The sequence below is a fragment of the Theobroma cacao genome, chromosome 5 (genome assembly GCF_053813885.1).
Source record: "Theobroma cacao isolate CCN51 chromosome 5, ASM5381388v1, whole genome shotgun sequence".
Taxonomy (NCBI): Eukaryota; Viridiplantae; Streptophyta; class Magnoliopsida; order Malvales; family Malvaceae; genus Theobroma; species Theobroma cacao.
The window spans coordinates 33,167,863-33,239,951 of NC_142643.1; the positions used below are offsets into that span (position 1 = coordinate 33,167,863).

Consider the following 72,089-nt stretch of genomic DNA (forward strand, 5'->3'; position numbering starts at 1 on the left):
TGTTGTATGTCCCATTTTTCCAATTCAATTTGATATCTATTATTAAGCTTACACAGTCTAGAAAGTATTGCGTATTCTTCATTGATACACATTGCTTTATCTAGGACACAATACATGGGTAATGATTAGGCTTGCTAAATTACAAGTAGGTTTGTACTTCATGCAATGCACCTTGGATGAACATAAACTTAGACAATTTTATGTTAATCAATTTCTTCCTTTTCTTTTTAAAGCTTCTGTTAATTCTTGGAACTCATTGCCTAGCAAGTTTGATGTGTGGCATTTACATTGGGACATGTACCCTTAGGAAAAAAAAAACATATTCAACAAATATATTCTGATGTAGTTTGTAACTAAAATTTGTCATGATTTGTTTGTCCATTGGCAAAGCCATAAAGATTGTTTTTTCCAATTCATGTTCAATCTACAAATGCAACTTTTGATTTGATTCATATTGATATGTAAGGTCCAATTCAATGCCTTCACTTGATGGATTTCATTTTTTTTACCATTTTTTATGAGTTTACTAGGTGTACATGGACTTATTACCAAAATCCAAATCTAATGTTTCTTCTATGATTCTTTCATTCTACAAAATGATTCTTACTGAGTTTTCTATCAAAATTAAAGCCCTTAGGTCAAATAATGGCTTAGAATTCCATCTTTCTAAGTTTTGTTCATCTACTAGTATAGTTCATCATCTATCATATGTTGATACACCTTAAGAAAATGGTATTATAGAAAGAAAACACCTACATTTACTTGTTGTAACTAGGTCTCTCATGTTTCATTCTCATTTACCAATTAAATTTTGGGGTCATGCTATGTTAATAGTTGCTCTTCTTATAAACAGAGTTCCTACACCTATTATTCAACATAAATCTCCTTTTGATTTTATTTCATAAACTACCTACCTACTCTCATCTTAGATTATTTGGTTCTCTTTGTTTTGCTTCAACTTTGATACATAATAGAAAGAAATTCCAACCTAAAACTAATTAATGTGTGTTCATTGGCTATCTAGTAGGAGTGAAAGGTTACGAATTGTAAGATCTACATACTTACTAAGTGTTTTATATCTAGGGATGCCATTTCTCATGAAAATGTGTTTCCTTTTCAACATATAGCACGCACAAATACTTATGATGCTAATATTCTTATCATTATTTCTCCATTGTCTAATAATCTTGCCTTAAATTTTTTATTTTAATGTTTTTACCAATCCAAATCTTCATAATTCTACTATTAATCCTAATAATGAAGTCTTTCAAACATCATTTCATGTTTCTAATGAAAATCTTGCCCAAGACAATGAAAATCCAAATTCTATTATATTTGATATTTTTTAAGATTATTTTGCCCCTCCCCTTTCTACTGTTACTAATTCTACTTCTAATCTTGCCCAACTTGTTCTTCCTAGGAAGAGTAATAGAAATATACATCCTCCCAAACATTTGGAAGCTTATCAATACAATTTACCTTTTTCTAACACTTAGACAAACATTATTATTACTTGTCTTACATCTAACCCAGTAATTGGCTATCTTATCACTTAATTTATCTTTTCTCAAAAAACTTTCACCATCCCATGAGGCTTTTAATACACTTATTTCATTCATTCTTGAACCTTAAACTTACCATCAAGCTATCAAGTATGCTCAATATCCAAAGGCTATATATGTAACTAGAATTAGGTGCTTTGGAAGCCAATGGCACTTGGACAATAAAGCATCTTCCACCTATTGAGAATGATTTCTATCTTTACATTAAGTTTTTTGAATACTACTCAACAATGGAATCCCGTGCCAAAACAATTCGTGGTTAAAGAAGAAGAAGTCACGTGATTGCCATCACGTGACCTACTTACTATGTCAATTTTTTTTATCTTTAATTTTCTGTTTTATTATTTGTTGTTATTATCTTTTGTGTTGATTGCAACGCTATGGTAGCTTCCACATGTTAAGGCCTAGTTGTATTTCTAGAACAAGGTACTAGACCTAACATTGCTTACCTAGCTATCATTGTCTGTATATTTGTCTTTTATGTTTATTTTCTTATCTTTTCTCTCTCATACAACCCAATACTACAAAAAAGTAATTGCATGAAAAAAATGTTAGGTTCTACACCATTTTATAACTGAGTATTTTCATTCTCTCTCCTCTGGTTTTAGCTTCTCTCTCATAAAAGTATTTTTTTCTTTTCTCAAAGTTTTTGTTGTAGATACATTTCACAAAATGGTATCAAAGATGTAAAAGGATCTTACAAGACCTTAGCTCTTTTTTATGTTCTTTTCTAAGAAAAATTTAGTATCTTTCAAAGATTTGTTCTTTAGTTTTTCTTCTTCATTATCTACAACTCATCTAGCTTGAATGGCGTCTGCAAGTTTGAACACTTTCGTATCACCAATCTTTTATGAAGAAAACTACGCTATATGTGTCACGACCCAGAACTCTCATCGAGCCCGTGACAACCGTCATGAAGTTCGTCAGACATTCTTTACCCCGAATGCTAATCGAAATCTCGCAAGGCTTTCGTATAAGTTTCCTTACCTCCCCTGTGATCGACAGTAACTAAAATCGTGTTTTGAAATGATATGGACCATTTTCCCATCCAAAAATAATGAAAATTTATTTCTGTCTCACAAGGGTATTTTAGTCTTTTTTTTCTTTTCTTTTTCAAAAATTTCAAAATCCGTAAAAAATGTAATATGTAAGTGGAAACACATATTTCATGATTTAAATTAAATTTTTAAGTCTAAAACATTCGTTTAAAGTAAAATTATAGCTATTTGAATATAATAAAAACATTAAATAAAATATTCTATTTTCTTAAAACATAATATTTTCAAAGTCTTCCTAAAATAACTTGTCAAGCCTGACCTTATAAAATACTTTCTATGTCATTTATATGATTGACAATATGCTTGCATACTTGGAAAGCCCCGAAAGAAAAATCGTTAAAAGACGACAACGTACCAAATGATACAATTAAGTTAATGTAAGCCTCGAACTAGATCAAATAGAGAATTTAAAATGAAATTAAGAATATTAAAGTTCCAGAATGGTTTAATACGGTGATTTGGAGTTCGAGGATCAATTTGGAGTCAAACCGAAATTTTTACTGTTCAGGGGCAAAATGGTCATTTGCCACCCAAGGACACAATGAGAATTTTTAGAAAAGAATTTTTTTGGCCCCATTTGACTTATTGGAGTATGATTTCAGTATTGGAGTATAATTTGAGGGTTTGGCAGTGAAAAAGTTTAATTTCAGTGATTTTTAGAGTGTAGGGGTGAAATCGTAATTTTACCACTCGCAGACAAAATTTGAGATTTTGAGAGAATTTAGATCAAATTTGACAAATTAGAGAATGGTATGAGTATAAGGGATGAAAAATATGTCTATGGGCAATTTTTCAGTTTTTAGGGCAAAAATGTAATTTTTGACTTTTACGGGGGTAAAAGTGTAAATTTCAAAAATTACTCCACCAAGACTTTGGATAAGTCTGAGAATTTTATCTAAGCTATGGATATGTGGGACAAGTGTATGGTGAAAATTTGGAAACAAATGGATGGCTAGAATTTAAGGAATTAATAAAACATTAAAAAAATAAATAAAATAATATTATATTATTTTAGCCTTTAAAAAGGTAAAAATTCCAGAATTCTCATCTTCTTCAGCTGTCCAAACCAGGGGAGAAAAGGGAGAAAAAAACAAATAAGAACCCTACCTGAAAATTTGGGGAAAATCAAGAAAAATCAAGAAATCAAGCATTGAAAAGGTAAATTTCATTGATTTTCCTTGTGATTTTCACTACCCATGCATTTTTTTCTCATTTCCATGCAAAATTAGAAAGTGAGTATGGACACCCATGCTGGCCAAACCTCCATGGATGAGTTTTGAGCTTGAGTTTTGATTGATTTTAATTGAATTAAGTGATTTTAGTTAAGTTATATTGAAATATAGCAAAAATAAGCTAGAGATATAATTTTCTCCCATTGAAACCCATTATGCTGAATTTTCTAGGGGAATATTGGCTGCTGATCTTGATGTTTATTTGAGGAATTATGATGAATAATGATGAATTATGAGCCTAGAAAAATAATGGGAATTTTCGGAGTAAAAATATAAATTTTTACCCACTAGGGGTATTTTCGTAATTTGCTATCGGGACTGATAATTTGCACCACACTGAGGGACATTAAGTCAATTTGGGTGCAATTGAGGTATAGAAAATGAAAAAAATTAATTTGGAGTTTAAACGGACACGTATATCGATTTATCGGGTAAAAGACCGAAATAGGCTAACACCGCATTTAGGCAAAAATTTAGACATTTTTGAATTCCATATCAAGCATTAGTAGTCTAAATTAGTTTAATTTCAATTTAGTACCAATGTGGTGAATTTCTCGATTTTGTACTATGTCAAGGTGGTGAGTCCTCCGATAAAGGCAAGGGAATTGCACCCGAGAACCAATAGTCTGAGTATTTCGAAAATCCTCACTCTAGACACGGTGAGTAACCTTACCATCATTTTAATTATCTAAAATATGTTTTTATTCGGTTTTGGTGAATTTTATGAAAATGAGTTCAAATGGTAAATTTTTATGTTTTGTAAACAAAATGAGTTTAAATGAAAATATTTTATAAATTGTCCTGAAACGAAATAACGATTTTGAAAATAGAGTAATTGGAGACCACTGATATGTTGTAAATTTAAAATTGAATTAATGGCTTATGTTATTGTATTGGCATGACTGGCTGGGCTGTGTTTTTTATGAATTGTATGAATTGCTTTATTTTACCCTTGCAGGCTGGGTAGTAATATATTAGCCCAGTCATGTTGTCGAAATTTTATTGTATGGTGGGTTTGACCTGCTGCAGTGGGCTGGATTCTGTGGACTACCCTATTAGAGGGGCACGAAATCCTGTTATATTTTTACCTCGGTTGGAGAGGCGAGTAGGGTAACTCCCGAAGTATAACTTTTAGAGTTCACTTCACGCCAAACCACCACGTGAAGGGGAACTCGGCCAACGCCAAGGAACGGTTATGTTTTCAAAATAAAAACATGACTTTCTAATAGCCTTGGCGGACTTAGTTAGGATAGCCCTCGGCCAAGGTATCTTAGATAACGAGTATGATAATAATTTTTGGCATGAGCCAAGTTTTTTTAAGAAATTCATAAGCCATACTGATTACTCGCTTTAAATAAATTGATTTCATTTGGTTGAAATAAGTTGAAAGATGATAAATTACAGTTTGATGAAATGTTTTAATAGTCTCATTTTACTCGACTTTAGATATTTTGAGTGATGTTTGTTTACTCACTGGGATTTTATAATCTCACCACCCTCATTTCCACCCATTTCAAGCTCAGAATAGATTGTAGATAACTGATATCGACGAGGATTACAGTTAAACTTGCCACATCCAAAGACTGTAGGTTCATTTCTTTTGATACTTTTGGTCATTCGTGGGCCCACGTGTCACTGTAAATTAAATTCTATACTTTGGTTATCTGTATTACAGTATATAAGAATTTATTTTGTTTTTACGCTATAAAAATTATTTATGCACTGTTCTTAAAATATCGTTTTATGTAAAAATTGAATATTTTATTTAATATTTTTATTTTGTTATAACAATCATAATTCCATTTTAAACGAATGTTTTAGACATCCAAATTATTTTTTATTATGAAATATGTGTTTTTCACTTACATACTATATTTTTAGATGATTTTGAGATTTTGGGATAAATGACCAAAATACCCTTGTGAGATGGAAATTATTATTTTATTTGTTTAAGTTGGAAACAGTTTAAAATCTTTTAGAATGTGGTATTTGGAAACAGTTACCCACAGGGGAAATGAGAAGCTGATATTAAAGCCTTACGGGGTTTCGGTTGACATTTCGGGTAATGAATGTCGATCAAGACGTCGCGGCGGATGTCACGGGCTCGATGAGAGTTCCGGGTCGTGACATAACTTTTGAGCGTAAGAGTAAAATAAATTTATTCATATGGTAATAAAGATAATTAAAGTATGAAATTTTGTTTACAGTGATACGTGGGCCCCCAACTGACCAAGAAGGTGTAGGGCTACGAACCCTTACTTTTTAGGATGCAACTCTGAGATTAATTCTCATCTTAATCAACTATCAACAAACTGTCCTGAGGCTGAAAAAATGGATAGGAAGAGGGGTGAGATTACATTATCCCAGTGAGTAAACAATTACCATTAAAAGCGTCTAAAGCTGAGTAGATGGAGACAATATAAAAACATTGTATCTCAATAATGTTCATAGCGCGAAATTTGTTATAATCTATACCAAACAATTTCTTTTCATCAAAATTTCCATGTTTATGAATTTCTTAAACTTGGCCCCTGCTAGAATCATTCTTGCGGGTACCTTCGTCAAGGTATCCCACTAAGACTGCCAAGGCTGTTACATATCCCATACCCATAAACATGTTTGCACATCTGACACACAGCCGTTCCTTGGCGTTGGCTGACTCTCACTCTCACGTGGTGGCCTGAACATGAGGTGCACTCAAATCTTACCTCAGGAGATACTTCATCCAACATTTCCTCCGAAGGTAAATATATATAATTGGGTTACCATGCCCCTCTCATAGGCAGTCCACGAACTCCCACCACTGCAGTGACCGTTTAATATACCACCAGACTCATAAAATTTCCAATAGCATAATATGGCGAATAAAATTTAATACAGTCTACCGAGACCAATCCAAAACTGTTCATATATTTCATGCCAACCCCAAAAATTTAGCCATCATGCTACCATAGTGTCATAACCTACAATTTCAATAACATATAAAATCATAAATTTCAACACAGTCTTCATATACTCAATTTTCCCAAAATAATATTTGATTTGAAAACCATTATAAATCTTATTTTTATTAAAAAACATTTTAATTGGAAAACATAATATTTTATAATTTTACTCACCATTCAATAAAAACATCAAACAAGTATAATTACTCTAGATATTTAAGACGATAAATTGTCCACTCACAGTATTATGAGTAGAAATACTCCTATTTTCAGTCTACGGGTACAGTCCTTTACCCGTATCCAATGGCTCACCACCTAGCCATAATCCATGACACATATTCCAATTAAATTGTGTCTAACAGTCATAAGCTATTTTAGGCTTAATACATATATATGCATAATATGAAATGATAAAAATGCACGAGTAGCCATCTAGACCCGGTATTGGCCTAAGTCGATTTTTCATCCGATAAATTGGCCAATGCGTCCAATTTCACTCCAAATTACTCTATTTCTTTTCTAATACTTCAATTCACCAAACATTATTCAAATAACACCAATTTCAGCCTCAAAACTTTCCCATTTCTTCATGGAAAAATTCGGCCATTACAGCGCACTAACACCGTGATTTTTCCTACTTAATTTTCTCACCATTATTCATCATTTTCTAAGCCATTTCTCTTGAAATAATAACAATCCATCACCCACACACATCAAGGAAGATTCGACCAATGAAGATTCATGGGGAAAATGGATTCTTTTCTTGTTGTTTTGCTTCTAAATATGCTAAACTAACTAAAAACACTAACATATCTTAAAATCAAATCAATCCAACATCTTTCCCTCTCCATACCCATTTTGACCAGCCATGAAGTCATCATGAAAACATGTAATTTAACGATGAAAAATAGGGAGAAATGCATGGGAAAGATAGATCACAAGTCGAAATCAAGAAATTTTACCTTTTGTCACTTGTTTCCTTAAATTTCCCACACTTTTCTCTTGAAATTCTTCACCTAGGGTTTTTGTTTTTCTTTTCTCCTTTTGTTCCTCTTTTTTTCTTTGTTTGGCCGGCCACATGAAAGAAAATAGGCTGATTTTATGTTTATTTTACAGCTAAATAAATAATGAATATAAACTTGACACATGTCACCATATTATTATCCATTTGTAATTTCTTAACTATTAAGTTTTCTCTCTCCACCACACATTATTCAAAGGTCAAAAATGATGATGGGTGAAGACCTTGTGCTGGAAAAATGCTCTAGGGCTGCAAAATTACCGATTTGCCCCTAAGGTGGCAAAATTATCATTTCGCCCCTATACTCCAATTTATACCGAAATTAAAATTTTTCACTTTTAAACCTCAAATCATACTCCAATACTCAAATGGGGCCAAAAAAAAAATCTTTTCTCAAAATTCTCATTTTGTCCCCAAGTGGCAAATGACCATTTTGCCCCTAGATAGTGAAAATTTCGGTTTGACTCCAAATTGATCCTCGAACTCTGAATTACCATTTTGAGTCATCCCTGAACCGTGAAACTCTTAATTTCACCTTAAAATTTCTATTTGAACTAGTTCGAGACTTAATCGACTTAATGGTACCATTAGGGGCAATATCGTCTTTTAACGATTCTTCGAACTTCCTAGATATGCAAACATTCTATTGAGCATGTAAATAACGTCGTAATTATTTTATAGAACAGGGTTTGACAATATGGGCAATAAAAATGAAATCTTTTCTCAGAGCTTTCAATTTGTGGGAGGTATAAAAATTGAGGGAAAACCTCATATTTTGAGGCAGACAAATCTTACCATGGCTTAGTTGAAGCAGCATAGTGAAAAGGTGGCAAAAAGATACAATGCTCTCTCTAATATTCACGTATCTGTGTATGATTCAATCTTCACAAGAATCATGAATTGTAAATCACTCAAAGAGGCTTGGGACAAGTTGAAAGTAAAGTTCCAAGATAGTGAGAAAACTCGATAAATACAAGTACTTACTCTATTAAAGGAGTTTGAAACATTGAAAATGAAGGAAAATAAAATATCAAGGTCTTTTCAGACAAGGTAATGATGGTTGTTAATCAACTTAGGCTTTTGCAAGAAAACTTAACTGAAAAAAGAATAGTAAACAAGGTACTTGTGAGTCTACTAGAGAAATTTGAAACCAAAATCTCCTCTCTGAAAGACTCAAAAGACCTATCTCGGTACACAGTAATTGATCTTATGAAGCCTTGCTAGCCCAAGAACAAAGAAGGGCTATCATGCATGAAATCTTAGTGGCAAATGCTTTGATAGCTAGAACTAAGGATCTTAGAGTCAATAATAGAGGCTCAAAAAAGGTCGAAGGAGACAAGAAAGGTAAAGAAAAGAAATATGTAGATGGGAAATAAGGTAAACAGGGTAAAAAATGTCCTTTTTACCAATATTGTAAAAAAAGAACTTATACTTCTAAGTTCTATTAATACAGGCCTAATATCAAGTGTAGGTCCTGCAACCAATTTGGACATGTGGAAAAAAAGTGTAAAGTTACGGGTGCATGCATAAATGAAACAACGGCCGTAGTTGAGCATACTAAAATAGCTGATGAGCATCTATTTATGGCTAAGACCACTGTTGTTGCAAAAAAAAGAAATGTATGGCTGGTAGACAGTGGTTGTTCCAATCACATGAAAAGAGATGATCAAATCTTTGTTACCTTGGATAGAAACTTTAGAGCAAGAGTGGAGATTGCCAACGGTCTTTATCTGAAGATGATTGGCTCAGGAACTCTAGCAGTGGAGACTTCAACTAGTACAAAGTTCATATCAGAGGTATATTATTGATAACTCTAGGATATAGGGTTTTTTGGGCTTAATTTTGATAATAATTTAGCGTAGTTCTTGTACTAATGCAAAGAAATTAATGTATTTTTTTAAAATTATTTTAAATTAGTTAATATAGGTGAGTCAATCTAATCTTAGTTAATTTTATACTTAAATTGATGTTAATGTGATTAAGATAGGTTGTTACTAATTTATTTGTGCTTTTGTAGGTGTTTGATAAAAGAAGAATTTTAGTGAAAGAAGGAGAGCAATTTTAAGGTGCAGACTTGTACTACCTATATTTCAGTATTTTGACATAACTTTCTCTACAGAGCTCCAAATGAATCCATTCCTGAACCATGGGAAAGATAAGAGAAAAATATACAATTTTCTTGTTTATTATTTTGTCCAGTTCGACATGGAAAGTGGCCAAAAATCTTTTTGAAGTTAACATACTATAGTAGTCCTAGAGCAATTACGATTTCTGTTAATTAATTGGGCAAGGCTGCACCCACGTAGTCTGATAAGGAAATCCTAATTGGAATTGACTTCTTTCTTCACCCAACTTGACATAACTTCAAAGCCTATAAAAACAACCTTTCTGAGGACTTTTAAAAAGAGAAAGAGAACGAAACACTAGATTAACAACTGAGAGTCAAGCCACAGAGTTATTAAAGATAAGAAGAATTTGAAGGATCCAAGGAGATTTGGAGATCAAGAACACAATCCTTGGTTTTTTTTCTATCTTTTTTGTTATTCTCTTATTCTCCTGGTTTTGTTTTTAATGTTTAAACGTTATGCAATGATGATGTGTGACTTAATAAGGAATTAATTCATTTATCTAAGATTATGATTGAACTCAATATGTAGTTGAAATTTTTTATATCTCTTTTACTTATGTTTGATGGATTTAAGTTGTTTATTTTATTCTGTTCTTAATGCTTTTACTTGATTAGGCACCAATTAAATTGAATTGGAAACCTAGGTTAAACCTTGACGGAGGAGATTTAGGTAGACCTTGAATAGAATAACATATGATCGAATACACTTAGTTGATTAGGTGATTTGATTTGTATATAAGATAGACATACACCTATAAGCCATACATAGCCTAAATAAGAGCACGGACTTAATGAATCTTTTTTCAATTTAATTTCCATAGACATATAGTAAATTAATTGAGAGAGGGATTTTCATGAGAAACTTGACAAAGACTTGTAACTAATTTAGAACTCTAGGTTATCAACTTAATCCATTAAACTAAGTTAAGAGAGAAAGAGACAACAATCAAATGAAGTATTGAGGGATATCATAATCTTAGGTCTGGTAGTTAAGTAAGTTTTATAAAATAAATTTACTATTTAATTTTAGTTTCAATTTATTAGTTTTAATTTTTTTTTAATAATTTTAAATTTAATTGTTTGGATAAGATTAAGGTGTTACAATTTTAGTAGTTAATAGTAAGAATTAATTCAATTCTTTGTAGGATCGACACTCTACTTATTGCTATATTATCTTTGCGATACATACACTTGCTTGGGTAGAAAATTGAATACAAGTGGTGAGTATTCCCGCCTATCATGCTAGTGACCCAGGTTTGATCCCCGGCAATGGCACCAAAAACTTGTTATTTAATTTTCTACTCACACAAGTATACGTATCACAAAGTTAAAATAGAGATGAGTAGAGTGTTGATCCCACATAGAATTGAATTAATCCTTATTGTTAACTACTAAAATTAACACACCCTAATTTTATCTAAACAATTAAAATTAAAAAAAAAATTGAAACTAATAAACTAATATATCGATAAAATTATTTCTAGTGATTGTTGGACCTATGATATCCCTCAATACTTCATCTGAATATTGTCTTTCTCTCTTAACTCAATTTAATGGATTAAGTTACTAACCTAGAGTTCTAAATTATTTATAAGTCTTTGTCGAGTTTCTCATAAAAATACATCTCTCAATTAATTTATTATATGTCTATGCAAATTATATTGATGAAAAATTCATTAAATTTGTACTCTAATTTTGTCTACGTATGGCTTATTGGTGTATGTCTATCCTATATGCAAATCAAACCACTTAATCAACTAAGTGTATTCAATCTTACGCCATTCTATTCAAGGTCTAACTAAATCTCCTTCGTCAAGGTTTAACCTAGGTTTCGAATTCAATCTAATTAGTGACCAGTCAATTAGCAGCATTAAGAACAGAATAAAATAAACAACTTAAATCCATCAAACATAAGTAAAAGAGAGATAAAAAATTCCAACTACATATTGAGTTCAATCATAATCTTAGATAAATGAATTAGTTCCCTATTAAGTCACACATCATCATTGCATAAAGTTTAAACATTAAAAACAATGCCAAGAGAATAAGAGAATAACAAAAATATAGAAAAAAAACTAAAGATTGTATTCTTGATCTCCAAATCTCCTTGGATCCTTCAAATTCTTCTCAGCTTCAATAATTATGTGGCTTGACTCTTAACTGTCAATCCGGTATTTTCATTCTTTTTTTTCTTTTTAAAAGTCTCCGAAATGTTGTTTTTATAGGCTTTAAAGTTAGGTCAAGTTGGGTGAAGAAAGAAGTCAATTCCAATCAGGATTTCCTCATTAGACTACGTGGGTCGCAACCTTGACTAATTAGAAATCGTAATTGCTCCAGGATTGCTACAATATGTTAACTTTGACAAGATTTTGACCACCTTCCAGGTCGAACTGAATGAAGTGGTAAACATAAAAGTTTTATATTTTTCTGTTATCTTTCCAATGGTTTAAGAATGGATTCATTTAGAGCTCTGTAAAGAAAGTTATGGCCAAAATACCGAAACATGTGTAGTGTAAGTCTACACCTTGAAATTACTCTCATTCTTTCACTAAATTTCTTATTTCATCAAACATCTAGAAAAATACAAATAAATTAGTAACAACCTATCTTAATCATATTAACACCAATTTAAGCATAAAATTAACTAAGATTATATTAACTCACCTAAATTAACTAATTTAAAATTATTTAAATAAAATCTCCTAATTTCTATGCATTACTATAAGAACTACGCTAAATTATTATCAAAATTAAACCCAAATAACTCTATATCATAGAGTTATCAATTATGTTCCTGAGGTAACACAAAACTTATATAGTGTTGGGCAATTAGCAAAAAACCATTATGCCTTACTGTTTAAAGATAGTTTTTTACTATCTTTGATCTTGTTGGAGAAAAAATATTAAATGTAGAAATGAAGAATAGATACTACTATTTGGACTGGTTGAATACTAAGCATAAAGGTTTCCACAATAGAGCTTATGATACTAAGCTCTAGCACAAAAGGTTGGGTCATATCAACTATACCTCATTGAAACATATGGCCTTTATTAATCTCGTTAATGGTCTTCTAAACATTTCATTACCTAAACATGTTTGTGAAACCTGTATGCTTGGAAAACAGATCAAAATTCCTTTCCCAAAGTCGAGCAGTTGGAGAGCCCATGACAAGCTTCAACTTGTTCACTTTAACATATGTGGACCTATGAGTATACTCTTTCATTGAATGGTAGCCTTTATTATCTCATTTTCTTTGATGACTATACCAAGTTTTGTTGGATTTTCTTTTGCAAATAGAAATCTAAAGTGTACAACCATTTCATATATTTTAAATCACTAGTGGAAAATGAATTTAGACATTCCTTAAAGATTTTAAGGACAAATAATGGGTTAAAGTATTACTCAAATGAATTTAAAAGTCTCTTAGCTATCAAAAGGATCAAACACCAACTAACAGTACCTTATAACCCTCAACAAAACGGGGTTTGTGAGAGGATAAATCGAACCATTATTTAGATGGCTTGTTATTTACTTTATGAAAAAAGATCACCCAAGTCTTTTTGGGTAAAGGCAGCCAATGTTGCAGTAAGCTTACTCAATTTTCTTCCAACCAGAGCACTACAGTCTAAGAGTGCTTATGAACCATGGTATGGTTCAAAGCCATCTGTCACTCATCTAAAAGTGTTTGGGTGCATTTGTTTTGCCAAAATTCATAATGAGAAAAGAACTAAACTTGATCCCAAGTTTCAAGTAACAATTCATCTATGTTTCAATGATACTTCCAAGCGGTACAAGTTATACAATGTTGATAGCAGGAAGGTTATTGTGTGCAAAGATGTTAGGATTGATGAAGATCTCAAGTGGAATTAGGAGAAAAATACTATTGACAGTTCTAAAAACTTAAACATTGTTAATGATGCTTTCTTGCATAATGATAACCAATCAGTTGATAAAGAAGATGAAAACTTAGCTGTCAAAGGAATAAGAACATTGTAAGATATATACAACAAGTGTAATTCTACCATTATTTTCCCTACAACTTATACTAAGGCAAATGAGAATGATGAATGGAAGAAAGTAATAAACACTGAGATGGAAATGATTAAGAAGAATGGTACTTGGCTTTTGGTTGATAGACTTGCAAATAAGAAGGTTATTGGTGCCAAATGGGTTTAAAGAACCAAATTGAATGCAGATGGATCAATAAACAAATTAAAAGCCAAGTTAGTTGTTAAGGGTACTCACAAGTTTATGCGGTTGATTTCTTTGAAACATTTGCCCTACTTGTAAGACATGAAACTTTAAAATTCTTAATAACTTTAGCTGCTAAGGAAAGTTTGAAAATTTGGCACCTTGATGTCAAGTTTGCATTTTTGAATGCTGTCATCACTGAAGATATTATGTGGAGGAACCTTAGGGTTTTGTGGAGATGAGAAATGAAGACAAAATTTGCAAACTTGTTAAGGCTATTTACGGGTTGAAATAAGCTCTAAGGGCTTGGTATCAAAGAATTGATAGTTATCTAGTGAGTAAGGGTTTTATACACAATATAAATGAACCAACTTTGTATGTGAAGAACACAAATGGCTTTATAACTCTTATAGTCTCTTTGTATGTTGATGACCTTCTAGTAACAGAGCCAGACAATTATGTTTTGAATGATTTCAAGATGCAAATGAAACTTGAATTCAATATGATAGATTTGGGGAGATGAGCTATTTTCTTGGTATGGAATTTATATAATCTCCTAAGTATATTGACATTCATCAAAGTAAATAGGCTAAGGAACTTTTGAAAAGGTTTAATATGGAATTTTGTAAGATGGTTGATACACCATTGGTATCAAGTGATAAATTCTGCAAAAATGATCAAGCTCTTGCTACAATGAGCTCAATTTACAGAAGTTTAATTGGAAGTTTGTTATATTTAACAACTTTTAGGCTTGACATTATGTATTCTGCATGTGTACTTTCGAGATATATGCAAGCATCATCTAAGATTCACTTTCTTACTGCAAAAAGGGTGTTTAGGTATATTAAAGGTACCACTTGTTATGGTCTCCAATTCACTAAAAATGAAAGCAAAGAACTGGTTGGCTACTGCAATATTGACTGGGCGAGATGCCTTACTGATTCCAAGAGTACAAGTGGTTTTTGTTTCTCACTTAGAAGTGCTATTTTTTCTTGGAATTCCAAGAAATGGGAAAGGGTAGCTTAATCTTTTACTGAGGCCAAATACATCGTTGAAGCTTTTGCTGTAAATCACGCTCTGTGGTTAAGGAAAATTCTTGGTGATTTGGGGTTCAAATAGAAAGAAAGAACTATTTTGTGGCTTGATAATTAATCAATAATAGCCATTGCTAAAAATCCTATGCAACATGAAATATCAAAGCATATTCAAGTCAAATTTCACTTCATCAGAGAAGTAGTGAAGAACGAAATTACAAAGGGCTTAAGCAAAGATCAATTTGCTTATTTGAGATCAAGGTTGGAAGTCAGCAAAATAGAAACCAAGTAAGTGTGTTGAGAATGGTTTCTATGTTTGCAGTAAGTTTTCTGAATACTACTTAGTAATGGAGTCCCACACCAAAACAATTCTAGGTTAAAGAAGATGAAGTCACGTGATTGCTATCACGTGACCTACTTACTATGTCAATTTCCTTTATCTTTAATTTTCCATTTTATTATTCCTTGTTGTTATCTTTTCTAATGGTTGCAACGCTATGGTAGCTGTCACGACCCAATTTCTCGGGCCATGACCGGCGCATGAGCTCAATAAGCATAGCTCACTAAGCCCAAGCAAGCCTATCCATTTACCTTTGCTTAACAAATTTATCATATCATGCATACACACACACCTTTTCCCGGGTGTGAACATAGCCAAAACACAATGGCATTATCGATAATAATATACATGCACTATACCAGTCATGTATTTAGCAATTTACATTGCATATACATATTCACATTGTTAGATTGTATTCACAATACAAAAGAACCCATGACTTCCAGCGGAGACATTTACAATAAGAGAGATTACTATCGAATGCCAGATACATACCCAGGAGATGCACTACGGGGACTCCTCGATCTAGGGTCCAACAGTCACCTAATCTGAAAACATGAATTTTTTTTATAAAACGTGAGTACAATACTCAGTGAGTGAACAAGAAGGGAACAAGCATACCATAAGGAATGTTTATCAAAATCATGATGCATTCGTTTTCTCAAAACCATGCAATTGTTTTAGCTCCTTTAAACCCCTCATGCAAACCCCACATGAGTAAATCACTTTACGAAAATCCATGCTCAACTATGGTACCAAAGAAATGGGAAATATGGCAAAAACCCACAAGTTAGCAAAATGGACAAAAAGTTTCTAGCTGTAGCGAACTTCATTCTCGCTGCAGCGAGAACCAGAACATCAAGGAAAAAGTCTTTTTTTTCCCTTAAAACAAGTCATCCTGCTAAAATAACAATAGCAACTTGTAACACATGTAAACTTCCAAATTTCAATAAAACAAATGCTTACATATTTGCATTTACAACCATATACCCATCATCAACATGCACATCATCCCATCATCATCATCATCATCATGCACACCATCCCATCATCATCATCTCATATGCAACAACTTATGCTATTGTCACTAGGGGGTGGGAGATCACGAAGCATCCCCCCCTTCACTCGGCAAGAGGTGCACTTCACTCCAGATCACGAAGCAACGGAGCAGTCCCTTCCCTCTCTTCCAAGCTTCCCCCTCCTTCACTCGACAAGAGGTGCACTTCACTCCGGATCACGAAGCAACGGAGCAGTCCCTTCCCTCCTCTTCCAAGCTTCCCCCCCTTCACTCGGCAAGAGGTGCACTTCACTCCGGATCACGAAGCAACGGAGCAGTCCCTTCCCTCCTCTTCCAAGCTCTTGGGTGGAGAGGTGGGAGATCACGGAGCATCCCCCCTCCCTTCGCTACAGAGGCAACAACGGCTTAAGCATCCCCCCTGTTCACTCGGCAAAAGGTGCACTTCACTCCGGATCACGAAGCAACGGAGCAGTCCCTTCCCTCCTCTTTCAAGCTCCTAGGCGGAAGGGTGGGAGATCACGGAGCATCCCCCCTTCGCTACGGAGGCAACAACGGCTTATGTGCACTCCCACTCACACATAGTCGGGTCAGTAACGGCTTATGTGCACTCCTACTCGCACATAGCCGGGTTCAAATCAACATGTAAAGAAGCATCCAATGCATATCATGCATTTTATCATATTATGATAACACATAAACCATTGTATAGTACATTTTCACAATATAAAATCATTTTACTAAAAGCTTGTTCCCAAGGTACATTTTCTAAGACAAGTTGGATAGAATCTTTCATATTTCCCAAAACAAGTTTGAAATGCAAGTCCACTCACCGGTATTAGGAGTAGAAATACTCCTATTTTCAGTCCACGGGTACAATCTTTTACCCGTATCCAATGGCTCATCACCTAGCCATAATCCATGACACATATTCCAATTAAATTATGTCTAACAGTCAGAAGCTATTTCAGGCTCGATATATATATGATATGAAATGAAAAATGCACGAGTAGCCATCTAGACCCAGTAGTGGCCTAAGTCGATTTTTCATCCGATAAATTGGCCAATGCGTCCAATTTCACTCCAAATTAATCCATTTCTCCTCTAGTACCTTAATTTACCACATCCCATTTAAATAAAGCCAAATTCAGCATTAGAAACCTCACAGTTCCTAATAGAAAAATTCGGTCATTTGGTGCACTAGCACCGAAAATTTTTCTACATAACTGTTTCACCTTAATTCATCATTTTCCAAGCCATTTTCCTTGAAATAAAAACAATCCCCCATTGATATTCAGCCCTCATGGTTCGACCAACAAGAAACCCTAGAGAAATTGAATATTTCTTTTGTGTTTTTGTTCATAACCATGCTTAACTATCCCTAAACACTAACATAGTCTGAAATCAAATTATTCCAACAACAATTCCTCTTCCATACCCATTTTTCAGAATTGAATTCATCATGATAACTCAATATTCAACCATGGAAATCAAGAACAAAAGCATGGGTAAGCTAGGTATCAAGGAGAATTAAAGAAATTTTAACTTACCTAGCTTGTTTCCTTGAATTCCAACACTTTCTCTTTGATTTTTCCCACCTAGGGCTTGTTCTTCCTTGGTTTCTCTTCTCTTCTGGTTTGGCTTATTACTATGGGAGAAATTGGCTGATTTTTATGCCTTTTATAAAGAAAATAATGAATGGATGAGATTTTGACACATGTCACCATTCCATTGGTCCATGTGTCATACTTAACCATTAAGCAATCTCTCTCCACCACACATTTCTCATGTTTATCCATTTACAGGATGAATAAAATCTCTTGGCCTTGACAAGTGCTGGGGCAAAAAATTTATCGATTTGCCCCTAGGGCAGAAAAATTACGATTTTACCTCTATACTCCGAAATGTACCGGAATCAAATTATTTCTACTTTTCAACCTCAAATAATACTAACATTGATCAATATTAACCAAATGGGGCAAAAAAACTCATTTTTTAATCGAGCTTGACAGGGTCTCACAATAGCTTCCACGTGTTAAGGCCTGGTTGTATTTCCAGTACAAAGTACCAAACCTAGAATTTCTCACTTAGCTGTCATTGTTTGTCACCTGTCTTCTATGTTTATTTTCTTATCTTTTCTCTCTCATGTAACTCGATACTACAAAAAAGGAATTGCATGAAGAAAATGTTGGGTTCTGCACCATTTTACTACTGAGTATTTTCATTCTCTTTTCCCTAGTTTTTGCTTTTCTCTCAAAAAAGTATGTTTTTCATCTCTCAAATTTTTGGTTTTAGATCCATTTCACAACACCACCTAGTTCTCATACCATTGGCTATAAATGGGTCTACAAGATCAAGCTTGTCTACAAGATCAAGCTTCTTGCTGACGACACTATTGAAAGATGTGAGGCTAGACTTGTTGCCAAGGGCTACAATCAAAGAGAATGTTTTTGATTTTAAAGAGACATTTAGTACTATGGCAAAGCAGACTACTGTAAAGGTCTTTTCAACTTTGGTAGCATCAAAAGGATGGCATTTGTCATAACTAGACATCAACAATGCCCTCTTTCATGGTGATTTCATGAAGAGGTACTTATGGATCTTCTAGAAGGTTATGTTGTTAAGGGAGAGTATAATCACAAGTCAAAGCAACTAGTTTGCAAGCTTCACAAGTCATTGTATGGTCTCAAATTACAAGCCTCAAGACAATGGAATTCTATATTCACTGAGTGCTTGTTACAACTTGGCTTTTCACAGTCAATTAGATTATTAGTATCCTCCAAACACATTGAGATGGGGGGTTTGTTGCATTACTTGTGTATGTTGATGATATATAGTCATTTCTAGTTTAGAAACATCATTCAAAGAAAATGTAAGCAAGAGTTGAAATCTAATATCAAGCTTAAAGACCTAGGAGTTCCATAGACTTCTTAGGTCTTATAATTGCAAGGTCAAAACAAGAAATTTTTATTTGGTTGAGGAAATATGCATTAGACTTGTTTAATGAATATGGCTTGCTAAGTGCTAAACCAATTTCTACTCCTGTGGTTTATAATCAAAAGATCATCAAGACCGATTCAGATCAGGAGAAATTGATAGATGCAAGCTAATACAGGGGGTCACTTGGGAGATTGCTTTATTTGACTTTTACCGGGCATGATATTGCATACTCATTTAAAACATTAGGTCAATTTGAATAAGCCAAGCTATTGTCATTTGCACGCAGCCTCAGAATTCTAAGGTATCTTAAGGTAGTTCCCCGGACAAGGAATTCTCTTCTCTTCCAATTCTTCCATGAAGCCCATTGAATATGTTGACAACGATTATGCAGGTTGTCTTGATACTAGAAGGTCAGTTATGATACTTCTTGGAGAGTCTTTAGTCGGCTAGAAATCTAAAATGCCAAATCATCCAATTTTTTAAAAAAAATACCAAATCAATAGTTTTAAAATCGATATTTAATAAAACTACAAAAACTAAATTTATTAAAATTGTGGCAGAGAACTAAATTCACCAAATTAAAATACTAGAATAGTCAAATTCAAACTTCTACCGTACTCTTTAACTGAATGCTAATATTAGACAAAACCAATTTACTTCCACAGGAAATAGAGCGAGAAGAAACATGAATATATTGGTCATAACAAAATAAATATATTTACCAATTAACTTTTGAAAAGGTAAATGTAAGCTGCATAAAGAATCAGCTTGATTACACACGATCGACACAGGAATTGTTCACAGCATCAGCAGACAAAAGATTTAAAGGACATCGAACGTAATATGGGTAGGTAGAAGCAGAAGTCAAATAGCGAAAGGCCTCCAGACAACTGATCTTGAATTAAGGGCACTTGGGTCCTCCTCTCTTGGTCTTCCAATTGTTGTAGCAAGGGCAGAATTGCTTGTTTCCATAAGTTCCTGGTGGCACACACAAGCACTTGGCGCAGCACTTCTGGCAGAAGAACAGGCATGGCTTCCTGTATTGTGTCTTTGAACATCTAAAAGTGCAGCGAGGGCCGCACTCTGCATTGCATTGCATTGCAACCCAACCATATTGAAATTACTTACGGTACTACTCTCGTAAATTCCATTACTATATTTTATAAAGACTTGGTGAGCTTGTGTTTTTTACCTTGGGGATGAAGGCTGCCTTGAGTGATTCCATGCTGAAATCCAAAAGAAAATGATTAACATTTGAGGACATAAGGAAAGAAATAGTAAAAAAGGTGGCGTATCTCTTGTAAATATTATATATCACCCTTGTGAAGTTGCTAGGTGGCTGTGGCTGTGGAGCAGGTGCCTCTTTAATGCTGCTAGCCTGGGGATTTATATAATTCAGTTATAAAATTAAAATAGGATCACACTTCAATTATATTTCTATGCATCCCTTTTGGAAGGCAAGTATGCAAAAATCTACATCTAATCCAAGAGTTCTTTCCTATGTTTTCTTTTCGTATGATGACGAACAACTTATAATGGATTATAATTATAATTACAAAGCAGCTAATAATCCTAAGTGCAGATGATAAATTATTTTTTTCTTTTTCTGTGGACAAATTAATTTGTGGTTAAAAATAAAAAAGGTTAGATGGGGAAGTATTAAAATAACTGTACTAATTACTTAAGTGTAAAATTAATGGTCAAAAAAAAAAAGAGTTAGAAGATGAGAAAGCAAGTATAAAGGTAGTAACTTATGGCCTCTTAAAATGAAAAAGCACTGGATAGAGGAGAGAAACTCACATTGTTCTGTGCTAGTAAAAGTAGCATGATAACAAGAAAGTACATCACAATAGTAAGCTTCCCTGTCATTGCCTTGAGTACTGCGACCGCTATACTGAACCGAGAGAAAGAAGTAGCTGCCCAGAGAGAACTTATTGTGTCAATTAAGGCTGTTAGGCCCTTGAGGAGGTATTTGTAGGCAGTTGGAAACCATTGTTGAAGATTTGGAGAATTTTTTGTGTCTTATTCATGAAAAGGGTCCGAATGCTACTGTTTGAGACAGCGGCACATGACCCCAACCTCTTCTGCCTTCCAAAAGGACAAGTATACCTCTGTCTTTCTATAGTTATAGATATCCATGTACCCTATATTGGTATACTTGTTTATACGTTAGATCAAAACCAAGAAAGATGAAAATTCAAAACAAAATCTTAAGACTCCATTATAAACCTTATAGTTACACTAAAGGGGAAAAAGAAAAGAAACCTTTTGTCATGCTGAAAACCTTGAGCAAAGCAGATAAATTTTTGGACTATAAATAGTAATTAGTTTTTCTTCTAGATTCAATGAAAGGCTAAAGTGGTAATTAGCTTGTCAAAGGTCGGGGCTGGAACATTCCCATGGCTTCATTTATTTGATTGCCCATCCATGTCAAGTGTTAAAGTGGAAATGAAAAGAGGGCAACCTGGCATGTGCACTCACATGCTTGTATTAGGTTTTTGTGATTCTGGTCCCTAAAAGGCGCAGACTAAAACAACAGAGAAGAAGAAAGAAGCTATACACGTTACCCAATCAGTAATCCTAACTGTTTGTTTGTCAATTCTTTCATCGCCTCGTGATCATACTCTGTCCATTCTCGTGACCCTTTTTTGTGTGGCTTGGTCCTGTACGAATCGTTGGTTACCTTGGAAATTTAGGAAGGATAAAGAGGAGGAACTGCCTCAGCCGCCCATCCAGGCCATTAGGCCTTAGCTATCATCTATTACTCTCGTGATTATATGAGCTGGACCTGCTCCTTGCATATGTTTCTGATCTATAAATACAGAAGGAATATACAGAATGCGAAAGTGACAAATCCTATAGGTTGTTGGTATTAGAGTTGGAATACAAATCCCTCAAAATCCTCAAACGGCGAAAGCTAATATTTCTCTTCTGTTAACTTAGTGTCCCCCCTCCCCCTTTACAAAACTCCTCTCCTTATCTTTGAGAAACTTTACAAATTTATCCATCTGTTTATTGATATATTCCTTCTTTTACTTGAGAAACTTTCCTGTTCTTGCCTTCACCCACCAAGCATGGAAGCACTTCCAATCCAACACATCAAAAATCATAGATGAAAGCTTGGATATTGAAGATGTTGAAGAAATAAAGAGAGACATCCAAATATGTCTGCTCTGTAATCAAGCAAAACTGAGTTTGCGTCCCAACATGACTAAGATGCTTCAAATGCTAAGAGATAAAGACATCGAATTACCTACACCAATGAAACCTCCATTTTTGGATGAATGTGTACAATTATCATCTCAAATGCTAAATGCATTTCTTTTATGCACGTACTTAGAGAATTGCGTATGCAACTAGTCAGCTAAACAAGCCTGGGTATTATAATTCTAGAACATCATTTCTGTGATAAACAAATGATAATGAGTTCATAACATCTCCTATTACTTTATATGTTAAATTTCACTGTTAATAGCCAGCTGCCCATTTTCCTTAGACATTAAGGTTATTTCCTGAAACTTAAATCTGAGAAACCAAACCAAAAGAATCAACTATAAAGCAATTAATTGGGAAGCTCTAATATCTACACCCAAGCAAAGCAAGAAAAAATAAACGTACAAAGCTTTCTATTTTCATTGAACATAGTAAAATTCTCCAAGAAAACGAATAGGTACACTTCAAAATCACCATTTATGAGCAAAGATCACACTGATTACAATCAAGGGCAGGCTCAGAAATTTTTCTAAATATTGTCATAACTAAAATAATAATAATAATTAAAAAAATTTCTCAATTCAAAATCTACCGAGAGAGTACTTAGATCAAATTAAACACGACTTTACTTAGAAGATTGTTGAGTACCACCATCAGTAGAATTATGTTGTTGCCCATGACCTGATTCTTGTGAGACAATTTCTTGTGTTTTAAAATATATTTTCATGACTTATTTATCCAAAAATCTGTTAAAAAGTACTACTTATTTTTCATTAGCATAAAATAAAATATGATCTTGCATAGCAAATTATCAAGTTCAACAACTAACAATTTGACAAATTTCTATTCATTAATCAAAAGTACCCACAAACCACATAAAATTAAATACAAAAATCAAACAATCAAATAATATATCTAAAAAATAAATCAAAAAAAGAAAGACTCATAATTTTAAGACATTATTTGACATGCAAGACTGCTTTCAATTAGCTAGATTTTGTTTGGGTCCCAAACTATCAAATTAATTAAAAAATATTTAGACATGAAGTATTTAAAAACTTAATTTGGATTAAAAATTACTTACAATTGAAGCCTAAATGAGTTGTTTTTAGAGAGTAAAAAACACAACCAAAGATCAAGAAGAGGAAACGTCATTGCAGGTCTCAAAAGTAGGACTTGAATTTTTGAACAATGAGAGTAATTTAGGTTTGGACTTTTTTAATAAAATCTTAAATTATAGAAGAAAATTTTTTTGTCTTCCATTTAGTATTTAAGTATTTATATATAAATTACTTTTTAATAAATTTATTTTGAATTTGAATCTTTGACCCCACTCCTTACAAAATTGCAAAAAAGTTAGTGGGTTCATTAGTATACTAACTATATAAAACTTTAACATGTTTGGTTAGAGAATGGAATAACCATTCCTCCACTATTCCTATGTTCCCTCTAATAACTTGTTTGCTTCATAGTATTGACTATTTCTTGGAATGACCATTCTGGAAGAAACCTGAATAGCCATTACCATTACCAAGGGAGATCTTGATAATAGCTACTCCAAGGATGGGGAAAGAGGTCAAAATTTTTGTTCGACAAAATTACCCTTAAATAAATTTAAAAATTTTCATCACATATAATATACATTTTCTTCATTTTTCACATTTTCTTTCTCTCTACCCATCTTCTACCTTTCTCCTTCTCTCTTAAGTCCCTCAATGGAAGGAGACAACAACATCGATGTCGATTGCAAGAAACACCGATTGGTGTTCCCCACCATATCCAACTATGGGAAGTGTCGATCTGGTGCTCCAGCAACCAAATCCAGCCACAAGGAGCGCCAGATCGAAGCTTCATTACATCAGCCACATTACACCGACCACATCTCCGATGGTCAACCGGTGAGAAGAAAGAAAAGAAAAAAAATGAAAATATTTGAATGGAATGAACAAAAAAAAGCTACAAATTAATATCTTATATTTTAAAATTAAATTATAATTATAAATTATAAAAAATTAATAATTATAAATTTTTAATATTTTAATATTTTAAAATTAAAAATAAAATAATGATATACTATAATAAAGGGTATTTTTTTCCATTTATCACTTATTCCTTGATTATTTCTAAAACTATTCCTGCTAACCAAACATTATAATAAGTCATAATACCAATTCCTATCTTATCTCATTCTCATGAACCAAACTATATAATAACTATTTTTGCCTTATTATATTCCCACGGAATGGTTATTTCATTACCACCTTATTTCATTACCAAACATACCCTAAATAAGTAATATAGCAACTAAAATTTTTTGGTAAGTGAGTGGTGTTATGTGACACCACTTCTTCCAAGGTAGGTTCGCCCTTGATACAATTAAGAAATAATGAATAAATAATAATAGAGAAACAGCTTGTGGTAGGGGTTTTACACTAATCTTCATTATCAAACCCAAAAAAATCTCTTTCTTCTTCTTCATACCCATAATATACCCTTTTCACTATTATTATTGTAATAATAATTATTGGTATTAACATTGGCTACTTTTTCTCCATTTTCTTCTTCTTTTCCGCTGCTTGCGCTTCCACTTGCACTGCCAGTCTCACCGCCATTGTTGTCGTTGGATGAAGAACTAGCCAAAGATGATGATGAAGCGAAGGATGATGATGATGATGAAGATGAATAAGAGAATGAATATATTAGCAAATGGATGGATAAATTTGTAAAGTTTCTCAAAGGCCAAGGAGAGAAGTTTTGTGAATAGGGGGACTATTGTTAACAAAGAAGAGAAACATTACCTTTGCCATCTTAGGATTTTATGAGATTTTAAAATTTTAGACAGCTGGCATGATTCTGCAGCATATTTGGTTAGAGGGAATGGAATAACTATTCCCTCTCTATTCCTATTACTTAGTTATTCTTACATTTGGTTCATAGGAATGGCTATTCTAAAGAAGGGTTATTCCTTGAGAAACCAGAATGGCCATTAGCAAAAAGGACCTGGGTAATGGCTATTCCACACTTGTGGGAATAGAAAAAAAAATACTATTGTACAAAATTACTTACCAACCAAACATTGGAATAAATCATAATAACCATTTCTACCCTATTCCATTCCATGAGCCAAGCTACATAATATTTATTCCTATCTTATTCCATTCTCACAAAATAGTCATTCTATTCCCTCTCTATTCCATTCCACGAACCAAACATACTCTTAGAGATGGGGTAGGAAAGAAGGCATAAAATGGAGTAAAGGATTTGTATTCTTAGAGTTGGCAATTATGCTCCTTCGTTTCAGGTGAAAAATAATTTAGGTCTTATTTTTAAAGACAAACCAAATTAAATTAAATTTGGATAATCATTCAAATCAAGCTAAATTTTATCAACCGTTATTAAATTTATTCAAAATTACATTTTATCAACTTGTAAATACCTCCATTTTTTAATTTTTGATATTATAAAATAAATTTTTCAAAAATGATCAAATCATATGAAAAGAGAGAAAAAGTGAATTATAAGACATTTCTTAAAAAATTAATAATTTACTTTGAAAAAACTATTAATGATTTTTTTATTGACTGATATTTAATTTTCATTTTCATGATACTAATTATAATAAATGATTTACTATGATTATGATTATGATGTACAACTTATGAGTTATCATAACTTCAAAAGTAAAGTGATGATATCTAAGTAAAATCTCAATAAATTAATACCATTAGAATTATGAAAACCTATTAATTAATCTATATATATTATTTAATCAATAAATTAATAATTTATTAATTTATATATTAATTAATGAAAAATTAATTTATCAAGGTATTTTTTATTTTTTTCAAAATATTGAACTTAATTCATGTATTGTGTATTGTAATTATACGAATATTACTTAATTATCAAATTACGAATTATCATTATTCATGACGAGCAAATTATTGAGTACGTCATGGGAAATGACAAAAAAGATGAAGTTGAAGACAATAATTCTATGTTGGAGCCTATCTCGTGTAAAGATGTACTTAAGGTAACAATCACATTACATAATTTTCTCTTGAAATACAAGAACAATGCACCAAAGCTTCTTAATATACTAAGAAAAGTTAGAGACAAAGTCTAATGAGACATCAATTTCAAGAAGAAACAAGTAACATTCGATTCATATTTTACAAAAGCCTTCTAATTGAGTCATGTATATATATAATTTTGATGTGTAAGGAGATTATTAATTTATATATCAAGTGGGATCTATATTTTTTTTAAATATATTATCTTATAAATTTAACGAATTATTAATTTACCATGTTGGTCCCAAGTCGAGACCGAAAAAAATATTATTTAATTGATGTTATTAATTTATCAGGTATTAATTTATAGAAATTTTACTGCAGCTTCTCCATATCAAAATTTTATTAACAAGTAAAAACTAAAAAGCTATTAAAATTTTGAATATAAATATTATTTAGTTCTCGTTTTAGCTACTTTTTTTTAGGTGACTTGAAGAGATTCTCTAGTTTAGTGTTCTCCTATCTGCATGTTAACTTTTAAATCATTATCTTTGATAACTATTTAATATCTACTTAAGATTAAATAAAGTAAAATCTTTAAAAGTAGGTGTCGCAATTAACTTTATTGAGTTACTGTCCACTTTTTTTCTAGTTCATGAATTACTTTTGTTTTTAAAGCTGTTATTATTACCAATTTTAAGTCTTTTATTATTTCTTAAGAATGAAAAGAGAAAAAAACTCTTATTTATGATGTATAATTGTAGAAATTGAATTTAATTATAATAAAGGAAAGATACTTATTACTCACAATTAAGAAGAATAATATCCAAAATTATATAAAATAAATGAGAAATGAAAAGTGATTTTAAAAGATAATTTAAAGTTATTAAATATTTTTTTATATAAAATAAATGAGTAATGAAAAGTGATTTTAAAAGATAATTTAAAGTTATTAAATATTTTTAAAGTAAATAGTTTTTATCATAACGTGCAGGTCTGGGAATCCGTCCGCTTCGACGTGAAAATTTAGAGTCGCCATTAATCTTTTTTATAAGGTGTAATTGGCCACCTATTAGATTCATTCTTATTGAGGAAGTCCTAAATTAATTTTAGGTTTGTTTAAAGAATAAAAACCTGGTCTACAAATTTTAGAGTCAAGTTTGGGAGTCCAATTACGCACGAAGAAATATTAACACCCCCTATGACTCTTGTTCCACAAATGACACCATTTAATCATATGTTATCCTATTTTAACCTTAATTTTTAATTTTATTCTTATATTTCCTTAACCATTATTCTTTATATTATTTTTTAGTTTTATTCACGATCTAAAGTCTTTTATTCGATTTTATGGGTGTGACGTGCACATAATACCATTATAAAATGCATGACATAAATCTCGATAATGTCCAATAAAAACCTTTCATTAAGAACATTTTTCAAATCCACCCATCATACTGATGAGATTCGAGGATACTCTCTCACTTAAGAAATTACTTAGCAAATCTCGCCTTTGCAAGCTTCTATAGAAAATGCCATCATTTGGATAATCATTTACGGATAAAATAATATTTTCATGAATGCAAACTCTAATACGAGTAAAAGCCTTTTATTAAAAACATTTTTCAAGCCTTCCCAACATACTTGTGGGACACAAAGATATTCTTTCATTTAGGGAATTTTCCAAGCAAAATCACCTTCGCAAGCTTCCTTGAATAATCCCATCGTTAGGGCCTCAAGTAATGTATAAAATATATCTAAATGCTATGACATTTAAATAGTGTAATGATGGTGCGAGGCAGGCTGTAAATTACAATATTAATCATTATTTATACCATATGTTCATTATTATTATTATTTACTATTTTAGGGTTTCCACTTTTTTATTTCATTCCTATTTTATGCTTTTTTTCATTTTATTAATATCTTTTTTTAATAATATTTTAAAAAAATATTTATTTTGGTTAAAATATTGGGACTTAAAATTAAAACCCTCCCATCATACTGATGGAGTTTTAAATCAAGTTCTTCCCCTAGGAAAATTAGATCAAGATTATGTGTAATGCCTCGTACTCTGGCATGATAGCCAATAGAGACTCAGTGCTTGTTTGGCCTGAAGTTTTTTCAACTTATCTACTTCTTAAAAGTATAAGTTAAGGCAAACAGGATTTTTAAGAAGTTTTTAAAAAAAAGTAGCATTTTTTAAAAAAATAAAATTAAAAAAAAAGCTTAAAGAAAAGCTTTAGAGAGAGCTTTCTCTTCACTTCTTTTAAAAACACATCGGCTTTTTAGGAAATACCCCTCTCTCTCAATCAATCTCCCACTCTTTGCCCTCTCTTTGCAAATCACACTTCTGCAACTCAAAATCGCAATCTCTTTCTCCTCTACCTCTTTTTAGAAATACAACTAAAAAAAAGGAAAAAAAAAACAGAAGACACAAAAACAGATTAGCAAAATCTATGATTTTTTTGTTCTTAAAAAAATTAAGAGAAAAAAAAGGCCCAAAATTCAAAGTTATATTCAAGTACTATTTAAAAGTTTTCTCTCTTCTTCACCAAAAAATCTAATATTATTACTACTATACAAGTTTGAAAGTTGTTCCGATTCTTTATGGATTTTTTTTATTTTAATATTTGAAATTGTATATAAACTCGAAATAGATTTGTTCTGTTTTGGTTTAGTAAGTGATTGAAGATAGCATGAATATCCTTTATGGTAATTTTAACCAAAATTAGAGTTTATATAATTTATTTTGTCAAACAGCTAATCAAACAACTTTAGTTTAATTTTAAAAGTTATTATTTTTCATAACAACTTCATAATAGCTTTTAAACTAAAAAAATAAAAAAGGGTTAGGCAAAACAGGCTCTTAAAGGGAGAGAACAGTCAACAGGTCAAGTGAACCTCTTCTTGTTTGTTTCCCGAGAAAGTGGACTCAAGGAAGCATCGTAATTTGAAAGAAACAGTGATATTTCGATTTCCTTCTAAAATATTAAACCTCAACTCATCAACCACCCTTTATTCTTAAAAGTGGAGAACGCTCTGAATTTTTCACACTTCCCCCCTCCCTCACCCTCACGGGATGGCGGTTGGCAGGCCACCGGACCCCCCAATCCCTTCCCAATAGGTCCCATGCGGCATGGGACCACCCGTAATCTCACAGAACCAAAAGATTTGCAACCGTCAGTCAACAATGACGGCTTGAAAAAGACGGACCTTCAAAACCCACCTATTTCCCCCCGTGCACAAAGAAAATCTTTTTTGAGTGTAGCGGCTGGAGAAAAGCCACCCTTAATACCCCCACCCGTGAGCCTTTTGTGTACAAAGAAAAGTCGACTGCTGCTTTTTTTGATGATGAGATCACTGCCTTAGCACAGCCTTTCAAGTTTTCCATGGTAGGAAAATTTTTCAGGATGCAACGTATGCAAGAGATCCGTATGGCCTTCAAAGGCATCTGCCTAGTGGGAGCTTACAAGATCCGATGGCTTGACTACAAGCATATATTGATTTAGCTTTCAAATGAACATGATCTCAACCAAATCTAGTTGAAACAGGTATGGTTTATCTCCAATAAAAAAATACGCGTATTTAAATGGACTCTGGAGTTTCAACCAAAAAAGGAATCCTCACTTGTACCGGTTTGGATCTCTTTTCCAAATCTGAGGGCTCACTTATACTAGAAATCTGCCTTGCTGGTGATAGCAAAAATGGTTGGCCGTCCTCTGATGGTTGATGAAGCAACAGCGAATGGAACGCGTCCAAGTGTGACGAAGGTATGTGTGGAATATGACTGCCAAAAACTTCCCATAGATCACGTCTGGATTGTGACTCGAGATAGACAAACAGGAGCGGTGACAGGCGGGTATATGCAGAAAGTCGAATTCGCAAGGCTTTCGGAATATTGCTCACATTGCTGCCATGTTGGACATGGTGTTTCCACGTGCATGGTGATGGGTTATAGACTAGAGAAGAGACCACAGCCTACGAAAAAAAAAAAAAGAGAAATGGGGTTGAAGATGGTAAGGAAATGCTAACAGAAAGAGATCAAGGATTGAAAGAAGGAAACGCGACAAATCCGGAGCCAAAAGGGAAGAAAGGAAAAGATCTGATGCCGTTAGAAAGGTTACTTGGTATAGATAAAAGGAGAGAAAGGGAGGAGAGACGAGATCGACTAACCGCGAATGAGAACGGGAAGGATCCGATTGGTTTGGAGGAGAAAAAACAGAGTATGGAATGGAGAAAGGTAATGAAAGCTGGTAAGAGTGGTGCAAAGGATTCCAGGGGTATAGAAATTGTTTCTTAGGTCGGGGATGAGGTACCGGTGCAAGTTTCAAATCGTTTTGGCGTGAGCTGCTAGAAAATGAATATGAAAAACAGGGGAGAACAGAGTTGGTGAATAGTGCACATGCGAAAAAAAAATTTCTTTGGGTGTGCCGGTTGAAGCGGAGGAACAACGAGATAACGATGCTGTAAAGATATACGGGAAACAAAAGAACTGGAGTTAGGGCAATGCCAATCCTAAAGATGATCAACAGAGGCAAGCTATGAGTGAGAAAGGATAAGAAATGATTGTTGCAAAGAAGGCAGCCATAACAGCAGATCGAGACTCGACGAATGCATGGATGGCAAACAGTTGGCAGACCGGTGCAAATACTAAGGATAGCATAAAGCAGGCTGGAGACTTTGATGAGGTTAAATGGGCAATGGAGGTAGACCACGTGATGGTTAGGAAAAACCAAAAGAAGAATAACCGCAAACTAGAGGACTTGTTATCTGTGGTGGTTGTGCATGGTGGTGAAAAGGTGTCAGATGGTGGTGAAAATAGCCCCAAGGAGGCTGTGCAACTGAGTCAACCCCTTAGTAACAGTGCAATGAGTCCTTATGATTGTCTCCAACTCGGCACTGTTCATTCGAGTCAAACAATTTTTTGTGCCATTCATGTTCTACCAAATAGTGAACAAAGGTTAGTAGGAAATGCCTCAGCCAAGAAACCAGCGGCAGGAACAAGTGAAATGAGTGAAGGAACTAGCTTCATCCCATCCCATGCAGCCCATGCAGGTCGTGATGGCCATCTGATGCAGTTATCACAGCAGAAAGACCCCACTCGCCAGCCACATAATAGCCAAGATCGTATACGAAGCCTACAAGATGGTACCGGCAGGGAGTTTTTTCATGTGAACCCAACTTTAGGAGTAGATATTCACTATTCTGAGCACCATCCTTTGACGTCCAGAAGGAGGAAATCAGATAGTGAGGTGCCCTATATTCCTATTGAGGATGCTTCCTTAGAAGAAGATGAAATCTCAGAGACAAATGGAGTAGATGGAGATTCTACCTCTCGATATTTCCTTACAAACACATACCCATGATAAGTGCTTTAATCTGGAATGTACGGGGTGTTGCTGGAAAACACATCCAAAGACGAACAAAAAAATTAAAGATGTTGCATAACATTAAAATCCTAGCTATTCTAAAACCAATGGTACATGGTTCTCAAATTGAATGTTATAGAAGGAGGCTCGGCTTTGATGGTGCGACAGCCAACTCTTCACAAAAAATTTGGCTTTTCTAGGCTCATGATGTCCATTGTTTCATACGGTTTGATCATCCTCAATGCTTTCATGCAAAAATTTATTTGTCGTGGTTTTCATTCTCATTTCAAACCTCTTTTATATATGTTAAATGCACTAGGCTAGAAAGGCAAAATTTATGGTCTTTTTTTAGAGATGTATGTCACGACCCGAAACTCCCATCGGGCCCGTGACCACCGTCGCGACGTCCCGATAGGCACTCATTACCCCGAATGTCGATCGGAACCCCGCAAAGCTTAGCATCAACTTTCGCATATCCCCGGTGAGCGACAGTTATTAAATCTTGCATTTCAAGAAATCATAATTCATTTCCAAATCAAATCAATAAATTATTATTTTCTGGCTCACACGGGCATTTTTGTTATTTTTCTTTGAAATTACCAAAACCCGCCAAAAACATGGTGTAAAAGCTAAATATGTTCATACATATTTTAAATCAAATAATTAAAGTATAAAATTACTTTTACAATGACACGTGGGCTCCCAACTAACCAATAAGATGCGAGTCTATGAACCTATAATTTTGTCAATGCAAGGCTAACTGAAGTCCTTGATGCAATCGGCTATCTACCGGTTATCCCAAACCTGAAATTTGGGGAATTAAGGGTGGTGAGATTATAAAATCCTAGTGAGTAAACAGACACCATCTAAACTATCTAAAGGCAAGTAAATGGAGACAATTAAAAAATAATTAACTTTAGTAAATTTTTCACGTCAGGAATATTTATCTCAACCAAATAATCAATATGGCTTGTGAATTACTCAAAACTTGGCTCATGCCAAATCTTGTACTCGGTGACACCTGGACCAGGAGTATCCAACCGAGTCCGCCAAGGCTATTAAAAATTCATATTTCGTGAAAATCATATTTTTATTTTGAAACATAGCTGTTTCTTGGCATTGGCTGAGTCTCACTCTCACGCGGTGGTCCACGTGAAGTGCACTCAAAAAGCCCACCTCAAGAGATACCCTACTCACCTCTACGACCGAGGTGAGAATATAAAAGAGTTTACCGTGCCCCTCTAATAGGCTGGCCCACGGAACCCCCCACCACTGCAGCAGCTAATCTTTTATCTACCACCTGATTTATAAAATCTTTTTCTGTTTGACATGGCAATTTATCGCAACCTAACCTCTCAAGGCTAAATACACAGTACAAATAATTCCAACACCAAAATCAGTTTAGCCATTCATGCTCATTTATTGTCATAAGCCATTCAATTTAAAGCCATAAATTTATAACACAAGCAGGTAGTCTCCAATTACTCTATTTTCAAAACCAGTATTCGATTTTTTAGAAAATTTATAAAATCATTTTATAAAATCACAATTTCTCTTAAAACATTGCAATTTACCATTTAAACCCATTTTCCATAAAATCACACAATAGTATAAAACTACTCTAGATAATTAAGACAATAATAAGTTTACTCACAATTTTCGAAAACTAAATTCGGGTACTCCAACTATTACTCCTCGGGTGCGATTTCTTTGCCCTTGCTAGAGGATTCACCACCTTGACAAATTGCACAATTAAAAGGTTTACTACTTTGGTACTAAACCAAAATAAACTAATTTATACTACTAATGCATGATATGAAGTGCCAAATGTCTAAATTTTGCCTAAACGCGATGTTAGCCTATTTCGGTCTTTTACCCGATAAATCGAGATACGTGTCCGTTTAAACTCCAAATTAATTTTTTTCAGTTTCTATACCTCAATTGCACCCAAATTGACTTAATGTCCCTCATTGTGGTGCAAATTATCAATCTCGGTAGCAAATTACGAAAATACCCCTAGTGGGTAAAAATTCATATTTTTACTCCGAAAATTTCCATTATTTTTCTAGGCTCATAATTCATCATTATTCATCATAATTCCTCAAATCAACATCAAGATCAGCAGCCAATATTCCCCTAGAAAATTCAGCATAATGGGTTTCAATGGGAGAAAATTATTTCTCTAGCTTATTTTTGCTATATTTCAATATAACCTAACTAAAATCACTTCATTCAATTAAAATCAACCAAAACTCAAGCTCAAAACTCATCCATGGAGGTTTGGCCAGCATGGGTGTCCATACCCACTTTCTAATTTTGCATGGAAATGAGAAAAAAATGCATGGGTAGTGAAAATCACAAGGAAAATCAATGAAATTTACCTTTTTAATGCTTGATTTCTTGATTTCTCTTGATTTTCCCCAAATTTTTTCAGCTAGGGTTCTTATTTCTTTTCCCCCTTTTTCTCTCCTGGTTTGGACAGCTGAAGAAGATGAGAATTCTGGAATTTTGACATTTTTAAAGGCTAAAATAATATAATATTATTTTATTTATTTATTTTTTATTAATTCCTTAAATTCTAGCCATCCATTTATTTCCAAATTTTCACCATACACTTGTCTCACATATCCATAGCTTAGATAAAATTCTCAGACTTATCCAAAATCTTGGTGGATAAATTTTTGAAATTTACACTTTTGCCCCCGTAAAAGTCAAAAATTACATTTTTGCCCCCAAAACTGAAAAATTACCCATGGACATATTTTTCATCCCTTATACTCATACCATTCTCCAATTTGTCAAATTTGATCTAAATTCTCTCAAAATCTCAAATTTTATCCGCGGGTGGTAAAAATTACGATTTTGCCCCTACACTCTAGAAATCACCGGAATTAAACTTTTGCACTGCCAAACCCTCAAATTATACTCCAATACTCAAATCATACTCCAATAAGTTAAATGGGGCCAAAAAAATCTTTTCTCAAATTTCCATTTTGTGCCCAAGTGGCAAATGACCATTTTGCCCCTAGATAGTGAAAATTTCAGTTTGACTCCAAATTGATCCCCGAACTCCGAATTACCATTTTGAGTCATCTCTGAACTGTGAAACTCTTAATTTCACCTCAAAATTCCTATTTGAACTAGTTCGAGGCTTAATCGACTTAATGGTACCATTATGGGCAATATCGTCTTTTAACGATTCCTCGAACTTCCTAAACATGCAAACATTCTATTGAGCATGTAAATGACGTCGTAATTATTTTATAGAACAGGGTTTGACATGTAGCTACTGGAATTAATGAACCGTGGCTTGCAGAAGGTGATTTCAATGTAATTCTTAATAGAGAGGAAAGGCTCTTAGGTGCAAAACCACATGTCAGCTCCATGGAGGATTTTGCATCGACTCTTTTTTATTGTGGCTTACTGGATGCAGGTTTTGAAGGGAATAAGTTCACATGGACAAATTCCCGTATGTTTCAAAGATTAGACAAAGTAGTTTATAATGTGTAGTGGGGTGCAAATTTTGCAAGTACACGGGGTCCAACATTTAAATAGGGATGGTTCTGACCATTGCCCATTATTAATTTCCAGCTCAGAGTCTTTGGTTAAACATCCTTCTTCCTTTTGATTTTTACATGCTTGGTTGAAACATCACGACTTTATGAGTTTTGTTGACAGAGTTTAGAAGGAACTAATACACGGCACTAGGTTGATAGGTTTTTGGCTCAAGCAGAAATGGTTGAAAAAGGCTTTCAAAGACTAGAATAAAAATGTTTTTGGTGATATATTTAGTAATATCAGAGCTGCTGAATAGCATGCAGTTGAGAGTGAAAAATTATTTGAACAGAAGCAGTCTTTTACCAACAAAGTGCAGCTTAATCAGTCATATGCAAAACTCAATCATTTGCTCAGTATTGAGGAAGCATTTTGGCAACAAAAATCTGGTGTTCGTTGGTTAACGGAGGAAGAGAGTAACACAAAATTTTTCCATATGCGGTTGCAGAAAAAAAAGGTGAAAAACTGCATTTTTAAAATTAAAACCAAGGATGGTATTATGCTGGAAAACCAAGAACAGATTAAAGTGTCTGCTGTTGAATATTTTGCTAAATTGTTAAAAGCTGAAGCAACGGATTTGACCAGTTTCAATGCTGATTTAATTCCTCATTTGATTTCTGACATGGATAACCAAGCTTTATGTGCAGAATCGACAATGCAAGAAGTGAAAGAAGCTGTTTATGCCATTGACAAGGACAGTGTGGCAAGTTCTGATGGGTTTTCCTCATTATTTTATCAACAATGTTGGCATATAATTGCGGAGGATCTCTTGATTGCTTTAAGAGATTTCTTCTTCGAATCTTCTCTGCCGAAGGGGGTAACTTCTAGAACTTTACTCCTTTTAGCTAAAAAACCAGATGTAGAGTCTTGGAGTGATTTTCACCCTATCAGTCTATATACTGTTTTAATAAAATAATTACTAAATTATTAGCAACCGGTTAGCTAAAATATTATCATCTTTAATCTCAAATAACCAAAGTGGGTTTGTAAGTGGCAGGTTGATTAGTGACTATATTCTCCTCGCACAAGAATTAGTCGGTAAAATTAACTACAAAGCTAGAGGGGGTAATGTGATTTTGAAACTAGATATGATGAAGGCCTATGACAGATTAAATTGGGATTTTTTGTATTTAATCTTGGAGAAATTTGGTTTTAGTTTTCAGTGGATTGACATGATTAAAAGGTGCATTTCCAATTGCTGGTTCTCACTATTAGTCAATGGGCACTTGGTTGGCTACTTCAAATCTGAGAGAAGTCTAAGACAAGGCGATTCTATTTCACAGTTATTATTTATATTGGCAGTAGAATATTTATCGAGAGGTATTAATTCTGTCTTTGCCAAATATAAATCACTACATTTTTATTCGGGATGCTCTCTAAATATTAGCCATCTTGCTTTCGCGGATGATATAATGATTTTTACTAATGGAAGCAAATCAGCTTTGGAGAAAGTGCTTGGATTTTTACAAGAATATGAACAGGCTTCGGGTCAAAAAATAAGTTAGCAGAAAAGTTGCTTTATTACAGCTCCCTCTGTAACTAATTCCATATGGTAGATTATTGCTCAAACCACAGGCTTTCATCATAAGACTCTCCCTGTTACATACCTTGGAGTCCCTCTTTATAAAGGTCCAAAGAAAACGCTGTTTGTTTATTCACTTTTTTCCAAGATACAAGATAGGATCTTTGGCTGGGAAAACAAAGTCTTATCACCTGGTGGCCAAATCACACTGATACGGAGTGTTCTTTCTTCGCTACCCATTTACTTACTTCAAGTTCTCAAGCCTCTGGTATGTGTTATTGAAAAATTGACAAACTTTTTAATAGTTTCCTTTGGGGAGATTCCTTGGACAGCAAACGGATACATTGGACATCTTGGAATAAAGTCACATTCCCAAGTTTCGAAGGTGGCCTGGATATCCGCAGTTTGCAAGATACTTTTGAAGCTTTTTCTGCAAAACTTTGGTGGTGTTTTCATTCATGTAATAATTTATGGACACAACAAATGAAAGCCAAATACTGCAATGGGCGAATCCCTCACACACTAGCTCCTAAATTGCATGATTTGACCACGTGGAAACGGATGATTCATGGTAGAGACATACTCGGGCAGCATATACAATGGAAGATTGGTAAGGGTGATCTCTTTTTTGGCATGATATATGGCTAAGTGACAAACCTCTGGTACAGTCTTTTCCCTCATATTTGCACTCTATGACAAAAGTTAATTATTTTTTCATTAATAATGTGTGTGATGTGAACAAGTTGAAATCTGTTTTACCTAATATGGTTATTGATGAGATTTTGAGGATCCCAATTAGCAGAAGTACAGCAGATATGGCATATTGGGCTTTAACTCAAAATGCAGAATTTAGCACAAAAAGTGCTTGGGAGATTTCTCGCCAACGGCAGCCCAATTTTGCTTAAGGTAAATTGATATGGCACAAGAGCATTCTTTTAACGATTTCATTCTTTTTATGGCACCTAATGCAGAATTGGATTCTGGTGGACTTAAGGATGAAATCGAAAGGCTTCCATTTAGCATCTAAGTGCCTATGTTGTTGTTCAGAAAAGTCTCTTCTACATGTCATTTGGGAAGGTACAGTTACACAACAGGTTTAGAATTTTTTTGCAAAATACTTTCAAATGTATGTGCATAACCCTCAAAATGTTTTACATATTCTTCATGCATTGTACTATTTTGGTGACTATGCGAAACCTGGTCATATTTGCATTTTATTACCATTACTTATAATGTGGTTCCTATAGGTTGAACGTAATGATGCTAAGTATAAAGAGCTAAACATGTATCCTGAAAGAGTGATATGGAGGATTATGCGGATGTTGAGACAGCCCTACAAGGGTAACTTATTAACTAAATGGCAATGGAAACGAGATATTGATATTGCAGCACATTGGGGATTTCGGTATGAATAAGAGAGTCACAGTCCTCCAAAAATTGTCTATTGGTCTCAACCATTGATGGGGGAGTTTAAGCTGAATGTATATGGTAGCTCTAAGGAAGCCTTTTAGAATGCTGCAGGCGGAGGAGTTCTACAAGATCATATAGGTATTATGATTTTTGGTTTTTCCGAAAATTTTGGACCTTATAATTCTATACAAGCAAAGTTAATGGCATTACATCGAGGACTGCTTTTATGCAATGAATACAACATATCCAGAGTTTGGATAGAAATGGATGCGAAGGTAATTATACAAATGTTACATAAGGGACATAAAGGATCTTCCCAGACCCGATACTTGCTGTCTTTTATCCGCCAATGCTTGAGTGGCATCCCCTATAGGATTTCACATATCCATTGTGAAGGTAATCAAGTTGCTAACTGTCTCTCCAACAAAGGGCATACACACCAAAACCTACAGGTATTGTCATAAGCCAAAGGTGAACTCAGAGGTATGATTAGATTAGATAAAAGTAATTTACCTTATGTTCGTTTTAGATAAATGTAAAGGAGTAGTACTCCTAATTTATTTTGGTTCTTATTATTTTTCTTTTCTTGATAATTCAAGCTCTTGTAAAATGAAAGTGTTGAAATTTTATGATTGCATTAAAAAATATGCACATAAAATGATACCTTCCTACCTAGGTACCCTTCCAAATTCTCTTCGATCTCATGTAACTCTGGAGGTTTAGTTTATGTCCCCCTCCATATTGTACTTAATTTTTTCATTTATTAATAAAATGATTACAAGGTAGCTAGGCCCTGCGGGAATTTTCAGCATAACAAAAATGTTTATGTAAAGCCCGACCTTATAAAATACTTGTCATGACATACATGTGATGGATAACATGTTTATATGCTAGGAGAGTCCCGAAAAATTTACAAAAAAAGTCGGTATTGTACCTAGAGGTACAACAAAGTTGGTTTAAACCTCGAACTAGATCAAATAGAGATTTTAGGGTAAAATTGAAAATTTTACAGTCCAGGAATGATTTAAAATGGTGATTTGGAGTTCGAGAATCAATTTGGAGTCAAACCAAAAATTTTACTATCTAGGGGTAGAATGGTAATTTTGCCACTCGAGGACAAGATGAGAATTTTTTTTAAAAGATTTTGATCATATTTGACTTATTGGAGTATGATTTGAGGTTGAGAAGTGAAAAATTGTAATCTTGGTATTTTTTTTTTGGAGTATAAGGGCAAAAAAGGTAATTTTACCGCCTTGGGGGCAAATCGATAAATTTTCACCCCCGACACTGGTCAAGACCAAGGGATTTTATTCATCATGGAAATGGATAAACATGAGAAATGTGTGGTGGAGAATTAAAGAATTAAAAGTCAAATATTTAAAATTTGAACCAATAAGGAAATGTCATGTGTCATGCTTTTATTATTTTATTGTTTCTTTATAAAAAGGCATAAAAACCAGCTCATTTCTCCCATAATGGTCGGCCAAACTAGAAGAGAAGAGAAACCAAGGACGAACAAACCCTAGGTGGGAAAAATCAAAGAGAAAGTGTTGGAATTCAAGGATTTGATCAAGCAAAGGTAAAATTTCTTTGATTTTGCTAGTGATTTACCTTACCCATGCATTTCTCCTTAATTTCGATGGTTGGATTGTATGTTTTCATGGGGAAATCATGGCTGGCCGAATGGGTTTGGTGAGAGAAATGATGTTGAAATTGTTTGATTTTGAGTTATGTTGGTGTTTAGAATTAGTTAAGCATGTTTAGAAACAAAACAACAAGAAAAGAATCCTTTTTCCCCATGAACCTTCAATGGCCGAACCCTATGTGAAGTGTAGAAGTAATGAATTGATTTTGTGATCAAGTGAATTGGTTGAAAAATTGATGAAATGATGATTTATAGTGAGAAAATGGAATGGAAAAATTTTTAGTGATAGTGCACCACAATGGCCGAAATTTTCAAGAAGAATTGTGAAGGTTGTTAGGCTGAATTTTAGATTATTGGAATTGTATCTAGTGAATTGAAAAATTAGAAATGAAATGGAGCAATTTAGAGTCAAATCGGACACAATTGTCATTTAGTCGGGTAACAGGCCGAATTAGGTCAGCACCGTATTTAAGCGGTAGTCGGATAAGTTGCATATCATATCATGCATATACATCGAGCCTGAATTGATTTTATAATGGTCAAGCATTAATGTGGTGAATTATGTATTGTACATTGTGGATAGGTGGTGAGCAAATTACACTGGTAAAAGTACAAAAATTGTACTTGAAGACTGGGGTTAGGAGTACATCGACTCCTAGAACTGTGAGTAAACTTATTATCGTCTTAATTATCTAGAGTAGTTTTATACAATTGTGTGATTTTACAGAAAATGGGTTTAAATGGTAAATTGCTATGTTTTAGGAGAAATTGTGATTTTATAAAATGATTTTATAAATTTTCTGGAAATTGAATACTGATTTTGAAAATAGAGTAATTGGAGACCCTTGATGTGTTGTAAATTTATGATTTGAATTGATGGCTTAGGTTAATATGTTGGCATGACTGGCTGGGTTGTGTTTTTGGTGAACTGTATGAATTGTTCTGTTTTACATTTACAGGCTAGGTAGTATAATATTAGTCAAGTCATGCTATCAAAATTTTATGGTATGGTGGGTATTGCTTGCTGCAATGGGCTGGGTTCTGTGGACTAGCCTATTAGAATGGCACGAAATCTTGACGTATTTTACCTCGGTTGGAGAGGCGAGTAGGGTAACTCCTGAGGTATAACTTTTAGAGTTCACTTCACGCCAAACCACCACATGAGGGCGAACTCAGCCAACGCCAAGGAACGACTATGTTTTCTAAATAAAAACATGATTTATGAGTATATAACTTTTTAATAGCCTTGGCAAACTCGGTATGGGATAGCCCTCAGTCAAGGTATCCCTAATAACTGAGTATGAGAATAACTTTTGGCATGAGCCAAGTTTTAAGAAATTCAGAAGCCATGTTAATTACTCTATTTATATAAATTAATTTTATTTGGTTGAAACAAATTGAAAGGTGATGAATTTCAGTATGTTAATTGTTTTATCTATCTCCATTTACTCACCTTTAGATAGTTTAGATGGTGTCTGTTTACTCACTGGGATTTTATAATCTCACCACCCTCATTTTCTCACATTTCAGGATCGAGGAATTCCATATTTAGCTGACTTTGACAAGGACTTTCATTTGGACTTGAATCGGCAAAAGCTGTAGGTTTTCAGCTTTCGATGCATTTTGGTTAGATGTGGGCCCACGTCTCACTGTAAAAGTAATTTTTTGCTTTGGTTATTTGCTTTATAGTATATATGAATATAATTAACTTTTACGCTATAAGAATTATTTACCGATAGCTTTATAAAAATTATTTTACAAGAAAATGGTTTATTTTATTGAATATTTTTATTATATTCAAATGGTCAAATTTTCACTTCAAATGAACGTTTTAGATACTTAATTTGTTTTTAAATCACTAAATATATATTTTTTGCTTACCTACTACATTTTTAGCAAGTTTTAAAATTTTTGACAAAAAATGACGAAAATGTCCCTGTAAGCCAAAAAACAATATGTTATGTTCTGATTTCGAAATAACTCGTAATCTTTCGAATTACAATATTTGATAACTATTGCTCATCGGGGAAGTGCAAAAGCTAATACGAGAGCCTTGCGAGGTTTCGATCGGCATTCGGGGTGAAGAATGTCTGTCGAGGCTTCGCGGCGATTGTCACAGGCCTGATGGGGAGTTCTGAGTTTCGACAGTTTAGGAGTTGTAGAAGGTGAAAAGAATATTTAGAATAAAATAATATTTTTAAACAAAATAATATTAAAATAATACTAATTTATTAAAGACCGAATTTAATCATGTTTTCGTGAAGGAAGTGTTAATTGGTTAAGTTTGGCCAAAATGAGGGAGAGTAAAGAAAATAAAAAAATTATAATAGTAAACTAAAGACTAGGTGGGACCATGCTTAAACTAATGAAATAAATAAAAGGAATGAAAAGTAAAGCATGCTTAAATGACCAATAAAAAGTGACCTTAATAACAAAGACTAAAGAAGAGAATTTACATGCAAAGGTTAATATTTTCTCTAAGAATAAATTGTGAGAAATAACATTCTTAATAAGCTCAATTCAAAAATGCCCTTTATTATAATTTTAACTATTTTTACCTAATTTTTTACATGACTTGAGAACAATACCGTTTAAACAATTTTTTACAAATTAAATGGTTCCGGTTTTCTCTATCTCATCATCTAGACAAAAAGTCCAAAAGTAAATCCTTATTTCTCTCTCTTACTGAATATTATCTATCTCGCCATCCCAAAAAGTGGAGATGACATCAAGGTATGTGTTTTAAGCTTTTAGGTTTATTGGTTTATATTCATATAATAGAACCTCGAAGTTAAGGAATTGAAATTGATTAAACATATTTGTAAATTAAAACATTGTATAACTTTGGCAACTTAAATCTGGCTGCCAGCAAGTAAATCAATTAGTTATTAGGTATTGTGAGACTGGTTTTTAAGCCTTGCGTACTAATTTTTAGGCATTATAAGATTGGCTTTAGGCATTATTTGACTTAGGCATTGCAAGACTAGCTTTTAGGCATTGCGTGACTTAATCATTACATCTCTGGAACTTAGGCATTACATATGTGGAACTTGGGCATTACGTGACTGGTTTTAGGTATTTCTTGACTAGTTTTTAAGCATTGCATGATTGTTTTTAGGCATAGGCATTGCGTGACTACGTTATAGGTATTGCATGACTGATTTTTAGCATGATGTGACTTACTCACTACGTGTCTGGTTTTTAGGGTACTTAGGCATTACGTGACTAAGCTGTAGGCATTACATGACTAATTTTTAGGCATTATATGTCTGATTGTAGGCATTATGTGACTTAGGCATTATGCAACTAAGTTGTAGGCATTACGTGACTGGTTTTTTAGACGTTGCAGGACATGTTTTTGATAAATTAATTGATTGTGACACTTATTTTTTTGTTAAATTAGCAACGTGCCAAATGTGAATCTTGTCATTACATATGATAGTCATTGGGTCAATGTCACTTACAAGGATGGTGAGACACGAGTGAGGGGTGTTGGAAGTGATTTTTCGTTTTCGGGCCTGATAAAGCTGGTTGAAGATGTTGTTGGGGTAAACTCACTGTTGTTGATTTCTCATATAAATGCACGTATCATTAACAAGTAATTTAGTGATAAAGTGGAGTATCGTTTCCACAGAGAATTGTTTTAATTCCTATAGTTAAGTACTAAAATTGACACACCCTAATCTTATCCAAGCAATTAAAATTAAAATTAAAACTAATAAACTAAAAATAAAACTAATCTAAAATTTATTAGCAAGTTTATTAAATTCCAGTGACTACTATACCTAAGATTATGATATACCTCAATACTTCATCTAATTATTGTCTCTCTCTCTTAACTTAGCTTAATGGATTAAATTGCTAATCTAGTGTCTTAAATTATTTACAAGTCTCTGTCGAGTTTCTCATAAAAATATCTTTCCAAATTAATTTACTATATGTCTATGCAAATTAAATTAAAGATAGATTCATTAAGTTCGTGCTAATCCTGGTTACTTATGACTTATAGGTGTATGTCTACCCTATATGCAAATCAAACCACCTAATCAACTAAATGCATTCAATCATACGTTATTCTATTCAAGGTCTACCTAAATCTCCTTTGTCAATGTTTAACTTAAATTTTCAATTTAATCTAATTGGTGGCCAATCAACTAGAAGTATTAAGAACAAAATAGAATAAACAACTAAAATACATTAAACATAAGCAAAAGAGAGATAAATGAATTAGCTTACGTATTGAGTTCAATCATAATCTTAAATAAATAATTTAGTTCTTTATCAAGTCATACATCATTATCAAATAAAGTTTAATCATTAAAAATAAAACCAAGAAAATAAGAGAATAACAACAAGATAGAAAAAACCAAGAATTGTAATCTTGATCTCCAAATCTCCTTAAATCCATCAAATTCTTTTCAGCTTCAATGACTTTGCAGCTTGATTCTTAGCTTTCAATCCGGTGTTTCATTCCTTTTATAAAAGTCCTCCGAAATATTGTTTTAATAAGGCTTTGAAGTTAGGTCAAGTTGAGTGAAAAAAGAAGTCAATTTTAGTTGGGATTTCTTCATCAGACTACGTGGGCCATAGCTTTGACCAATTAATTAGCAGAAATCGTAATTGCTCTAGGACTGCTGCAGTGCTTCAAATTCAACAAGATTTTTAACCACATTCCTTTTCATATTAGGAAAAGTGGTAAACATAAAAGTTGTATATTTTCCTCTTAGCTTTCCAATGGTCTAAGAATCATCTCATTTGAAGTTTTGTAGAGAGAGTTATGATCAAAATACCAAAATATATGCAATAAAGGTCTACACCTTGAAATTGCTCTCCTCCTTCCATTAAAATTCTTCCTTCATTAAACATCTACAAAAGCTCAATTAAATCAACAACAACCTATCATAATCACATTAACATGAAATTAAGCGTAAAATTAACTAAGATTAGATTGACTCACCTAAATTAACTAATTTAAATTTATTTAAATAAAACTTACTAATTTTTATGCATTACAACAAGAATTAAGCTAAATTACTAGCAAAATAAAGTCTAAATAACTCTATAAGAGTTATCACTCACAAAATTAGGAAATCGAGCTCTATGCATTGCTGAGTCATGCCGCAGAGGTTTCATGCCCAATTATCAAGGACGATGAAAATTTACCAAATATTCTACAAGATGAGAGGACAGTTATAGTGTTTGTGACTGTTAAGGAACGACGTGCAAATGTTATGCCACTGAACAAGCTTTCCAACATAACTCTCAAATAGATAACCACCAATAATGCAACTTTTGACCTTTTTTGTACACATTGCAATTGACAAATAGCTTTATGGAATACTTATTTAAAGTTAGCACCATATGATTATTAAAATGTAGATATATTTCGATGAACATGTTTTGCCTATATTACATGAGCGTATAACACAAGCATACTCTAGTATATTCTAAAACAGTCCTTAAGTAGTATTGGTACTCAAAGTTAAGATCTCTTATTATTCGAGTTACCTTAAATTGATTAAACCAACTTTGATATCTTCAACTATATTCTCTATTAAAAATGGATTCTACAATTAGCAATTTCATTATTTTAACTAATGAGAAAAATTATTTTGTAAATGGTCTTTTGAAATTATTTATGTTGAGAATTTAGATTCAAATTAATATTTTATTATTGATGAGAAATTATTTAAAGATTTTGTGGCCATTATTATTTATTATTAACAAATAGAACGATTTAGTATATCCTCTTTTGATACCATTGATGACATAATACTCGACTGAAATATTGAGAAATTTCAAACAATAGCAAAATGTATAAATTGATATCTAGAAACAAAATGTCCAATTCAACCATATGGTATTTAACCTTAAAAAATTGAATAATTATTTCAATTTTCCACATGACAACCCATGATTAGTACATTATTAAAAAATTAAATTAATTTTTTCATCAAGACAAATTAATATATATATATATAAGAGAAAATTGTGAAAATAACCCTCCTCGTAAGCCCAATTTAACAATGTCCTTCATCATAATTTTAACTATTTTTAACCAATTTTTAGCATGACTGAACAACAATGCCCTTTAAACAATTTCAGACCAATTAAAATGATTTCTGTTTTCTCTATCCTGCCATTTAGACAAAAATTTTCAAATTAAATCTTGATTTCTCTCTCTTGCCAAATACTTTCTATCTCGTCATCCAACTCTCTCTCGCCATCCTAAATAGCAAAAATGATATCAAGGTATATGTTTTAAGTTCTTAAGTTTATTGGTTTATATTCATCAAATCCTAAAGTTGAGGGGTTGAAATTGATTAGATATATCTGTAAATTAGAACACTACATGACTTTGGCAATTTAACCTAACTGCGAGTAGGCAAATCAATTAGTTATTAGACATTGCATTACTAGTTTTAGGCATTGTGTCACTATTTTTTAGGCATTGCGTGACTTAATCATTGCATCTTGGGTTTTTAGGTATTGCGTAACTTAGGTATTGCATGACTTAGACATTGTGTGATTGGTTTTTAGGCATTGCATGACTAATTTTTAGGTAATTCTTAAGTCACACAATGCTTAAAGACTAGTCATGCAATGCCCTATCAATCAGTCATGCAATACCTAAAAATCAGTCACACAATGCCCTATCAACTAGTTACACAATGTCTAAAAATTAATAATATAATGCCCAAAAACTAGTCACGTAATAACTAAAAATTAGTTACACAATACCTAAAAGCCATCAAAATTACCAAATTTTATTTAACAAAATCAACAACTTCAAACAACACACTATATTCCATTTAATAACATAATCAATAAATATGCTTACTTGACGAAGAATGCTCAAAATGCTCAAAGGTTTTTCTTCGTATATAAAAAATACTCCAAAATGCTTAATATGCTTAAAACCCTCAAAGATTTTTCTTTGTATATCAAAACCTACTCCAAAATGCTCAAAAAACTCAAATATTTTTCTTCATGTATCAAAAACCACTCTAAAATGCTCGAAACGCTTAAAGGTTTTTCTTTCTAGCGAAGAATACTCCGAAAATGAATAGTCTGGCAAATAAAACTCAAAAGATATGAGTTGGTTTGAGGCGTGGATCGAAACATATGGGTTAATTTTATTAAGAGTAATTTTATCCAAAATTAATTTCTCTTAACTAAACTTAGTTAAAATTATAAATAGAGTTATTTAAAAAAACTCCTTATGTATGAAGGGTATTTTTGAAAAGAACTCTATATAAAATGTTAGTCACTGTGATGGTTAAAACTAAAACAATATATTTTGCTACATTTATGTTAAGATTGACGATCTCTTTGTTAGATACCTTGGAGTCTCTCTTGTTGAAAGAATAACAAGGAAATTAAATGGGAGCAACATCATTAGAAATTTCTTTAAAAGCACTTATATAGCCAATCATAACTTTAAAATCTTTGCTTTTTAAAAAAAAAAATTAAATCTTTATGGTTATGACAGTTCATCTTCTAATTTAAATAATATTAGTCAAAATACCTCATAAATCCTTGTACTCTAACGTTTTCATCAATTTAGTCATTCTATTTCAAAATTAATCAACTTAGTCTCTATATTCTAAGATTTTGTACAATTAAATCCCTTTACTTAACTCTATCCAAATTGAATGTTAGTAGTACTAACGTAACGTTGACGTGTCAAAGCAAAAAAAAATTTTGTCATATAAGTTTCTATGTACACGTCAAAGGTTCTATTTTAGTAATTAAAAAATATAAACTTTCCATGTGTACAAAACATGTACAAACTAATTATATTGCTTAATTACAAAAAGATGAAGTTAATTACCAAACTTTAACTATAGAATTACAATTATAAATATTACAATTATATTTAGTTTCAATTCCATATTCCTAGACATGCTTTGGCTGCTCTTGCTAGGATGGCCATTTCGTATAGATTCCCTATCACTTGCAAACTTTGAAATGCTGAATTGTAGTGGAACAAGGAAGACCTCAAGAGAAAGGCTCTCACTTGTGGGAGTTGGAGTGCTTATCTTTATTGCTTATGGAGGGAAACAATAGCCCAATCTGGACTTGTATCAAGACAAAAGCCCATGAAGTAAGAAAAAAACACCCAACATCCCAAAAGACTAAGCAAGATAGAGATACATGCCAGGTGTGGCCAGCAACATGTATAATGCCAAGGGCTCGCTTTGTTTGTACTTATGGACTTATGTTGCATATAAGAAGTAGTTATCTCCTTTCCTTAATCCAGACTTGAACTTTCAATTTTTCAGCCCAAACCTTATGCTTTAACCATTTAAAGACGTTAAGGACTTACCCTTTCGATAGTAAAAGGTTGTAAAAGCTATAGATAAACAGTGTGACTTGGATTTTTTTTTTTTTTGAAATTTGAAAACAGAAAATTTTGAATTTTATTTTTTAAAGTAAAAGATCATATACTAATTGATAAGTTAAATACTCAAATACGTACAATGTGACTTAATTTGTGACAAATGGTGGAACCTTTGTTGCTTGAAGAAAATTATAGTTATCATGCTACATTGCTTGCTTACGTAGAAAGTTTAAAGTTTAGTTGAGATTTATTTTTGTTATTATCTAAGCTAAAAGATTTTCTCTGTCCTTCCCATATTATTAAATTGATCTTTTTTTTTTAAATTCTTCAACTCAATTAAAAATCACCTCTTTATCGCTTTTATAATTTAGGAGAGAGTAGAGTTAATTAAATGAATGAACACTAAATGTTGATAAATTCTGATAAATTATTATTTGTCTAACTAAATCACTAAAGTTTGCCAGCAAGATCAAAATTGATAAAGTCAGATAAATGGCATGGTTACCACATAAATTACAATCAGAAATTTTAGACTTTTCGAAATCATCTTCATCCAAAAAATAAAAATTATATTCCGTGAAAAGAAGAGGAAAATAGGAAAAAAAATAATACGAATTTCAATTATTATGTTGATTTATGTGACAGGCACATCATTTTTCTATCACTTGATTGAATAAAATTTGTTAATTAAGGTGATCTCAAATATGGTAGAACTGGCAAATTTAGTGACCTATTTGGGACATTAAAATTCAATAACCAAACATAAACTTTGTGGAAGTTTAATAATCGTCCTACTAATTTACTTTTTTTATTTTTTTTTAATTTGGTATTCCTTATTTAGAGAGTAAGATTTGAATCTCCTCTCTTTCAATTATAAATAAAAAAAATTATTAAACAAATATTTTAAAACCAGCACGTAATTAATAAACAACAAACAGATAAAATAGAACAGAAGCCTCCTTTTCATGCCATTGATGAACACTGTATTGGACTGAAACATGGACAAACTGACGACAGAGATAAAAAGCCGAATTAGAGTATAAATAATGACATTCTTTGGCAAATCAGCACCAACTTTGAGAGGACAAGATATGGAGTAGAAAGCCGAATCTGAAGTTGGAAACGAGGTTTGGGCATGGGTTGTGGGATATGAGTGGGAGAGTTGTGTGGAATTTAGCGATAAAAGAAATGCATCAGGGACACCTTTCCCTTTCCATCTTTTCTCACAAGTATTTCTCTATCGTATCATGTGTAGTGTTACAACTTGTCCATAAGCTATGCTACATCCGACACTAAATCCTTTAAATTAATGCCAATCAAATTACATATAATTATATCAAAATTATTAATGTAGTGACGGCTTTGCTTCTAGAATAACTCTATTTTATTTTATACTCGGAGGATAGTTCATAACTATTTACCATTAGTATGAGAATAAATGAATAACAGCATTTATTTTTTTTATTAATCAAACAATCAAATAGAAGACATTTCAACATTTTTCTAGTTTTTCCTTTTTATTATTACTCATATATATATATATATATATATATTTCGTGAAAACAAATTAAACTCTATTTTTGTTTTCTTTTTAATTATATTAATTTCAAATCGGAAGAAATTCATAGTGTCATATTTCCTCATCGCAAAACTAAATTAGAATATTTTCAAATTAATTTTTGAATAAATTTCACTTATCTCTTTTATGATTTTAACTTTTTCAATATTATATTATGTGATTTCTTTTTTTTTTTTCAATTTGTATTCTATGGATTTAATTTTTTTTAATTAATACCCTATGTATAACTTTTGTTCTCATAAGGAATTAGGCTATTAATTTTGCATAATAAAATTACAAAAGTACCGAATACAAAGTTAACTTCTTTGTTCACATTTTAATATATTTTTATAATTTTATTAAGCAAAATTAACAACTTAATCCCTTTTAAAAAACAAAAATTAGACAAAGCTCGAATCTCGTTTCTTCAAATTAAAAAAAAAAACACATAAGTGTAATTGAAATGCCTTTCAATCATTTAATGCATTAAAAAAGAAAAGCATTTCTTGTATATTAGAAAAGGTAATCATTATGTCATGTAAGTCAATGACATTGGCCAATAAAAAATGGAGATTTATTTACTTCTTACTTTGATAACAAAGGTATAAATGTGTATGATAGGAAACGTTTTAGAGACTCTTTTACTAGCATTTTCCCATAAAATTAAGGAAAGAAGAAGATGCATTGTATGCAGGTATGTATATTTAATTGGTTTAGGTATAACAAAATGGGGTGTCCTTCTCAATCATGTTTTTACCTTACCGACCAACAATCCCATGTGCAACACGCGGATTGCGGTGGCCCTTTTCCACTACTTTGCCCATCCATCTACTTTCATCCTTTCATCTCAGCCGTTCAATTAATTCAAATAAATATCCTCTTCTGTTGTGCTGGCGACTTTGGGTTTGTTCGGGTCAATAATTCTCACGTGAATGGGACCCACCATTACAATTAAATTAACCTCCTGTGTTCTTCTTTAATTTCCACGTCTTTATACTATAGTTTTCAAACCACATTGATCCAAATATTAAGAAAATCAATTTTATATTTTTTAAATTAAAAAAATTTAAATCTTATTCTTTAAATAAAAAATTATATATTAATTAATAAATTAAATATTCAAGCGTAAATTAATTATACATTATGATCAAAAGACGAATCATTTCTCGATCAATTTTATTTTTTTATTTTATATTTTAGACTCTTGTACAAAATAAGGAAGATAAACATTTCATAAAACATAAAAGCTTATAAAATTTGAAAGAATATCGTCACGTTAATATTAAAAAATTCAAATAACTAAGCAACAAGTCAAGCCTCCTTGACCCGAAATTAACTAAAGTGCGATGTCAATATATCAATTATTATTTTAAGAATATCCGATAAAATTAAAAGGATATTAAAAAGATTATATTACTTAAATACTCCTTACCAAGACAATGATAATTTTGAAAATTGAACAATAGTAATGAACAAGTTAAAAAAAAAGTTTTACCTCTCAGTCTAATTGAATGAATACACGGCAGGTTTTAAATGGTAACTTAAGGAACCGTAAAACTTATGACAGCAAAGTCAAACGGTCAACAAAAGGGGGACACGGTTTACAGGTCTACCAAGAGCCGACAAGGATGGTTGACCCACCTGCCCCGCGCAGGCTGTACAGTATTTATCAATACGCATATTTCTATCAAAGTTCTTGCTTCGGATAGACCTAACCTTATCCTCGTCGCCCGAACCTAACAGGTCAGGTCAGCCCGCCCTATATAACGGCCCTTCTTCTATCTTCTTCGCTTTTAAGCTGAAGCTTTTACGAAGTTCATCAGAAATTTGGTAGAATTTTCTGTTACGCTGCTCAAAGGTACTTATTAAATTAAATCTCTCAAAATTTTGATCAGATTTTCACAGTTTTTAATATTCTTTGATCTGTTGTTTGGTTGGTAAGAAAGTGAAAGAAAAGGGCGAGAAAAGGAGTGCAAAATAAATGGAAATTTAGTTAAAGTTTAAGAAACGAGATGTGAGTTCTTCGTGTCCTTCGTTTCCTCTGTAAACAAACGGAAATGTGATCTTAAAGATCTTTGAGCTTACCCGATTCTGTTATTGCAATGTAATTTATGTCGTCAATAGATAGAGTGATAATTGGCAGTGATGATTTGAAACTATGATTGAGTAATTTGCTTGTTTGTTTGTTTGTCTTTTAATTTAATTTTGTGTTTTAATAAAGGAAGGGATTGATGTAGTCCTTTTCTTTTGTCGATCTTTGGATTACCTTTCTGGTATTTTGAGAAGTCATCTGATCGCTGAACTCTATAATGATTTTCAATGTTCAGAAAAGCTTTAGACTGAAATGACTATTGATAGCAGCTCTACTACAGAGATTGACTTTGTATTTGTTAGAGTAAATGATTATTAGATGATAATACAGTCTACTTTTGGAAATGTTACAGATATGTAGGAAAGTGGTTTGTTATTCTTATTATCAATGATCTGATTTTCATATATTTTGCATTCCAACCGGTCATGAATGATCAGATCTATCTAAATTACTTATTGAAATCAGTTGTGAAGTCAGAGGGGGATAAAAGGCTTCATTTTGATTATTTAAGCTAATGTGGTTTTGTTGTTTAACATGGCAGAGTCAAGTTAAGTAGTTAGGAGTGTGTAGATCTTGAATTGTTTTAATCATAGAAAATCTGGACTTCTCATTATCTTTTTGTTGTTTTTTTAAAACTTTAATTATCTGCTCATTTGTTGATTTCGTTTAAATTGTTGTATATTTACAGTACGGAATCCAACGGATAAGTAAACAGGATTGAAAGAATGGCCCTAGTTGCGGGAGGAAGATCAACATTGAACCCCAATGCCCCTCTGTTTATTCCTGCTGTTTATCGCCAAGTGGAGGATTTCTCACCAGAATGGTGGCAACTGGTTACAACATCAACATGGTACCGAGACTATTGGCTCAGCCAGCATCAAGATGAGGATGGTTTCTATGACAATGCCGAAGATGATGGCTTTGATGGCAATGACATTGCTGATTTGCTTCCAGATACCTTTGATCTTGTTGCTGATGAAGATCTCTCTGGTATGGATCTTCAGTTTGAAGAGTTCATCCAGTCTTACGAGAATGAAATGGAAAGCGCATCACCACCTTTACCGTCTAATGGAGGTATGAATAAGCTTTGGAAATAGAGAATTAGGTGCATTTTCCATTTTTAACAATGTTAATGATTCTCTTCAGGAGCAAAGAAAATGTGGTGAACTTATATTTTATTGTTTTGTTGAATAAAATAGGGCTTGAGAAGGATACTGAAACTTTGATGAAGAATCTGAGTTTGTTGCAATCAAGTCCTAGGTCTTCATCAGTGCCAGCAAAATATGCTGAGAAGCCAGCCAAGACTGTGAACCCTAAATACAGCCCCCGTTGCATCCAGCAGCCCCGCTGAAAGGGTCTCTATACCATGCAGGTTACAATCAGTCAAGAACCTCCGTAGTATAGTCTGCAGTTAGTATAATTGTAACATCTGTAAAGAGCAAGGGTGTAACTCTTGTGTCAATCTTTGTTCATTATCAATCCTTGTTCATTCTCATGTATTTGCTTTTAGTTAACAGAAAATGAAAGAACAAAAGTGTAAAAAAAATAATAATAATAATTGTAAAATTTTAGAAAAAAAATAGAATTTATCTTTCTTTATCTCTCACTGAATCTCTTTATGTATTTATTGTGCAATCTGTGCCCATATGAATGGAAAGGAAACAGCAAAACTTGTCTTAAAGACTGCTAAGAAACAAGTTAGATACACAGATTGCATAAATCTCATAACACAGAATCAATCATATGCTACATTGAACGCTTGATATACTTCTTTCTAATATTAAAATCAGATCCAATCAAAAACTCTTCTTTCAATTAGGGGATCAATACATTTCTGTACACTCTCTGTAGCTAAACCTAGTAAACTTGAGTTGAGATAAGCCAGGATTGAATTCCCGTCTGTATCATGTCACTGACAAGACTATAAAGGCTTTGTACTATAACTAATCCACTTCAAGCAGAAACCTCAGAAAGGTAGTCTGTACTTTGCTCAATTTTTTTTTTCCTTTTCTGGGACTCAAGTTTACTTTGGTTGCCAATGGCATCAGATATCGCTTTTGGTAGCCAAAACCCAGGTCTTTCAAGAAATGGTGCTCTGTCAAGAACTAATGGCTCTCTCAAGGTTATCTCAATGCCATCATATGTCCATAATGCCAATGTTGCTTCACCCTTGAGGCCCAAGGAGAACCAACCTAAGCCAGCTGCTGCAATGTCGATGCTGTTCGCATCCCAACTACTTCCAGACACTTTAACTTCCCTTTCTTCCCATTTGCCTAATTCAGATGCTCGGTCTTCACCGATGGGTGGCTGAAGAATAAGTAAAATACAGTCATATTAGGGTTTTTTTCATGTCATAACTGTAGTTGTATAGAAAAATTCTGTTAAAAAGGAAAAGGTCATCTCCATAGCAATAAATTTGTATTTTAAGTCACAAAAATTTCTCTCAAGTAAAACTACAGAGAAAAATAACACGAATAATTGCTTAAACTGGGCACAAGTTTCCCAGTAATCTCGTACTGCAATCAAGGTCTTCTGTTGGACACACAAGGTAAATCCCAAAATACCCTTCTCTCCTTAAAAGTGAAATTTCCTTAATCTTGGTTTTCAGATAAACCAGCCTTCAGGAAATTAATCTGACCACTTTCCCCCATCTAGCCCACAAAACACCCCTTCGGAGCTGCTCCTACCTTGGTTTTCAAGCCTTTAGAAAGTCTTTGTTTTCTATTGAAAAAAGAATTCACTAAAAGGCCACTAATCCCATCCAACTTGCAAAATGTTTTCCCTTACTTTCCAGGAAAACAAAGACACTAGAAGCACAAACGAAGACCAAATATTTCCTTACTGATATTCTTCCACTTCCCTTTAATGATGACACTAGTTCAAGTTCTTTAAACACCATATAGAATGAGTTCAGCTCCTTAAAAACAATTCAAGAGTCTAGTGGTTTAGAATCGCATATTAGCAGCAGTTAGTGCAACACAACAATCAATACAAGTGGAAAAAGAACTCAGAAACAATCACCAAGTGAAAGGTCTGTGATAACCCGATTAGCATAATATAGAACACTAAATACCAAAGAGAATGAGATAAAATTAAACAACAATATTTGTGCATATAAATTTTAAGAACATTTTTCCAAACAAAATTTACCTGCAACCTGATACCAACATGTTTCTTCTGTATTTCATCAGCATTTTCTACCTTCCCCAAGTGTAGAGAAATATTTGGTGATGCCCAAATTGTAACATAAATTGTCTCCACTGAAGCATGATTAAGATCTAGCCTCATCAACCCACCAACATGGACAGCCTGCCCCACCTGCAAACTTTCAAAGATCTGAAGCATTAGACTTAACAATGTCCCAAATTTAGTTGCATCACTACCTTAAAATATTACAAGCTTGAGACAACAAAAGAGTAGAAATTTCATTATTGTAGACAACAATCAATTAAAGCTAAGATTTAAAAAAAGAGGTGAACACCCAAAATTCAAGGATATCCTAATTCTTCTTTTATATAACATTAAAATTTTCTGCATAGATTGACACTGTTCAGCTAAGGAAGTTCAGGCGCAAGTGACCTAAGTACAGCGGCAAAACAATTGTAAAATCTATTAGAATTATCTAGAGTCCTTCTCCCCTGCTTCATTCTCTTACAAGCATATGCATCAAAAGATTTGAATAACTGATTGCTGCCCATCAAGAGGTATATAGACTCTGGCACTAGATTTGGCCCCTCAAACAAATTATGCTGTCCATCTTATAACGTTATTTCATCTTGCTATAAATTAGCATGGTAGAAGTTAAATTTAAGTGCATTTAAATAAAGGTGAGGATAGTGCCGAACGAAGGAAAAATGAGGGAGATTGAGACACATTTCAGGTATTTGGACATGAAAAGAATGTCGGCAAATTCCTTATAAGAGTAAATGATTTGGCCTGTCAAACAGATTATAATGTCCATCTTATAAGACTAATTTCATCTTGTTGTGAACCAGCATGATAGAAAGTTAGAAATGAGCACATTTGGGAAAAGGTGAGCACAATGGTGATAGTTGGAGGAAACTTGCCTTCACTCTGTATGTCCGAGGTTTTAGCTCCTTTCTTATTTCAACCATCTTCTGCTCATCTCTATTTAATCTCATAGACATTAGATATGGATGTAGGAGCCCCGGAGTGTCATACATTTTTGCCTTGGCTGACAAAATCCCCCCAATTCGCAAAATCCCAAGAGTTGTCCCAGGAACAGGAGCTTCTGTAAGCCTTGTCGTGTTTGCCTTTTCCTTCTTTGCAAATGCATTGATTAGAGTAGACTTCCCTGCATTTTGAGCCCCAATAACCCACACGTTACCTCGGGGACCTGCTAACTCCTTTATGAATGACAACAAATTCTTTACACCCAAATCCTTACGGGAACTTACCAAATATACCCCATTAAGCTTGGGTGCTCCTCCAGCCTTGGCTCGGTGCCTAACCCATCTGTCTAACCTAGTAGGTGAGATTTGTGACGGGAGAAGATCAACCTTTGTAGCCACAAGAACAAGTTTTGGCAACTTTTTGGAAAGTTTGGAGTCAGTTTGGCCCTCTTCCAACAACTTGAACAATGACTTTGCAGCCCGTTTCGGGAAGGAACCGTCAAAATCAACACAATCAACAACCATAACAACAACAGTAGCACCAGCATTGCCAGTAGGCTTTATTAACCTAGTTGTAATTAATCTATCAAAGTCAAAATCAGGTATCAAGTTTTCAGTAGATTGGTTCTTCACCTGCCCATGATGCCTTAAAGAATGACATCGTGCACAGACAGTCACCTCCTCTTCATCCTTTGCTTCCCTAGCCATCCTTTTCCTTACTGCTTTCGACAATCTCTTCCTTTTACCCTTCTCCATATTCTCTTCTGTAATATTACCATACCCAACAGTCGCTGGAGCAAAACCATCAAACTCTAAATCATCCCCTCCTTTTATAAACTTAGCTTCCCATTCATCAGAATCCCAATCAAACTCATCCCCCTCTCCCAAGTTATCTTCTTTTGCGTCATTTCCCTCAATGTCATCCACAAAATCCTCTTCTTCTTCTTCTTCTTCTTCAACATCATCATCCAACCCTTCAAGTTCATCCCCAAAGTACTCCAGCAAGTCATCTTCATCCTCGTTCGCTGCTACTTTCCTGCCAAAAACCTTCCTTTCCTGATAATAGCCCGGAAGATTTGGGTCCTTATCTTGCATAAAAATCCCACAACCAGGACAGATAGGCCCATAGTTCTGATCCCCATCTCTTCCCTCACTCGAAACCGGATTGTTTCCTCTTCTAGGTGAGACTTTACCATGAATTTTCTCTGTTGTTTGATTAGAAGATTGGTTCTTTACTGCTAAACTAATGGTTGAAACTTTATTTTGTTTGTTATTCTTGTCACCCAATCCTGTAAAAGTAGTGTTTTTGCAAATGGGTTTTATACTATGCATATGAAAGTGAAAGAGAGTAAAGGAATAAAAAAGAAAAACACTGAAATAGCGAATAGCAAAGCAAGTTACCAGGGAAGAAACAAATAGTTGCTTCTGGGTTTTCCTGTGTATTTCCTCTGGTGTTGTGAAACAGCTTGGGGCTCAGCTTGACTATTGTTGCTGATAAGAGAAATGCCATTTTTTCAACATACCAAGACTTCAAACTTTGGTGTAAATCAAAGCTGGAAAACAGAAATAGCAGCAGCGGATAAATCTCTCCTCATCAGGGCAAAACAGATAGTGTCACATTGGGCGTTGAGGCTTTGGAGAGGATATATTGCTAAATGCCAAAGCAGACTACTCACAAAATCAAAACAATTGGGCCTACTTCTTCAAGTGGGCTTATGATGGGCTAATATTTTAACCATGAGCCGGTCCAAGATTGTTTTTTGATGGATTTAATTCTTAAAACGACATGCTCCCATTCCTTCCCTGACGTGTGCAGGTCATGGAAATCCACGTGTACACCCTCGGATCAATACTTCTAGCTGACGTGTAAATTCAAATCCATGCAACACGCAACATTGTTACACGTGCCCTCCACACAAATCCCCACCCTAAACCCCTATAAAACCTCCATGGGAAGCCCTTCACTTGGTTGCTCACTGCCTCGATGCTAAAACCTTAGCCATGGCTTCTTGCGTTTCCAAGTCATGGTCTCTAGCCATGTCCTCAGACCACGTTTGGCGACCCCTTTGCTCTTCCCGCTACCCTTCTTTGTGTAATCTCAAGATCTCCTTATACCACTCAGTCCCATATCACCGCCTCTATGCTATTGGACTCTCCGCTTCCAAACGCGGCTTTAAACCCCCGTGAAAGCCACGTCTTGCCGTAGACAACCTCGTCTTTGCCATTGAATTATCCACCCCCACCACTAGATCAGCCCCTGTTATCACCATAGCAGAGCCAGCCAGCAAAATGATCAATAACGTCGTCCAAGGAAACCAAGTGTTTAAGTTCGATATCGGTGTGAATGATGACCGGCGTTTCCCGGGAGTGAAAGCTTTGGAAGAGACAACGATGAAGTGGAACGTTGTGTGAAGAGGATGGGAAGCAGTATTTACGATGATGGATTGGGAAGGAAAGATAAGTTGCACGGCAGAGGCGGTGCAGTGGTGGTTCTCGGAGGAGCTCCCGTCGCCGGGGTGTTGCTCAAGCGAGGTGGGAAGTGGGATCGTAGCGGATGTGAAGGTGGGTTTTGGTGGAAAGGGAGAGAGGGAGACAGATGGATGGTTTAAAGTGGAAAAATTGAGCGTAGGAATTTTGAGGCGCGCAGATTGGAGATATGTGAGCATTGATGATGGCCTTAGATATTTACAGCATTTTCTTCTGCCTTGCCATCATATGTAAATTTTATTATTATTATTATTTTCTTTAAATTGATACAATTATAAATACAATCAAATAGAACATGAAATTTAAAAATTCAAACTAAGTGATTAGAAAATTTTGTTATATTGTGTTATAGAGATCAGGTATACAAAATTGAAATAATTTTGAGAGAAAATAAATTAAAGTCAAAACCATCCCAACAATAAGAACTTGTGAGTTAATTTTTAGCGATGTAGAGCTCCATTCGATTAAAAAGATTTTAAGTTTGGTTCAAGTTCGGTCAAGTTTTAATATTTTGTGGTCAAATTTGATTTTCAAAATAAATAAATTATTTAAATTCAATTGTATTAATTAGAGTATTCTTTATAATTATAGAATACATTTGAGACATTCTATAATTTGATATTTTTATATTTTAAACATGATAATTTCAAATATTAGTATAAAATTTAAGATAAAATATTTAAATATATTTTATCAAAATGATATGGAGATTTATTAGTTTGAGAAATGAATGTTTTACTTCGAAAGAATGTTTGGACACATACTAACCATTGTTAAAGTTTTTGTCAATTTGTTAATGTAATAATTTTTTTGAATAATTTTATTTTTAAAAATGTAAAAAATTATAATATTATTTAAATATTTATTTTTTATTTTTAAATTTTTTATAAAACAACTTACTGTACGAGGTGATTGTCTGAAAAAGAAAAAAAACATAAGGTGAGTGTCAAAAAGAAAGAAAAGTTGAGGGAAAGAGGACATGGTCTTTTAGTTTTTTATTTTTTAAATAATTGAATTTGAGTGTTTATTTTTTAAATTAATGGATTTTGGCGTGGTTTTAATCAAAATTTGATAATATTTATATATTTTATCTTAAAATTTATATAGAAATTATCTTTTTAAATTTGAGAAAAGAATGTATGGAGATACATAGGGATGGATGGAAGGAAAATAAAAACTTTTTTATTCATATTTATTTGAAAGCATGCTGCAAATATTTGGCGCCAAAATAACGAGCTTCCCAAAATTTGTTCAAATTACCCAAAATGCCCTCGTTGCCTATTATTTATCTTCCCCAGCACGGCTCAAAAATGGAACTTAAAAAAAAAAAAAAAAGAAGAAAAGACGGCAAGAAAGAAAGAAAAATGCACCCAAGGAAAAGCTCTTCGTCTCTCTCTCCAATCCTAGTCGGTAAAATCAGTTCCATTATTTGTAAAGATTCTAAACCCTAATTTAATCATTTTTTTTAAAAAAAAAATTTATTTAGTTTTCCATTTTACAGGTAATTGCGAGGTTTTGATTGACGCGAACAAGTACAGTTGCAACTCTGATTCCAACAGCCTCCAAATCTCTATTTCAAAAAACACAAATATTAAAATCTCGGGTACTGCTTATTTTTTTACTTAATTTACTGGAATTAATTTATGTTTTTATCTCTTGTATTTGTTTATACTAGCTTGAATTTGTGCACATTAAAATAATACTAAAATATCTTACCATTCACTGGTTTCTACGGCATTTTTGATTGGAAATGTGATGATTTTTTTTTTCGAAAAAAATGAAGAATCTACTTTTTGATCTTTATAAATTTTAGGCCTCATTTGATTATTGTTTTTGCCCTTTAAAAAACTTGTTAAAATGCAAAAGCAAATGAGAGAAAAATAAATTTGTAATTAACTGAAGCCTGAAAGTGAAAAATTACCATAATACAACTCTATTTTTAATATAATCATTCAATATAAATGAGTAAAACCTAGTTTGAATGTGCATTTAACTGAAAACTTGGAGAAACTCAAAATATTTAAATGTTTGTATTAGTTTCTTTGTTATTTACTTACTTAGCCATTATTATATTTTGAGCTTGTTTAGTTTACTGTTGTTTTAGTGAGGGAAGAGATGAATACAAAGTCTGGTAATGACCTTTTGCCCTCAAAATCTGAAGGAAAAGGTTAGATGACCTTTTTGCTGAGTTTAGTTTTTAATTCTTCTATCATAAGTTTTGTTGGTGCTTGTTCCTTGGAATTTTCTGGTATTTTATGAAATTAAATTGATGTCTTATCTTGTATTTGAACTTGTGCTAATATAGGTGAGGAAGGTAGATGTTCCGCTGCCAAAAATAAATATATGTTTGTTCTTGTTAATCCTAAAGATGTTGATGGTGCTACAAAATCTTATCTTCAGGTATGTGTGTGTGTGTGTATTCTAGATCTCTCTTTGTGTATGTGCATGTGTGTGTGACTCTGTTTTCAAGAATGATTGTTTCCTTTTACCATCTGAATTGGAGATTTTCACTATAAAAGATTGTCCATGTTTTTAATTGAGTATCCCTGGTGCTCCTCTTGATTTTCGGATATTTCTTGCTATACCTTTTGTTATGCAATCTAATAACTTGTCTTGAGCATAAATGGCTTTACAGGAAGCGCTGAAGTTATACAATGGGGAGTTACCAACAATGAATTATGCTGCAAATACCGGAAAGCAGTCTATGTTTCTTGAAAGATGTTTGTCAAATGGGTATCATACAATTTTATACTTGTTCTTATATCAATTATTCCCTTTAATTAGTGCAAAAGGTTTTTAGTTGATCTGATGATTAGCATTAGTTTGTAGAATATGGATTCACTATTGCCAAAAAGGCATCATTGTGGTAGTAATTACAGATTCAAGGAAGCTTTTATTTATATGATTTTTTTGCTGCAGGAAATACTGCACATTGCTTCTGAAGTATAAGCCTTTTGAAGAGTTTGAGGAGGTAGACTTACTGCAATTTATGGTTTCTTTTTCTTTATTACATTATAAAAGCTTCATTCTTCATTACCTTTGCAGTTTCATACCTGTAATGTTATTTAAGAATTGTCCTTTTATGTTCGCTTTTACCATGTGCTAAACAAATCTGAAAGGTGCATTTTACTAGAGAATATAGCTAAATGAATGGTCTAATTTTTTAATTTCTTTGTCTTCCCCTGGGCCATGTGTTTTCCTTCCCAAGTCTAAGTGCACCAGTAAATTACTATGAAGGAGTTCAATGTTTATACCAAGTTTATTGCGGGTTGCATTTTTTTATTGCAGTACATACATCAAGGCAAATTCAAGAAAGCAATGTGAGATTTTTTTTTCCCAGTTATTTCTTATAATCTTTCTCTTGTTCCTTATGCAGGTTATAGCGGCAATCACTTATCAAATCATCCCTGCTGACACACAGTTTGCTGAGATCCCTCTTGCTGCTGTTAATTCAATCTATCAGCATAAGGTTCATTGTCTTCCTAGATGTTTAGATGTTTTCCACTCACTAGTTTGTTGCTTGCTATTGTTCAAAATATCATTAAGTTCAGGACTTCTTGAGGAATGGACTTATACTGTATCTAACAACACCGGGGATGGATGTTTTTCAAATTATGATAATGTAATACCTCTTCATATGCTCCAATAATCTTTTCTATATAATGGAAAACTCAGAGCAACTCATCAATTATGAAAAACTAATTGGGACTATAAAAACTGAAAATATAGTTTTATATAATGGAACTTCTTTTGATTGAAGATTTGGGTTAAATCTGCTAAAATTTCGGAACTTATTGAATGCTGCTCTTAGACATTAAATTTGATTTTGTTTTATTAATTTTATTGACTGGCTTGTACTGTTGGATGCTAGTTTGGGTGTTTCATGTTCAAAGTTAAGTGGCTTATTTCAATAATATCAGGGTTTTGGTCGCTTCTTGTATATGGAATTGAAGAAGAGACTTCAGAGTGTTGGCATTCGCACAATATTATGTTGGGGTGACGAGGAATCTGAAGGTTTTTGGCTTAAACAGGTAATGCATGGATGGAACATATCATAATTGGCTGACCTCTTCTTATGTTATTCTGAATGTAAACAGCAGTATGTTTTGCAAAGAAAATCCTGTTTCTTTTACCTATTTGACATCACCACAGAAAGGTAGGCCCTGTAAATCATGTTAAACTTTTTTCTTTATTTTCTTAAAGATGCATAATAATATCTTAATTTGAAATTATAAATGTTAATCATTTATGCTGAAGAAGCTTATTACACTTTTTGATGTTTGACTTTTGTGAAAATTAAAAATTGTAGGGCTTTGTATCAATAGCAGAAGTGGACAAAAAGGGTAGAGCTCGGAGGCTTCCTATTAAGGCTGATATACGTAAAGCACTATGCTTTCCTGGAGGTTCAACCCTTATGGTTTCTCATCTTAGTAAAGATGCTTCAGCTGCAGGAGAATATCTGAGCTTTTCTTATCCACTAAAGCTTTATGAGAAGTCTCAATCCTCAGCTCCTGATAAATCTTTAGGTCAAAAAGCAGCCAATGTTGCTGCCAAGCAGTGTTCTTGTTCCTCCCAAGGTGCAAAGAGGAAGGTTTGGGAAGCGTCATTGTCCTCTTTGAAGACAAAAAAAGTGAAGGGAACTCATGAAATTGACAGTCATCAAAACGGCTGTCAGTTAGATTCTAACAGGCGTATAATCGCAGATAGTGACAGATATGGTTCTTGGCTTGATCGGTGCTCCGTTTCAACAGATAAATCATTGGTGGAAGTTACTCCTGGAGTTTCTTTGATTAATAATTTCATGGAAAGTGAGGCTCAAGAAGGTAGACCAAATTGTATGACACCAGAAGCACTAGCCACTAAAGAACTTCAATCAAATAGAGATTGCTTTAGAATTATGTTGATGAATATTGCTGATGATACAAAGAAAACACATCTTACAAAGGTATGTTGACTTCATTTATTTTTGTTTGATGTGAATAATACATGCTGGCATATAACAACAAACTGAGCACTTCCCTATTATGTGGGAAGGGCTGATCATATATGGATTATTTCCCAAAACGCTAGTCTCATTTAGCATGCTTTTGATCACCTTTTCACATGATTTCATCCTATTACTCACCAACTAGTGTTTTTGCAATGAAACAACACTTATAAGCTTACCCTTCTAGCATGTTTTTTTCATTAAGTTATAGAAATTTGCTCAAAACCAAGTCAATGCTCTAGCGACTGAAGGAGGGAAAAGCCTTCCTAAACCTAAATAACCTTCCATTTCTCCTTTGAGAAAGATGCTGAGCCTCGCATTCTCTTCAATCAAAGGCATACGCTGTCAAGCACACCTCATGCATGTGTAGGTATCTTTCTCAATTCAGATATTGGTGGTTTAACATGTTAGTTAATAGAGCAAGCTTTTTCCTGGAATAATCTGGCCACATGCTTAGTGCTTGCTCTTTAAAATTTATACATCAATATAAGCATAGTTCTCTTTGTAGCTATGACCTTCCTTTTAGACCTTTTCTGTAGCTTCCTTTATGCGAGATATTGTAATTTACAGAACTTTCTCTAGTTGTTTCTGGAAAGAATTCTTTTTGTTCAAAGGAAGGTCCTCAAAACTGCACAAAGGTGTGACCTTATCTGGCTTTTAAACCGTTTACAAAATCAAATTCCAGGATAAAGCTCTAGGAGAAAATTTTCCAACAGCTCTTTTTTGGGATACCGGTAGGAATAAAAATTACTTTTCCTAGGGATGATTCTATGGAAGCCAGGCTGACTTTCTAAGTGGTGAATCTAATGGATTACAAAATTATAAATCAAGTAGCTGAAATTATGGAAAAAGTCATCTTCTCCAGTTTCTTCAGTTTTGAAAGAACTTTTTACAAATCTTAATTACTTTCCACAGGAAAATGTATGGATGTAGTTGTTTGGTTAAGTTTTCACACCCTGCAAGTTCTGTTTGATTAACTCTTTTCTCCTTTTTTTTTGCATTACATTGGTTACACATTTTCTCCTAGTAGATTTTGAAGTATTGAAGAGTATTGACTCATTTATGTGTTTGGCTTAGTTTTTACATTAACTTGCTCCAAATATTGATGTTAGGGTTTTTGCTTCAATTTCTTTTATCACAGTACTTCATCATGCTACTTGATTTAGACATATATTTGTTAAGCATTATATTTTTTTGATATAGGTAATTGAAAACCTTGGTGGCACTCCAACCTCTGATGGAAGGATAAGCACACATATTGTAACAGGAAAAGTGAGAAAAACACTGAATTTCTGCACTGCTTTCTGTTCAGGGTTAGTCTTAATTTGATAGGCAAAATGATAAGACGTTGAATTCCTTTGGCTTTACTTTGATGGATAATGCGAATGTATCACATTATATGTCCATGTTTTTGCAACCAGTTACCATCATTGCACATTTGAACTTGTAAATTTTTGTACCTTCTCCCCCTTAATTATTTCCCATTTCCAGGACTGAAGAAATTATAAAATATGTATGTGTCATGGAATTGAATGTGAAATGGCTTTTAGATTCTTTTTCTTGGCATTTTGTTTGGAGATTCCGTTTTGTCTATATGTTAAAATAAGATTATACAGTCATTTTCATGTCTGACATTTTTTTTTCCTTTCTTTTGTTACACGTGGCATTCATATTAACAAATTTTTGTGATCCTATGGTGCTTTCTTAATTTAAGGATAGTATCAGAACTGATACTTGGATATCTGTTGTGTGTGGGAAATTATCCAAAAATTTTCTTAAAGTTCTAATATGTTCTTTTCATCCCAAGGTTTAAGAAGCTATATTCTCTTATTGACCTTTTATCTGGTAAACATTGTGTGCAATTCCCATCGGTTTGCCATGTAACACTCTTGAGGCTGAATATAGACTTTTCGCAGGTACATCATCGTTGGCATCCTACTAATAGCATAACTAACAAAGTTGTTCAAATGCAAGCATGGTTAATAAGTCATGAAGGAGAGCTGAAAGGTCGATCTGCATGCCATAGAGCCTTGGGTACCATAGTTCATAAGTTTTGTAGAAATCATTATTATTCCTGGAAAGATGGCAATTTCCACTTTAACCCCTAAAATTTATATGATGATCACCTTCTATAGTATAAATTTGGTTTTTTGCTCACAGTTTTAGTCATTGTAAGACTCCTTGCTTTATATCATGCATGTTTTAACATGAATGCCTCTGTTTGCCAGCACACAAAGGTTATTTCATATGTGTTATAGATTCACTCGATAGGTTTGATCTAATGCAGGGCTTGGATAGTTTCACCGAGTTGGTTAAAAGAAAGCTTTAGGGAAGGAAAATTTGTGGGTGAGTTGAAAAGAATATATAGATTTTATGTACTTATTACCCAATGAATTGCTATTGAAATCTTTTAACTTTCCCTCTTACCCTACAGATGAATTGCCTTATATATTACACGATGAAGATTATGTATTGAAGTACAGAACTGAGCTAAAAGATTCTATTTTTCGAGCCAAAGCAAGGCCTGGAGCTCTGCTTAAAGGATATAATTTATGCATCGCAGCTCATGTTCAACCCCCTGTCACAACTCTGTCTGCCATCATCAGGTCTGCTGGTGGAAATGTAAGCTCTAGGCATCTTGTTACGGTTAAGTAAGCTTAAGACCTTAATGGTGATTTCTTTGTTGTTCTAGGATAATTGCATCAAAGATTTTGCATACCAAAGTAAAATGTACATATTCAAGCAGATAAAATCTGCCAATGGGAAGCTGCTGTTTATACAGAGCTCATGTATAATTAAAATTTTGCATGGATTAGGTATTGTTTTCCTCTAGTAGTTTTACATCTGGCTTCTTTGCTTGTTTAGATGATTAATACTTTAGTCATGAATCGAATGCTTGCAGTTACTGGTTAAATTCATGAATATAACCAAAAGTAAACCTTTGTCAACCACATTATGAAGGTTTGCTTTGAAGGATAGTATGTCAAAAAATCAATAACATATAGCGGTGTATGCGCATAAAAATTTTAGCTGGATGTGTAAAATAAGTTTTTATTTATCGTAATCATCATTGTCTGCAATTTGTTACTGGTCATACTATCTATGCAGATTATCCGTGGAGTGGACAAAGTAAAAGAAGCATCAAAAACAATCTTCATTGCGTGTGCAGATGACATGGAGGAGGCGTTATCTGCTGTAAAGAAAGGAATATGGACTTTCAGCAGTGAGTGGTTGATGAATTGTGTCATGAGACAAGAACTAGACTTGGAGGCTCCCCAATTTGCAGAGTCCTTGTAAGGAGGTCTTAACTTACAAGGGTAATTATGGAAGGTAAATTAATACCGGCGATTCTGTTTCCTGTCCCCAATGACACAACACAAGAATGTTCATATTCGTCGTGGAGAATTTTTTTTTTTTTTAAATGAAAGTATGTTAAGTTTTGGAGGATTATTTTATTTAATTTTGTTTTTATTTTGATTTGGCAACTTTTGGTAAAAAGAATTATAGGTGACATGAACCATATCAGGTTACAAAAGCCTAGCTAACTGTCCAAATTGCCACGCTGTGATCGTGTTATTTTCTCCACGAGGCCAGTATAATCCTTTTGTTCACAAACGTCCTTCAAGATTGCAATATGCAAGTCCGTGGATCAAAATAGCGGTACCGGCTATTCATGCAACCTTCCGGTTCACATTTTCTTTTTAATGTTTCTTTAATCCTTCAATTCCCATCTTCGTTCTTTGGAAGGATGTTATTGTGTCTAATTTTACTCTCGGATGAGAATATGTTTTGTAATTCGAAATCAATCATTTATAATAATTAATATATAAAATTAAATTTAAAATTTTATAATAAAGAATAGATTTAATTAGGTGATATTCAATCTCATTCAAATAAAATTTATTGGTGACGATATGTTTTCCTCAGAGTAGTTAGGTTTCTTGGCTCATGGTTATCTTTGAAGATTGTTGAACTAAGATTTCAATCAACTTGCAAGATTGCTTTTGGGTTTTTAATTGCATGACTGCTTTTGGGATTTTGAGAAAATTTGTTAAACAAAGAGGAGAATGGAAAATGGCTTGGAAAAAAAAATTTAAAATGTACAATATTTATAAAGGTAATATAGTCCAAAAATAATATTTTTGATCTAGTCAAAGGCAAAGATACCCTTAGTTTTATTAATTATGATCTAGTTAATGAGTGTTTATAAGCAGTTTCTTTAGCACTTGTTAAGGTTAATTAAATTTAAAACATATGTTATTTTAATGTATTAAGAAAGAAAATCATTTATTAGCAAAATTAAAAAAAAAAAAACAAAGTTGGACAAAAATGAAGCTGACGTGGAAGGCACTTTGCAACTCCAAAAAAGATAAGGCCACTGATGGAGCAGGGCAGCAGGCACCTTGAGGTCTTAGGCTTCCAAGCGACAGCATGAACCATACAGCTACAGGATAATCTACGGTTGCCCTTGCCCACACCTCTTCTCTACATTATCGTATCTTTGTCTGCCTGTCTGTCCATGGTTTGCAAAGACACAAGATGACGGCCGAAGTCGTGTTTGCAAGAGGACACGCCATTCCTGCATTAACTCCATGGCAATCTTCTTCAACGAAGAGAAAGTCAAAACCTACTCAGTTTTTACATTTCACCGTTCGGGCTTGTCATTCCATTGATGACAAGAACAGGGTCTATAAGCAACTGGGTATGTCTCCCCGCCCCCCCCCCCCCCCCCCCCCCCCCCCCCCCCCCCCCCCTTCTTTTTTTTTAATTGAAGCTCTGTTTTACATTCACCATTCGGGCTTCTCTGTCTCCCTTTCATTTTTGTTGACGAATTTACATTCTTGGCGTTATAATTCCAAATTGGTTTTGGAGTTAATCCTAAAGCAACATTGATTTTGCTTTCTTTTGCTTTATGCTATGAAAATCTGCTTTCCAAACTTGTGAAGAGGCATAGAGTCTTTTGCAAGCTGAAAAAACTAAGAAAATGAAATTTGAAAAATATTTCACTATTGTCATATTGGATTTTTCTTTTTTTTTTTTTTTTTTTTGGGAACGTTGTGGCTGGGGTTATTGGAAGAATCATCTCCATAAATGCCTCTTCCTTTAAAAGAACGTTGAGTGGATTTTCAGAGATAATATAACATGCGAAACCTCTATACTTTTGAAACTTTGGCATGTTTAAGTGAGAGATGCTTGTGACATGCACAATTAGTGTTATAGAGGATCTAAAATATGTTTCTGTAGGCATTCAAAACTAAAAATATCAGTTGTTTTTGGAAGGTTTGTTACGTTGATTAGTTTATTGGAGTATTAGTGGAAAACCTTTATATTCTTATGTAGGTAGCTGGAAAATATTACCTTTAACATTCTAAATATCTTTCTTACTTAAACAAGCTGGAATATACACTGAAAGGATGTTGTTAATCAGATGGTGCCACTTCACCATATAAGTTTCCTAGTCGGGCATTACTGATAATTTATAGTTTCATGGTCTTTTAATGAAATTGCTAGTCATTAGAAGAATTTGCATTTTGATATATTCATTGCAATCTTTTTTCTTTTTCAAATTTCTGAGTTAACATTGTATTATCACTACTTACATTAGGTCTATTTTCATTGAAAAAGAAGATTGAAGATATCATTCTCCGAGCTGAGATGTTGGCACCAACTGCCCTCGAACTTGAAGAAGCAAGGAGAATCAAGCAAGAACAAATGATACGTGATTATAATCTATGGGATGACCCTGTTAAATCCAATGAAATTCTTGTCAAGTTGGCTGATAGTGCCAAAATGGTTGATGCTCTCAAAGATTTAAAGTATAAGGTGATGTGCACCAGAGACTAGTTTAAAGGAGTTTTATATGAAAAATTCACATTTCAATTTATAGAAATATCAGATAGGGCTTTGTTTGATTTTGTTAGCATCTAAAATAGACTTCTTTTGGCACCTTACTCATACAAATGCATACATCCTTGGTTATGTTTTGCTCCATAACTTGTTTGCAGGATTAGGTCTTTATTAGTAGAACTTTATTGAAGCTTTTTTTTTTTTTTTTTTTTTTGGCTTCTATTGGAGGAACTGATGGTTGTCAGAAAGTTATAAAACAATTTTTGCTTATTTCTGCAGGCTGAAGAAGCAAAGCTGATCACACAGTTGGCTGAGATAGATGCTGTCAATTACAGCCTCTTTGAGCAAGCATATGATGCATCTTTAGTTGTTAGTGATTTGTTAGATAAATATGAGGTATCTAAGCTCCTTAGGGGGCCATATGACATGGAGGGTGCATGTGTCATCATCAAAGCTGGATCAGGAGGCAACAAATCTGAGGTTTGACTTCCTCTGTTCCTCTTCTTTCTCTGGAATTTAACTTTGAGTAGTTAAATTTATCACTTTTCTTTAATGAAATGTCATATAGCTTCAAGATTTTGCCTCTGGTTGTGTGTAAACACTTTTTGCATTCCCAAATTGAGCAGATAAATAGGCAACTCTAAGTCAGATATTTATAACTTACTATACAAATAGACATGTTTGTTGCTTATAAAATTACAAGACTTCTTATTTGGCAGAGTTTTGTGATTAACTTTTAATATTTCCAATGTTTTGTCTAATAGTCTATGTCAAGACTGATTTATAATTATGTGCTGGGAGTGGCCAGTTCACCATCGTGGATTTAGATTATTGTTAGTGCTTTCATAAATTAACATACACACTTAGTATGGAGCATAATTTATTTCTTGCGAGGTTCATCCCATGTCATTTTGCAAGTATTTACTATTCCTCCCATGTAGAAGTTTATAGAGTTTTGAGGCCGATCTCTTTTTTAGGTTATGGATCTAAGCTAAGGTGGATGCCATCATTTTAAAAGTGTTTGTTCATGCAGCAAGCTTGGAGCATGAGACATGGTCAGAATGATGCTCTATTAGGTTATTTGTCACCTGTGATGTACAATTATATCCTGTTTTTATCTAACATGGTGTTAAATAATAATCTTCCACTTCAGGTGTGGGCTGAACAACTTCTTAGCATGTATATCAAGTGGGCCGAAAAGCAAGGTTATAGGGGTAGACTTGTCGAGAAGAACCTTTCTGCAGATGGTGGTATCAAGTCAGCAACTATTGAGTTCGAATTTGAGTATGCTTATGGTTATCTTTCGGGAGAGAGAGGTGTCCATTTCATGATAAGAAGTTCTCAAAAGGGATCTGTTCGCCGTGAGGTATGTTTACTAGTACCTTTCTGACCTGAGATTCCAAAGTCATGTGGATTTCTCACCTGCTTAACATTGAGGAAAGGACTTACTCACTAGTAGTTTTTCTCTCCTCGCCCATCTTTTTTTTCATTATTAGGAGTACTCTGTCTTACAAAACCATTTTTTTTTTTTTTAAACCTGGCAGGTTAGCTCAGTAGGTGTGGATGTTGTTCCTGTTTTCCTCGGATCAACTCCTGACCTCCAAATCAGTGATGAGGATTTGATTCTTTCAGCCCCTCTGTTGCTTGGAGAAAATAAGAGCCTGACTGCATATACAGTTTGCGTTCAGCATATCCCTACTGGCATAACTGTCCAATCTTCAGGTGCTTCATTTTCTATCAGAAGTCATTATCCATGTTTTGTTTGGATTCGACCCCTAGCTTATTTTTTTGTTTAAATTATCTAGAATTTTCTAATTTGTTTTGATCAAATTGGTTTGGAAAATAGCATATGCAGGAAGAAATAGATAATGTACTATAATTTAGTTAACACTGGCAGCCGGTCTGGATGGTGAAGAAATATAATTCCAGAACTATTTTATTTGTATATTTCTGAAAGCTTTTAGTGAACTAGCACCATTTTATTTCCCTTACCTTAAATTCCAGTAAAAAGTATGAGAAGCAATACTAATGGAATTATTGGCTGGTAAATTCCATGTATAACTTTAAAATCATCTTACTATTAACTTTTTGTCTTTTGACCATGAAATGAAGAGACACTTAAAAGCATTGACCATTGAGAAAGGCACAAGGTGTTTTGCCCAATCTGAATACAAATTGTTGTGAACTGGATGTATTTTCAGGAAAAATGTCTGTTCTCGAGTTTTTTGTGCTTGATGATGGCGAAAATGGTTAAAAATAGTTTTGTCAGAGCTGGTGATATGAGCTTCTCTCTACCGAAAGTGAATGAAGGCATGACATGCAAGATTAATCTCTTCTTGACAGCCTTCAAAAATCATTTTTCTTTTTTTTTTTTTGTTTTTTTTTTTTTTTTGGGTGTGGGTGAGGGGGGTGTTGGTTTGGTAAGGCACATTGACAGATTTTGA

At 33.4% G+C, this 72,089-nt stretch overlaps 6 protein-coding genes across 7 annotated transcripts in view; 4 read left to right on the top strand and 2 right to left on the bottom strand.

Annotated features, from left to right (window-relative positions):
* Positions 1-20,159: 20,159 nt before the first annotated feature.
* On the bottom strand, positions 20,160-33,738 carry LOC18598832 (Gibberellin-regulated family protein). The gene is made up of 5 exons (XM_007028531.3): positions 33,720-33,738; positions 21,268-21,383; positions 20,786-20,845; positions 20,660-20,693; positions 20,160-20,550 (listed from the first exon to the last, which is right to left on the bottom strand). The coding sequence occupies exons 2-5, from the start codon at positions 21,334-21,336 to the stop codon at positions 20,369-20,371; spliced, it is 345 nt and encodes a 114-aa protein (XP_007028593.1). The 5' UTR covers positions 21,337-21,383; positions 33,720-33,738; the 3' UTR covers positions 20,160-20,368.
* Positions 33,739-51,814: 18,076 nt separating this feature from the next.
* ERD15 (dehydration-induced protein (ERD15)) lies at positions 51,815-53,797 on the top strand. Of its 2 annotated transcripts, none has more exons than XM_007028533.3 (3): positions 51,815-51,957; positions 52,880-53,265; positions 53,391-53,797. In XM_007028533.3, the coding sequence occupies exons 2-3, from the start codon at positions 52,917-52,919 to the stop codon at positions 53,540-53,542; spliced, it is 501 nt and encodes a 166-aa protein (XP_007028595.3). In that variant the 5' UTR covers positions 51,815-51,957; positions 52,880-52,916; the 3' UTR covers positions 53,543-53,797. The 2 variants fall into 2 exon arrangements, with proteins under 2 accessions (XP_007028595.3, XP_088662554.1); XM_088806428.1 differs by lacking the exon at positions 51,815-51,957 and adding an exon at positions 52,016-52,113.
* Positions 53,798-53,875: 78 nt separating this feature from the next.
* BPG2 (P-loop containing nucleoside triphosphate hydrolases superfamily protein) lies at positions 53,876-58,214 on the bottom strand. Its single transcript, XM_018121752.2, has 4 exons — positions 57,726-58,214; positions 56,259-57,613; positions 55,342-55,509; positions 53,876-54,498 (listed from the first exon to the last, which is right to left on the bottom strand). The coding sequence occupies exons 1-4, from the start codon at positions 57,832-57,834 to the stop codon at positions 54,145-54,147; spliced, it is 1,986 nt and encodes a 661-aa protein (XP_017977241.2). The 5' UTR covers positions 57,835-58,214; the 3' UTR covers positions 53,876-54,144.
* A 51-nt stretch (positions 58,215-58,265) lies between these two features.
* On the top strand, positions 58,266-59,060 carry LOC108662289 (putative F-box protein At5g04010; the record flags this gene model as incomplete). The annotated part of the gene is given in 1 exon segment (XM_018121753.2): positions 58,266-59,060. A coding segment is annotated over 1 exon segment (780 nt), but the record flags the coding sequence as incomplete, so codon positions are not given.
* A 1,068-nt stretch (positions 59,061-60,128) lies between these two features.
* LOC18598836 (N-acetyltransferase) lies at positions 60,129-67,283 on the top strand. The gene is made up of 13 exons (XM_007028537.3): positions 60,129-60,221; positions 60,313-60,414; positions 60,916-60,978; positions 61,117-61,211; positions 61,447-61,544; positions 61,731-61,782; positions 62,188-62,280; positions 62,732-62,842; positions 63,121-63,756; positions 65,002-65,111; positions 66,086-66,144; positions 66,233-66,420; positions 66,907-67,283. The coding sequence occupies exons 1-13, from the start codon at positions 60,176-60,178 to the stop codon at positions 67,093-67,095; spliced, it is 1,842 nt and encodes a 613-aa protein (XP_007028599.3). The 5' UTR covers positions 60,129-60,175; the 3' UTR covers positions 67,096-67,283.
* Positions 67,284-68,194: 911 nt separating this feature from the next.
* Positions 68,195-72,089, top strand: part of PRFB3 (peptide chain release factor) — a 4,397-nt gene continuing 502 nt past the window's right edge. Inside the window, exons 1-5 of the mRNA XM_007028538.3 lie at positions 68,195-68,500; positions 69,404-69,621; positions 69,925-70,125; positions 70,799-71,011; positions 71,190-71,367. Of these exons, the coding sequence (XP_007028600.1) occupies positions 68,338-68,500; positions 69,404-69,621; positions 69,925-70,125; positions 70,799-71,011; positions 71,190-71,367 (973 nt within the window). The 5' untranslated portion in view covers positions 68,195-68,337. The remainder of the gene's footprint in view (positions 68,501-69,403; positions 69,622-69,924; positions 70,126-70,798; positions 71,012-71,189; positions 71,368-72,089) is intronic.

What these genes read in the sequence shown, in the direction of transcription:
- LOC18598832 (XM_007028531.3), bottom strand. Translation starts at nt 21,336, where the DNA reads ATGACAGGGAAGCTTACTATTGTGATGTACTTTCTTGTTATCATGCTA. An exon ending in TTTTACTAGCACAGAACAAT is followed by an intron (nt 20,846 to 21,267) that starts GTGAGTTTCTCT and finishes ATAAATCCCCAG; the next exon opens with GCTAGCAGCATTAAAGAGGC. An exon ending in AGGCAGCCTTCATCCCCAAG is followed by an intron (nt 20,551 to 20,659) that starts GTAAAAAACACA and finishes AATGCAATGCAG; the next exon opens with AGTGCGGCCCTCGCTGCACT.
- ERD15 (XM_007028533.3), top strand. Translation starts at nt 52,917, where the DNA reads ATGGCCCTAGTTGCGGGAGGAAGATCAACATTGAACCCCAATGCCCCT. An exon ending in ACCTTTACCGTCTAATGGAG is followed by an intron (nt 53,266 to 53,390) that starts GTATGAATAAGC and finishes TGAATAAAATAG; the next exon opens with GGCTTGAGAAGGATACTGAA.
- BPG2 (XM_018121752.2), bottom strand. Translation starts at nt 57,834, where the DNA reads ATGGCATTTCTCTTATCAGCAACAATAGTCAAGCTGAGCCCCAAGCTG. An exon ending in AACTATTTGTTTCTTCCCTG is followed by an intron (nt 57,614 to 57,725) that starts GTAACTTGCTTT and finishes CTACTTTTACAG; the next exon opens with GATTGGGTGACAAGAATAAC. An exon ending in ATGTTGGTATCAGGTTGCAG is followed by an intron (nt 54,499 to 55,341) that starts GTAAATTTTGTT and finishes CTTATTCTTCAG; the next exon opens with CCACCCATCGGTGAAGACCG.
- LOC18598836 (XM_007028537.3), top strand. Translation starts at nt 60,176, where the DNA reads ATGCACCCAAGGAAAAGCTCTTCGTCTCTCTCTCCAATCCTAGTCG. An exon ending in CTCAAAATCTGAAGGAAAAG is followed by an intron (nt 60,979 to 61,116) that starts GTTAGATGACCT and finishes GTGCTAATATAG; the next exon opens with GTGAGGAAGGTAGATGTTCC. An exon ending in AGAAAACACATCTTACAAAG is followed by an intron (nt 63,757 to 65,001) that starts GTATGTTGACTT and finishes TTTTTGATATAG; the next exon opens with GTAATTGAAAACCTTGGTGG.